The sequence below is a fragment of the Pelophylax lessonae genome (genome assembly GCF_965119305.1).
Source record: "Pelophylax lessonae genome assembly, chromosome: 6".
Taxonomy (NCBI): domain Eukaryota; kingdom Metazoa; phylum Chordata; class Amphibia; order Anura; family Ranidae; genus Pelophylax; species Pelophylax lessonae.
Genome location: NC_138773.1, coordinates 272,335,801 through 272,407,889, shown reverse-complemented (window position 1 = coordinate 272,407,889; position 72,089 = coordinate 272,335,801). Strand labels below are relative to the sequence as shown.

At 42.7% G+C, this 72,089-nt stretch overlaps 1 protein-coding gene across 2 annotated transcripts; it reads left to right on the top strand.

Annotated features, from left to right (window-relative positions):
* Positions 1–15,750: 15,750 nt before the first annotated feature.
* Positions 15,751–68,972, top strand: UPP2 (uridine phosphorylase 2). 2 transcript variants are annotated; one of them, XM_082262278.1, is made up of 7 exons: positions 15,751–15,906; positions 23,184–23,301; positions 45,541–45,699; positions 51,686–51,800; positions 59,309–59,518; positions 64,532–64,678; positions 68,530–68,972. In XM_082262278.1, the coding sequence occupies exons 1-7, from the start codon at positions 15,845–15,847 to the stop codon at positions 68,670–68,672; spliced, it is 954 nt and encodes a 317-aa protein (XP_082118404.1). In that variant the 5' UTR covers positions 15,751–15,844; the 3' UTR covers positions 68,673–68,972. The 2 variants fall into 2 exon arrangements, with proteins under 2 accessions (XP_082118404.1, XP_082118405.1); XM_082262279.1 differs by lacking the exon at positions 64,532–64,678.
* The last annotated feature ends 3,117 nt before the right edge of the window (positions 68,973–72,089 follow it).

The following is a 72,089-nucleotide window of genomic DNA, read 5'->3' as shown; positions in this document are numbered from 1 at the left end:
TATCAGATCCCCATGCACCCTGAAGATCGGGAGAAAACAGCCTTCATCACCCCTGTGGGGTTCTTTGAGTTCAATCGCATGCCTCAGGGGTTGTCCGGGGCCCCTGCTACCTTCCAAAGGCTGATGGAGAGGACCGTTGGAGATATGAATTTGATAGAGGTACTGGTATACTTGGATGATGTTATCGTGTTTGGCAGAACTTTGGAAGAACATGAGGAGAGGTTGGAAAAGGTCTTGAAGAGGCTACATGAAGAAGGTCTGAAACTTTCTCCTGAGAAGTGCCAATTCTATCAGTCCTCGGTCCATTACCTGGGCCATATCGTGTCTGAAGAAGGGGTGGCCACTGACCCGGACAAGCTGGATGCTGTTGCTTCCTGGCCGAGACCCACAAATGTGACCGAACTCCGGTCATTCTTGGGCTTTTGCTCCTATTACAGGAGGTTTGTGGAGGGGTTCGCCCAGATTGCCCGACCCCTAAATGAGCTCCTGAAGAATGAAGAAGATGATGTCCCTGAGTTGGTAAAGCCGGCGAAGTCCACCATAGGCCCCCGGAAGGCTAAGGAATCCATCCAGGATCAGTGGACCCCGGAATGCGAAGGGGCCTTTGTCCAGCTGAAGGAAATCCTAACCACTGCCCCTGTGTTGGCCTATGCGGACCCCACAAAACCATATGAACTGCATGTTGATGCCAGCCGAGATGGGCTGGGGGGGGTACTTTATCAGGAGCATGAGGGTCATCTGCGACCTGTTGCCTATGTGAGCAGAAGCCTATTGCCTGCTGAAAGGAATTATCCTACTCACAAACTTGAATTCTTGGCCTTGAAGTGGGCAGTGGTTGACAAATTGAAAGACTACCTGTACGGAGCTGAATTCATTGTCAAGACAGATAATAATCCCCTCACCTATCTGTTGACTACGGCCAAGCTGGATGCAACAGGACATCGATGGTTGGCTGCCCTCTCTAGCTTCAATTTTAGCCTGAAGTATCGGCCAGGAATCGGAAATAGGGATGCAGATGCCCTATCCAGAAGGTTGCATGTTCCACAGGAACCTGCGGAAGAATGGACTCATTTGGCTCCAGAAGGGGTGCGTGCCCTATATCAGGGAACTGAATTTCGATCCCGAGGAGGGTCAAGAGCAGAAGAGATTGGGGTTTCGGCTATCGGAGTACCCAAATGCTACTGCCAGGTGACCCAAGTTGAAGGGGAGGGTTTGCCCCGGCTGTCCAAAAGGGACTTGCGGAAGGAGCAGTTGGAAGACCCTTTGGGAAAACTTCTCTTGGAAGCTCTGGAGATCCAGAGCCCTGAGTTGCTTCTAACTGACTCCCCTCAGGGGGCCCGTCTGTTGCATAGAGAGTGGACCCGGTTACAGATCAGAGAAGGAGTGGCCTACCGGAGAGGTCCATCTGAAGATCCGGAGGAGAAGTGGCAACTGTTCTTACCAGCTAAATACAGAGAGGGAGTTCTGGCCGCTCTTCATGATAATCATGGCCATCTGGGGCCCGAAAGAACCTTTCAGCTTGTCAGGGACAGGTTCTACTGGCCTTGTATGAGGGCCGAAGTTGAAGGATACTGTCATTCTTGTGTCCGGTGTATACAGAGGAAGACTCTGCCACGTCAAGCAGCCCCAATGGGCCATCTACAAAGTCAGGGACCCATGGAGCTGGTGCGCATTGATTTCCTTTGCTTAGAGCCTGATCTGAGTGGCCAGGGGAATGTCCTTGTGGTAACAGACCATTTTACCAGATATGCTCAAGCATTCCCAACAAGGGATCAGAAGGCCTCAACGGTAGCCAAAGTTCTTGTAGAGAAGTTCTTTGTACATTATGGGTTACCACAACGCCTCCATTCTGATCAGGGAAGGGACTTTGAAAGCAGACTGATCAAGAGACTGTTAGATATGTTAGGCATTCAAAAGACTAGAACCACTCCCTACCATCCACAGGGGGATGCCCAGCCTGAACGATTTAACAGGACTCTTTTGGATATGTTGGGGACTTTGAGCTCAGAGAAGAAACAGCATTGGGGCAAGCACGTAGCTGCCATTGTGCATGCCTACAACAGCACTGTCAGTGATGCTACTGGATATTCCCCTTATCGGCTGATGTTTGGAAGGGAGGCTCGGTTGCCAGTGGATTTGGCCTTTGGCATTTCGCCTGATCATACCTCTTCAGCATCGCATAGAGGATATGTGGACCGACTGCGGAAGAGTCTGAAAGCGGCCTATGACAAGGCTCAGGCCACATCTGATCAACGTGGACTGCGGAATAAAAAAAATTTCGACCTAAAAGTTCGGATCCATGACCTGCAACCAGGGGACAGGGTTTTGTTGAGAAACTTGGGTGTCCCGGGAAAACACAAGTTGGCAGACCGCTGGAAGTCCCAACCTTATGTTATCTGCAAGCAACTGCCAAACCTTCCTGTGTACCAAATTCGGCCTGAAGGAAGTGTGGGTCCATTGAAGGCTTGGCATCGGAACCATTTGCTGCCTCTCTCTGAAGCGGTTCGTATGCCCCCTGTGGAAGACTTGTCAGAGGCCCCTTCGACTTCTCGCCGGTCCAGACCAGTTACCAGATCTCAGACGACGCTCCCAGATGAGGGAGAGGGAAGTTCTCCATCTGAAGATTTGGAAGATGAAGAGGAGGTACCCGACTGGTTGTGGTCATCTCAGTTGCCAGAACCCACACCTGCCTCCCTGTCTTCATCTGACTTGGCTGATAGAGGAGCCCTTCGGGCAGAAGCCCCTGAATTCATACCCTTTCATATGCTTCCAGAAGAAGCAGCTGAGGATGAAGATCCTGAGGAGGAGGTTGCACCCTTCTCTGAAGAAGAACTGACCTCTCTTGAACCATCAGGTTCCTCTGTGTTGGAACATGAGGAGGGGGACATTGAAGAATCCTCAGAAGTGCCTGATCCTAGCACCTCTGAGAGCATGCCTCCACGGGAACAGAGGGAAAGGAGAGTCATTCACCCACCTAAGAGACTGACCTATGATCAATTGGGTGAATGTTCGGAAGAAGCTGTTTTTACCTCCAAAAGATCTCCTGACCAGCCTAGTTCCTCCACTGTAGATTTGGTGGGGGACAACCCTAGCTCACCCCCAGGCACAACTGTACAAGCCACCCAAGTTTTGGGGGGGTCTGTGAGAGATCATGAGAACAAAGTATTGAAGTAGAAAACGTTTGCATTTAAGTTTGTACATAAGGATATTGGGTTTGGCCATTATAATAAGCACAGTTTTTGATGTTCACAATTTGGTTTACTTTGTGAGTTAATGTTTGCGCACATTTTGTTGCTCTGACCTCACTATATGTTTTTTTCTCTTTCTCACCTTTTGATGTTTTTTTTTCAACACAAACTTTAAGATGTAAGTGTTTAAGAAATTGCAAAGGCACATGTGCTTTTTAAAGGAGCACTATATAAAAGCACTAGAAATCAGCACTATATTAACACTGTAGAAATCACTTATTTGTTTATTAATTGCACTTTATCGTTTTACTGTTGCACTGCTATTAGAATACAAAATTGGATGTATTCAGATTGACTTATTTCAGCAAAATGTTAATGTTTTTGTTGTATAATGCCAACCTATGCACTAGGGTACATACTGTTGACCTCTTTGGGGACCAAAGTTTCTCAAGTGGGGGGAGTGTGTAGCGGGGTTAAACATGCCTAAAGACACTGTTTGATATGTGGGAAGGAACTAGGCTCCCTCTAGTGGTAGCTGCATGGAATTTCCCGGGCTGTGACTTCCTTTTCACAAGATGAAGAAACTACATCTCCCAGGCTGCTTTGCAAGATCCAGGAACTAGGCTCCCTCTAGTGGTAGCTGCATGGAATTTCCCGGGCTGTGACTTCCTTTTCACAAGATGAAGAAACTACATCTCCCAGGCTGCTTTGCAAGATCCAGGGTGCACGGCTGCACCGCACGGCACTATGGGGGAGGTTATTTAAAGGAAGAGAGAAGCGCGCGAAGGGGGGGGGCCTTTCTGCGCTGGACTCTGAGGAACCAGCGAGCGAGAGTGAAGGACTGACACTGGATATTGGGCCAGAGCCTTTTAGCCTGGAGGGACGACGTGGAACCGTCCCATCTCAAGCACGAGGCACATTCCTGGAGGTCATACTGCTGTTTGCCGAGACCGGAAGTCATCCGCCAGAAGGACCCCGCGCGGCTGGCATATAACCAAAGGACTGAGACCGCAGTGGAAGCGCGCGAAGGAGAAACTTCTGTTGGTGAGAGGGCACATGCCCAATAACTGACTTTATCTGCTGAAGAGACAGTTTTATCTACAGATAGCGGTAGCGCAGCAGGAGGTGATAAAACCCCGGGGTTTATCACCATACTCTCTCAGGAGACTCATAGACAAACAATAAGGTCTGTGAAGGAGTCGCCAGAGGCTTATCTCTCTCGCAGAAGTTATTGCTCAGTTACGCAGACACCCTGCGGTGACAACTAACAGCTCGTTGTTTTTTCTCTCTTGATCTTTATTCCTAATCTGGATTACAAATGAGCTCTATTCAATAACCTTGCTAGCGAAGATCAACAAGAAAGAAGAGAACTCTGGGGGAGGGACTCAGATAGGCCCACCTACCTGGTACTGTGTCTAGCCTTAATGCAGGAGGAGTGTGGGGGTATTCTTTTACCTTTTTAAAGCTGTTTTAAATAACCTTTTATGGACTTGTATTGTATTGTATTGTATCTCCCCTATTCAATTTGATACATAGTAAACTAAGTTTGGTTAATTACAATCTTGTGCGTTGTTCCATTGTGTCACCCAGAAGGACTACTATTCAAGAAGGTAACAAGGTATTGTTGCATAGTGAAGTATTGTATTCCAACCTGTGTATCTATTTGATAGTCCAGTCCTATTCTGGGTCAGTTGTGCCTGAGGAGGGATCGAGCCAATTTGATTGGGTTGTTAGGCAGGGTGTAGACCCAATAATATAATCAGCAGCTCCTGCGGGGGTGGTGCTACACATACAATTTGGAAGTGTTTAAGTTTGACCTCATATTATATGGTTTTGGTAAATCTAAATGAAAATTGTACAGGAAAATTATATAATGTGTAGCCAGCTTTAAGCCTAGTACACACATTTGGCCTGTGTGTACTAGGCTTAAGTCAGTGTTAATTATTCACAGCGTCAGGGCTGAGGAAATTCATTGTCTTCTTACACTTCAAACGACTGGGAAAACTCCTCTGTACTGTATTAGCTGAAGTAAAATTGTATTGGATTCAACTTCTGTGTCTAATTGAAGTGTTAAAGCAAAGCTCCACCCAGAAGGTGAAGGCCTGCTTGTCTGCCTCCTCCGCTGCCACATTTGGCACCTTTCGGCGCGGAGGGGGGATTGAGTAACTGGTTTTGACATGTACCCGCTCCTACTTCCGGTTCAGTTCCCTGTGGCTGGAAGTTAGCCCCTCTCCCCCTCCTTCTCCCCCACAGCCAGCCAAATTCACAGAGTGCAGCAGGAAACTGGCTGGGAAAGCTTTACTACCAGTTTCCCCTAACCAAGATGGCAGCGCCTACACCTGAGAGCAGATTTAAGAATCGGCTTGGTCAAGGACACTGCTGGATGCCTGGACGGCTAAGTGCCCTAATAGTAAAAGTCTGCAGCTACAGTATTTGCAACCTGATTCAAATGCAGCCCATGCAACCTGATTCAAGTGCAGCCCATGTAAACTAATTCAAGTGCAGCCCATGTAAACTAATTCAAGTGCAGCCCATGCAACCTGATTCAAGTTCAGCCCATGCGACCTGATTCAAGTGCAGCCCATGTAAACTAATTCAAGTGCAGCCCATGCAACCTGATTCAAGTGCAGCCCATGCGACCTGATTCAAGTGCAGCCCATGTAAACTAATTCAAGTGCAGCCCATGCGACCTGATTCAAGTGCAGCCCATGTAAACTAATTCAAGTGCAGCCCATGCGACCTGATTCAAGTGCGGACCAAAAAAAGGGTCCTGCGCCATTTTGGTGCGAATGCGATGCAAATTCAGCCATACAATCTGTATGGCTGAATTTGCATCGCACAGACATCGCATGTGATCTGCACAGCAATGTGGTGCGAATCACATGCGATGTCTGACATCACAATAGTGTGAACAGATGCCTTATGCCTCGTACACACGCATCGATAGTTGGCCGTGAATTTTCGGCCGACGTCCGATCGGCCGATTTTCGGCTTGTTAGTATGATGCTTTCGACAACCGACTCCGACTTTTCGGCCAAATAAAATCTGGTTTGCAGGCTATAAAATTTTTGTTGGCCGTCAACACAACTGCAGATTTTCCGTCAGTCAGTACAGATTTCGGCAGACAAAAATCTGATGAGCAAGACTGGGCATGCTCAGAGAAGAAAAAACACACGGAAAGTAAACCATCACATGACATCACTTCTGAAGTAGATTTTTGTTGGCCGAGAAAATTCGTGTGCAGTCTAGGCACATTCCAACCAACAAAACACAACTCTGGACAAAAGTCGGCCGATCGGTCGGCCGATAATCGTTGCGTGTGTACGAGGCATTATTGTCAAAGCTTAATTGAACAAACTGAAATTAGAAGCTGATTGGCTACCATGCACAGCTGCACTAGATTTTGCATGCTCCAGTTTTAGTAAATCAACCCCTATGACTTGTCCAATAAATTAATGGAAGTTTCGAGAGTTTTTTAGTCTTTGGTATTTTGAAAATTTCACGCGATTTTATGCATGCTGCTCTATTAAAAGCAAGCGATTTCACAGATTTGCTCATCGCACAAACCAATCCACTTTTAGAGAAAGCCAGAACAGATTTTCAAAGTCCATATCTATTCCACCAAAGTAGAGAAAGTTTGCAGTGTCTATATATACGTTTTAACATTTGGTATTTTAATAGTGGACAGCTTTCTTTTCCAGAACATTCCAACATATTTCCAGTAAGAGCAATGACCAGGAGTGGAAAGACCTAGATTTCACAAAACGAATGTCCCTCCTAGTGCCCTGTGCTTGTCAGGACAAATGGATATATTAACATTGTGGGATGTGGGGGAAGTGTTTACATGCCAGTAAAATATACTGTATATAGTGATAATGGAGCCTTTATTCGAATGTGTATATATTGCAGTTTCCTGCTAATGCTTTTTAATGGTTGGGGCTGCCATTTCATCCCTTGTTACACTGAATCTATACGGATTAAATAGGCTCTGTGGCTAGTGAAATGTAACTAAGGCACTGAATGAATCTAATTATCATCTGTTTAATTTATGTGTTTTGTTGTAAAAGGATGGGGTGGCAGCCCTAATGACAGCCTTTAGGTTTTCGGATATACCTGTGAACAAGACAATCATAAAATATTGTAACAAAGTGTGCTATTGTCTTAAAAAGAACTTCTTGTGTACAGTTGATATGTACTTTGGAAGCAAACTTATTTGCTCGTTACAAATGCTTTGCTTCACTGTTGATCCTCTTGTCTTGCTGCTATGGTCTGTTGGATTGAAAACAATAGACCGTCTGCGGGCTCCAATGGTGTGAAACACCCAGAATGCTCCTTGTATACTGACACAGAAGAAGTCATCTTTGCTAAATCTGGATACACACTATCCAACTTTTGTAGTTAGATTTCCTTCAGATTTACCTTTTCTATGTAGTGCAAGGGCCTGCCAGATTGCATACAAATTGAAAGTGTTTAGGTTTGACCTCATATTATATGGTTTCGGTAAGTCTAAAGGAAAAAGTCTTCAGAAAATCTTATAGTGTGTATGGCCCATTAGGCTGTATGTAACATGATGGTGCTCAGAGCAGCATTTTGTTCTATATGGAAAAAAAAGGTAGCATTGGTTTTTAATCAAAATCAGAATGTGCTTTAGTAATGGCGACGTAATCTCATACTTCATATGAAGCGTGCATTTTAAAGCGGACCCCAAAAACAAGTAATTGGCAATTAGCTCCAGTCCCCTGCCAATCCCACAGTTATATATTTTTTCAAGTGTTTCTGAGTTTTTTGGCCTTCCTCCTCCTTTCTCATCTAGGTGCAGCCAGATTCCAAAATGCACAGATGTTGAAGGACTCTGCCTGGCCTTCGACACTGCGGTTATGGAAGTCATGGTTTTTAGGGGGTCAAGCAAAACTTTGCACGTGGACAGTTGTGCCGCAGGTTTCTGCCCAGTCCCGAAAGCTGGGCAGAGTCCTTCTGGACATCTGCACACATGCTAGATTTTTAAGGATGGTGGTGCTGGGGTTCAGGGCCAGCATTATAAGGACTGACTTTCCTCATTAACCCCTTTAAGACCGGAAGGATTTGCCCCCTTCCTCACCAGGCCCTCTTTTACGATTCAGCACTGTGTTACTTTAACGGACGATTTTGCGGCGTGCGACGCTGTACCCAAATAAAATTGATGTCCTTTTTTTCTCACAAATAGAGCTTTCTTTTGGTGGTATTTGATCACCTGTGCGATTTTTTTTTTTTTTTTTGCGCTATAAACAAAAAAAGAGCGACAATTTTGAAAAAAAAAAAAAAAAATTTCACATTCTGCTATATGATATTCTCAAAAAAAAGTTTAAAAATCAAAATTTTTTAACATTTTAGGCCAATTTGTTTTCTGCTACATATTTTCGGTAAAAAAAAAATCGTAATACGTGTATTTTGATTGGTTTGCGCAAAAGTTATCGCGTCTACTAACTACGGGAAAGATTTATGTAATTTTTATTGTTTTTTTTTTTTTTTTTACTAGTAATGTTGGCAATCTGCAATTTTTTTACGGAACTGTGACATTGCGGTGGACAGATCGGAGCCCTGACTGACATTTTTGACACTTTTGGGGGGACCAGTGACATTACTACAGTAATCAGTGCTATATATATGCACTGTCACTGTAATAATGACACTGGCAGGGAAGGGGTTAACATTATGGGTGATCAAGGGGTTAAATGTGAGCCTAGGGGAGTGATTCTAATTGGGGGGGGGAGGGGCGTGACTTCTGAAATGACCATAGAGACGTGATCCTATATAGAAGGTTCACATGGGCTCTGTGATCATTCCAGGGAGAGGAGCGGTCAGCTGTGTTTACAACAGCCGACCGTCCTTCTCTCTCAGCGGGGAGTGATCGCGGGTGTCAGGCGCCAATCGAAGCTGCCTGCCTGCTGCATCGGCTTCCCCGCTGATGAGTGGGAGCGCGCGGTCGCCAGCACGCACTCTCCCCCTAGCCTCCTGCGAGCAAGTGACATACAGCTACGGCGATTCGCCTGAGAGCGTCTGCCTGCCGCCGTATAACTGCGGCGGGAGGTCATAAACAGGTTAAAGATGGGTCTGCATCTGCAAGTCCAGGTATTCTTCTTTTGCTGTGTTTTATTATATTATTATTTATTACTATACAGGATTTATTTAACACCAACAGTTTGCACAGCACTTTACAATATAATGGGAGGCAGTACAATTATAATACAATTCAAGACAAGAGGGTTGGGCCCTGCTCGTGAGGGCTTACAATCTAAAGGGAAGGGCTAGTGACACAAAAGGTAATATCTGTGGGGGGATGAGTTTTTTTGGCAGTTCATTCTAAATGAATGAGAGGGATATAAAGGGAAGAAGGACCAAAACCTCACTCTAGGGCACACATGTGGGGTGGGGTTGTGCATCTAAGGAAACATGCTGGTATGGACTGTGCTGGCTGAGATAGGCTGTAAAGCTGTGCTGAACCAGTGTGTTCACTAGTGAATAGGGCTGTTGTGCACTCCTCAGTAACATAACCCCCAACTGTCCTTTTCTATCCCCCTCACTACTTTTTCCACAATTGAATTACTTACAGAGTATCTTCAGGCTGTATGAAAAAAAAAAAAAAGTCAGCAATTGTGTGGTAAGCATGCAAATATCCTGCTGGCAGATCCAAGAGGAAGCAGCTGACAAAAAGACAATTCTGTAGCTGGTGACTTTTAATGAAAGAAGACTTAAAGCGGAGTTCCACCCAAAAGTGGAACTTCCGCTTTAGGTGGTCCTAACTCCCTGACATGCCACATTTGGCATGTCATTTTTTTGGGGGGGGAGCGGGTACCTAGTTTTGACAGGTACCCGCTCCCACTTCCGCTCGGAGCGCCGCGGCGCCCTGAGCGGAAGTTCTCCTCTCCCCCTCCCTCCCTGCAATCTTCTGGGACATGTCAAAGGTCCCAGAAGATTGCCGGCCAATCACGGTGCGTAGCGCAACTCGCGCATGCGCAGTGCGTACCCGGCTGTGAAGCCGCAAACTGTCACAGCCGGGTGCCCACAGCAGTGATGCCGGCGCCGAGGGAGAGGATCGAGGCTTCGAGCGGCCGCATCGCTGGACCGTTGGACAGGTGAGTGAAATGGCTGAAACTCCGCTTTAAGCCAGCCATATATAGTTCAAATCTTGTCCGGTTCAGCAGGGACTGGCTGAGATTCAAACCATCAATGGGCAGGCTGATTGTATCCAAGTCAATCCATCGATCGACTTGGGTACACTCAGCATGTTGGATTTTTATATGTGATTATTGCTAGCGGCTACAGCCACTAGCAATAATCACTGTGTTCTCCTAGTAGGGACAGCTCCCCCTGACCCCGTGAGCCCCTGCCCCCACCAGGAGAACACAACAGCTCCAAGGGAGGGATTCCCCCATCAATACTGGCTGTGTTGATAGGGAAAACTAACGAACAAAGAAAATTGCATCATCTATGGCTGGCCTTGCTTGTCCAAAGATCCAGCGCTGTCCTCACCTAAACCGGTTCTTCGCTGGTCTTTAGGCCCCCGGGAACCCGGAAAGATTACTAAGGGAAGACAGCTGTGACTCCTTGCTACTTCAGCTTCCCACTGTGCATGTACAAGCTGCACTGTGCTTTCTTTTGTTGGTCCCACTGCCTTGGATCGTCTTGGCGTTTCAAGCGGAAGTAGAAGGGGTGCCTGTCATAACAGGTGCTGCTACCCCCAAAAAAGAGTATCCAAAAGTGATAAAGGAAAGGGGGAGGAGTCAGAAAGGGGGAACTTCCCTGTAGAGATGAGCTCAGGCGTGTTCAGGATCCTAGTCCCAACCCTTCTGCCCGATCCCACCAGGAGGCAGACACTGTACACTGCTCCGCAGCTGCACAGGCCGGGAAATGTCTCACTGCCTGTGATTAGCGGTGTGCAGTGTCAGCTTCCTGGTGGGATCGGGCAGGTGGGTTGGGGCTAGGGTTGCCACCTCATCCCTTTAATCCAGGACACATATTTATTACACAGGTTCTGAGGATACAGTCACAGAACCTGTGTAATAAAAATGTGTCCTTTTCTAAAGGGAGGAGGTGGAAACCCTAGTTGGAACTAGGATCCCAAACACACCTGAGCCCATCCCTACTCCCCTGTTTGGGTGAAGTTCCGTTTTAAAGGCAAGGTTGGAATGAAATTGACTGGAAAAAAAATGTTGCTCTGTTTAAATCCTACAAATGTAGTCCATGAGCAGCCCCCCAGCAGCTGCTAGCATTCTTCCTTGTTCAAAACCTGCTCATACACAGTGGGCTCTCCCTCCCCCTATAGCAATGACCGATCTCAACTCCACTGCTACAGGTGGAGGGAAAGCAAACTGTACACTGTATGTGCTCAGTATTTATTGTCCGCATGCTTTACTGTCCAAACCTGGGGAAAAAAAACACTACATCCAGGTACAGGGGATGGTGTGACAGTCCCCCCTTTCCACAATGCAGTGACCATTCATAGGTTTCCATTGCTGCCATGTAAAAATAGGGGAGCTTGCTTGGCATTTCAAAACATACATAGATATGCTGGAGCTCTATTGGGGGGGGGGGGGGGGGTTGCTGGTGGCACAACCTTTCTATGGTGCCCCCTGCATACAAAATTACTGCACTGTGTGATAAGTACAGTCTGTGGTTTGTACATTTTGTAGCACTCTTTTGGTCTCATAAAGTTGGGGAATAAGGCATCTTCTGGTAGGCAACGCTAAAAAAGCATCATGCATGTTTCTTGATTCATCGCGGTGCATTGGCAATTATAATGAAAGGGCTGTATGCAACAGTTTGCTCCAGTATGGCTGGGCCATGAGGATTCCTGTACAGCAACAATATGCCAAAAAGCAAAGGAAAAATACTAGTAGACAGGGTTCAGTGAGTGCAGAGAGGCCATTGGGGTCAGTGGTCCCAACCATGCCTGCTCCTCCCTTCACTTACAAAATACGTGCACACTTTGGATTCTGCACATAATGCAACACCGTACTGCAGATCTATTTTCATCCTAGTAGACATTATACAGTAAATACTTAAAAAGAGGATTCTATTCCATTTCATTAAAAAAATAGAAGCCCAAAGGCTAGGTAGAACATCTAAAAGCTCAGTGTGAAATATCAGAGGATCCACCTCTGATTCTCCATCAGGCCCTGTGGGCTGGTAATGCTGTCCATAGCAATCTGCTGAATTGTTCTGCTTCTAAACTACATTAAAATGACATCTGCAATCTGACTGGTAGCCTTGGGCAACATACACTCTTCTCAATGGGGTGTCATTGGGTAGTGTAAAGCTTTATCAATTATGGCCCATTCATACCTGTGCAGTGGATTAACACAGATGTTTTATACTGCATGCTAACGTGTTACGTTATGGCAACCCATTCATTTGAATAGACTGCCTAATGCACAAAAACTGGAGCAATTACAATTTATGTTAGTGAATTGCATTGCAATGCATGAAACTATGCTAAAACGTGTGTCTGTCCGCAAGGTGCAATTGCACCAGTGTATGTAATGTGTTCATTGGTGTGCGCATCCTATTGCATTAGGGTGTGAACCCTAGAGCACAAACACACATGTGTGTATATGAGCAGAGCAGTGGATGGTGCCGGTAGGGCAGTGGGCAGTGTCAGTAGTTTTTTATTATTTTTTAATTATTTTTTACAAAAATATATTTTTTTTAATGATTTTTTTACAATATTATTTTTTATTACTTTTTTACAATTTTTTAGGAGCCCCATTTTAGGGCTTTGGTGAAATATCAAAGGTCTAAACAGACCCCTGATGTCTCACTTTTGAGAAACTGTGGACAGAGAATCCCCCTTCCCTTTCTCTGCAGCCTGCAGTAAACATACTTTACTATGCTTCAGTTAAGAATGAAGACAGGAGCGATCAGTACAGATCACTCACTTTGTTCATTCAGAAAAGGAGGGGCCAGTTAATAAAATATTTACCAGCCCCTCCCTGCTCCTTAGAGGAGCTGCAGGGGGGAGACATGAAGCAAGAGGAATCGGCACTGCACAGGGTGATTAAGGATTGCACACCCAGGACACTCTGTGCGCACGCATATGAATGTGTCACTGCACTTTAACACGCATGTTCCCACAATGCATTAGTGTGAATGGCCACAGGTGGCCGTTTCTTCAGAGCGCATGCGCCAATGATGTCATCGGCTGCATGCAAAGTAAATATCTCCTTAACGGTGCAAGTTTAGGAGATATTTACAGTACCTATAGCTAAGCTTTATTAAAGGCTTACCTACAGGTAAAAGTTATAAAGGTGGGTTTACAACCACATTAACCACTTAAGCCCCGGAAGATTTTACCCCCTTCCTGACCAGGGGGTATTTTGCGATTTGGCACTGCGTGACTTTAACGGACCATTGCGCGGTCGTGCAACGCTGTACCTAAACGAATTTGACGTCCTTTTTTTCCCACAAACAGAGCTTTCTTTTGGTGGTATTTGATCACCTGTGCGATTTTTTGATCATGCGCTATAAACAAAAAAAGAGCGACAATTTTGCAAAAATAACAATATTTTTCAAATTTTTTTTATATGAAATTCCCCCCCAAAAAAATGTAAAAATCAAAATTTTTTAACATTTTAGGCCAATTTGTTTTATGCTACATATGTTTGGTAAAAAAAAATCGCAAAAAGCGTATTTTGATTGGTTTGCGCAAAAGTTATCGCGTTTACTAACAAAGGGAAAGATTTCTGTCATTTTTGTTGTTTTTTTTTTAACGCGTAATGGCGGCGATCTGCGATTTCTTTTGCGGTACTGGCGGTGGACAGATCGGACCCTTGACTGACATTTTTGACACTTTTGAGGTTATCAGTGACATTTCTACAGTAATCAGTGCTATACATATGAACTGTTACTGTAAAAATACACTGGTAGTGAAGGGGTTAACTTTATTTGAGAGGGAGGGGCTGTGTGTGTCCCTAGGGGCGTGATTCTAACTGTGATTGGCTGTGGCTTGAGGTGTAGGAACAATGATCAATGGTCCTACATAGTAGAACCGTGTGATCATTGTTTCTACACCGGGGAGAATGACAGGTGGCTTGTTTACACTAGCCGCCTGACTTTCTCCCTCTCCCCCCGACAATCGCCGGGTCAGCTGGTCACACGCGCGGGGGGGGTCCGTGACCGAGCGGGAGCGCGCCTCCGGCGGTGTGCGCTCGCTCCCCAGAGCCTCACAGGCTAGCGACATAGACCTACGTCACTCTGCCTGTGAGGGGCTGACTGCCCCAGTAAATATACTGTGAGCAGTCGGCAAGTGGTTAAGATCAGTTTGGAACTTATTTGAGATATCAAAGCTGATCTATAACTAATCACTAAAATCCCATGTTTATGCAATAAAACATTAAAGTTGTTTTCAGTTCTTCTAAATCTGCAGCTTTCAGCGTTACCTGGTGATCCTGCCATAAAAGTCCTTGTTCAAGCACTTCTTGCATACCTCCAAACTTTCTGAGATTGAAATGAGGGACACCTATAAGCAAAAGTACAGTATGTAGGCATACGACACACCCTCTGCCATGCCCTCCTTAAAGGAGAATTCTACAAAAAAAATGATTGGTTAAACCCACAAGTGATTTTTTTTTTTACCACTACTATGCCTTTATATTGGCCTTAGGAATGTACACATGCAGACATTTAGAAATTGGATGAAAGGTTTAGCCCTGTAAAACACTTTTTGATAGATAAGTAGTGCATTTTATATACAACTATATAGATCAGATCAAAATGAAGGACAAATGGGACAGAGGGACTTTGTTCCGAATCAGGGACAGTCTCTCGAAATCAGGGACAGTTGGGAGCTATGCTTCTTGTTATAGGATGACAAAAGTCTCCACACTGTGCTTCTTCATTGCCACCCTGTTACATGAAACCTTGGCAGTACAAGAGGCTATGCCAGCAAACATTGCTCAGGCATGGTCTTCCATGGTCTCTGGAGGAGATTAGCAGCACAGATATGGAAGAAGGGATGAAACATATCACTATTTTAAACTATATTATAGAGCTGCTTAGCTGTCTTGTTCCCCCTAATCCATACCTGACCATCCAGATATGTCTATGCATCTCTAAAGTATGATTACCATTATTTATAATCAATACCAATATTTAAATGGTGATCATCTCCATCCATAGATAATTCCACATTCTCACCTAGGATCTGACAGCATCTTCCCAGGATGTCCTATTGCAGCAATAGAACTAATGATCTTGAGTGACCTCTAATGGCCATAAAGTAAACTGCCCAGAAACAAAAAAAGACTGGGTTCACATAAAATTGACAAATGTGTTAAAATGGAATGTTATTGCTGTCTATCATTGATGATGTGGTTATGTTTTGTTTTGTGTTGTAGTTAATCAGTTACATTTTTCTTTGCACCCAGCCTAGAAATCCTAATCCTTCAAAAAAGGACTAATCAATAACCAGGAAGAGGGGGGGGGGGGGGTAGTTAAACAATCAGAGACAACGCCTCCACCTGCCCAGCCAACCAAAAGCTTCAATGAGACGTATCCCATGTGATTTCATGCCACCTTTAAAGACACCCCAGCTGATGAGGTCAAATTAATGGTACATGCTGGAGGTGCAGGATCTGGGAGAAGGCTCTGTAGAGAAGCAAAGGCGGCGCTGGAGATAAGCGATGGCTCCAATCATAGCAGATAACAGCACTTCCAATTTGGATGAGAGAGACAATTATGAAAAGTAAGTGTGCAGGAAATTCAGGGAATATAGAAGAAATGTGTATTGGTGTAATGTAATCTACCTTGAGCAGTGTTTTTTCTTATTCTATACAGTCCTCTGATTACACAGTAGTAGCTGATTGTCTCTGTGCTTGGCTCCCAATATACATCATGCTGGAAGGGGATACTGTTTGTATCATTCATACACATACATCCGATACTGAAACATTTCCACTATCCTACCACTTATTAAATGGGAACTTCAACAACCAATCAGCAAAGCACTCACTGATGTAAACCAATGATCATTAGCATGATTATTATGGGGTATAATAATATTTTATTGTAACTCATTATTGCTTATGGAGTGGTCAGACATTGTCTAAGGCTGCCCATACAATTTCCTTGTACAATTTTCCTTTAGATTTACCAAACCCATATAATATGTAGTCAAACCTAAGCACTTTCAATGTGTATGCAATTGGGCAGGCCCTTGCACTACATAGTTGAAGGTAAAGCTAAAATACATTGCATAAGAAAATTGTATAATGTATGGCCAGCTTAATACTTGACATTTTAACCCAACACTTTAATTGCTTTGTGACAATGAAAAAAACCACTGATGAACAATTAACTGCACTGAAGAAAAGAATCAAAGGGCCAGTCCACTACTTCAGTTTTTGTTGAAGAGTTAAAGTATAACTCATGGCAAAACATTCGATTGGGATTAAAACCCCTTTCAAGTTTATATTGCTGTCTGTGCCCCCAGATGGGAGTTTCACCCTCTCTATTTGTCCTGTTTACCATTATCTTTTTTTTATTTTTTATTCCAAAATGACCATTATCTGGTTGTCACCAGAACAAGAATAGGGGGGAAATCTTCTTCTAATGGGGACACTAGTCCTAGTGACAACCAGGGACTCCTTCACTTTGGAGGTTTGTCCTCGCACTTCCTTTTCTAACTATAGGACGGGAAGTGAAGGGAAATCTAAGTGGACACAGATAACTAAAAATATAACAGGGTCTGTATTTCTTTTACTCTACCCAAAATTAAAAAAAAGTTTTGCTTTTGGTTCTACTTTAAAGTGCATCTAAACTCAAATACAAAAATTGATTGAATTGCATTTTGCTGGTCCTTAGATGTGGTGGCTGCATTCGTTTTCATCATTTTTTTTTCTTGTAATTCTTCCATTAACTAGCTTCCTGTCCTAGGATGACAACTGTACAGAGCAACATTGTCACAGGACAGGGAATGTGCTATGACTACATAACTCCTCTCTCTTGTCTGCATAACAGGGGAGTTGTTTTGTAGTCTGTGGAACTATCAGGGAACAATGTTAACTGATAACAGTCCAGAAGCAGAGGGCACAGGAAGATTTCTGGTTGGATGAAGCTATGTTTATATTTTTTGCACTTTTAGAACAGACATAATAATAAATAGAGCAAAAGAGAGCAAATAAGGCATTTGTTGTTAAGATTTTACATACACTTTAAATCACCTGAAATCACCTTTAATGTCTCAGGGGTCTCTAATGGTGGCCATATGCGGAACAATTTTATGTACAATCATATTGCTGATCAATTTACTGTCTGGGCGAAAATGTCAGAAGCGCAAAACGATTGGTCAATATACTTAAAGATTATAGCGAATTATCTGCAAACAATTGCATTTCCTGCCCAGAAAGATCCGAATGTTTCAATGAAATCAATTGCTTTTGTTTAAAATTGGTCAAATGCACTATGTCTCTTTTCGATAATTCATAGATTCCATCACATTGTCTGATTCTGTAAAAAAGGTTGGATCTGATCAGTATGAATATGGCCACCATTAGGGTACATTTAGATCTAAGTGTGTGCATTTTTTTTTTTGTTGCACTAGCCAGGTGTGTTGATGTGTCAGTGTGCATCTTCTTTGTGCTTTGATATATGTTATTTCTTTCTGCATTTCCAATGCTTATTTGAAGTTAGGATTTGGAGTGGATAGTTAACGGCCACTAACCAACATTTGTTCTTACCTATTGCCCACGCATCAAAACTTGTTACTTGTGTTTCAATGTATTGCTGTTGTCTTTTATGGGCCTTTTATGGGCATTGCACCGCAGCATAGAAGTGGAAGCAGGCACTATTTATATTATGGAGAAGTTGGACACAATCATTTTTGTATGTTGCCACATATGCATTAAAATGCAAAAGAGTTAATAGCCCCCAACTGTGAGATATCTTGTCTTGGGTTGGGAAACATTCAGACCTGTCCACATGCTAAAATGCGTGTGCGCAAGTGTGAGGGCTGACACATCACATTGTTAAAATGTATCACATAGCTTTTCTTGATCTACAATATGCAGATCAAAGCAGCTCAGTGGAAATGGTGTAAACAAACTCTTAGGCTGCGATTGAATTGCGCAATCCTCCTTAGATCCATCACCTAATATCTGGTGCAAGGGCCTGCCTAATTGGGTACAAATTGATTGGATAGATTAGAGAAGTCCTTACATTACATAGTTTTGGTAAATGGTATTAGGTAAATGTAAGGTTGATTGTACAGAGAATGTAATGTGTATGATAAAGTGCATTCACTATATCTGGTCCCCCACAGTATACAGAACATCGAAATGCAATTATTTTACTAAATATAAACTGCTAAATACCTTTTTCTCATCAGCAGTATACGTATAGCAGTATTGTGACTTCTATCAGCATCCAGCTGAGCACTAGTTAAAGCTTGTAGGAGTTTTCATTCTCTGACTGTCCTATGAGGCTGCAGTACGCCTGACCCTCTGTGTGGACATTGCCGATTGGCCCTGTGCTGATTACATGCACCCTTCCCAAAAAAAGAAAAAAAAAAAACATCTCTAGCTAGAAATACCAAACTGAGCATGTGCAGAGTGCCTCCTAGGTGTTTGTACTATCAGCAGATGGATTGGGGACTGTGAAAGAAGGGGCGGATCAGAGAAGACAGGATCAAGCAGTCTTTGTACACAATGCACAGGATTAACCCCTTAGGTTCAACAGTGAGTTTACAAGCATGCTTTACTGCATAAACTGACTGATTTTACTGTTGTGGGTTTAGTCACACTTTAAGCCTTAGGCAGTCCATATCCATATCTGGTTCTGTCATCCACACATCCGGATGGGGGAATCACTCCTGCTGAGCTATTGTATTCTGACCGTGAGGAAACTTCCCTGCCATCCGAATACTCTCATCAGCGCTGTAGTCTATAGCCTGCAGTGCTGATAGAGCAGGGAAAATCCGACAGGCTGATTGTACAGAAGTCAATCGGTAGATCAACTTCTGTTCAACCACAGTGCCCATACATGAATCAAAAATCAGCTGGTCCCTGCTAAACCAGTCAGATTTTGATCCATGCATGGGCACTGTGGTTGAACATAAGTTGATCTACAGATCAACTTCTGTACAATCAGCCTGTCAGATTTTTCATGGCCTAGCAGCACCGCAGGCTATAGACTACAGCGCTGATGAGAGTATTCTGACGATGGGGAAGTCTCCCAGCTTCTTAGGTTGGGACTCTGCAATTGTCCACCTGGGAGCTTTTTGTGTGCCAGCATTTGTGTTCCAGAACCTAATTTTGTATTCTTCATCATATACAATAAATAATCCAGCCAAGAGGATGGCAGTCCCACAATTAGTATGTGAACCCAGGATGCCGGTGCAGAGATTTGTGCTGATTATCACTAAAGGTAAAAGAAAATTCTCACATTTTGAGAGGCCCTCCAGATCAGGAATAAAGGCAATGGTGACACTAGTTCTGGTGACAATCAGAGATTTCCCTCACTTTGGAGAGATTTTCTCTCACATCCTGTTGTGGTCACAGCACAAGAAGTGAAGGGAAATCCAAATGCAGACTGTGCAGTGTACAGGATCTCACATGTTAAAGCTAAGCTCCAGGATACGCAAATATTGTTTAAATACAAGATTCACGTGTATTTTTATTTGAATCTGAATTCTTTCCACGTAGAAGAGACCACATGGGCACGTCAAGCAATAAATAACAAATTACGTGGAACAGTTATAGAACCTTCTGATGGGATAGGTTTTTCCTTTAATCGTGTAATCCTTTTGACCATGGGTCACATGCTTGCAAGTAAGGCACAATTTCTTCCGGCATTAGTACATGCCTATAAGAGGAATGAGATATGGCCTTTGTATAGAAGATTGAGATTGACTTTTCAGTTTGCTGGGGGCCACCATGTTTTTAATATTCCTGGCTCTTCTATGCGCGACTTTGGGCCTAGATGGTAAACTCTCCCTAAGATGTGGGTCCTCTAAGAGGATGGACCAATGCTTAGTTAACACTTGTTCCATTTTCTTAAATGTATTATGAAATTGTGTTACAAACCTTGGTGTGGTGGACTGTGTATCAGGTATGTCTTTCTTATTCCGTGCGTGACCTCTCAAATACATACTATGTGCTGAATCCAAGAGGGGTTCAGGAAAGGCTTTAATAGCAAATTTATGCTTCAACAGCACTCTGTTCAGCATAATCCTCATCGTTGGTACAGTTTCTCCATAGCCTACAATACTGACTTTTTGGGATATTTTGGATCCACCTAGGCTGGTGACAGCTCTGAAAATGTAGGGATAAGTTGCTGGCCATGGGCTTGGTGAAATTTTTGCCTTCGCTTTTACCCTCTTTATGATACAACATGAGGTCCAGAAATGCTAATTCCACAGGGCTGGATACCGAGGTGAAAGATAGGTTATATGGGTTGACATTGCAGTGACTGACAAACTCCAAAAATGAGGATTCAGGGCCATCCCAAATGACCACAATGTCATCTATATATCTCTATAGAGAGATATGGATTATTCTTCCAAATATAGTTGGCTTCCCACATACCCATTGTCAGATTGGCATAGCTGGGGGCAAAATTTGCCCCCATAGCTGTGCCATTTGTTTGCAAATAGAAATCCCCATCAAATTCAAAATAATTGTGGGTTAGACAAAAACTGGTAGCGTCCACGATGAATTGGGCCTGTGCTGGGTTTATGGTAAAGGAATCCATGAGAGATATGGCCTGAAGACCTACGGAGTGGGGGATGGATGTATACAGAGAATTTACATCCAAGGATGCCCACAAATATATGGGTTCCCAGTTGTAGGGTGCCAATAGTTCTAGCATATTTTTATCTTTATTTTCATTTAATTTTAATTTTTATTATTTTTTTACTTTATTTATTATTTTTTATTTTATTTTTTATTATTATTTTTTATAATTTTTATTTATTTTTTTTTTTGTTTTTTATTTATCGGTGATATTATTATTTTTAATTCCATTCCTGTGTTTGTGATTATGTAATTTCACAATAATCATGAGTGTTGCGCTCTTTTATGTAGACAGTTTCCAGTGTGTGATTAACTTGTATTTTAATTGTTCCTCCTTGTTTTATATGAACCATGCACAAATAGTAATCTCCCATCTGCATATAGTATAGTGTATCGCTAGCCGTCCCTTTTGTGTTTATTGCGGTGTTATCTGTGGTTCCTAGGACCCAGTTACTGTGCACCGGGTTTTCTCCTATATATTCCCTTGTCTAAAATGGCGCCATTGAGGCCTGAGGAAGGAGCGCATGCTCCGCAAATGCGTCAGCACCTGCGTCATTACGTCACATCCGGGAAGGGATGTTGGAGAGTGCCCCTGCGTTCCAGCTACCAGGAAGCGCCAACATTCACCGGCTGTTACTGACTACCTGAGACCGCCGGAGCCACCCTGAATCGCAATACCGGATGGACAGCCCACTAGCGTGAACACTTAATGCTCCTTTTGCATACTCGTTTGTGAGTATATTGGTGTATAATACTTATTCCACATTAAATCTTCTTACTGCACTTAGAGTGGCACCTGTGTTCCTTTTACAGTACCAACAGGGGGGCAGTCAGCCCTGGGTGCCACACATTGGGGGGTGTCAGATCGATGTCGCCCGCTTTGACAGCTTTGATTTGCCGAGCTCCCGCAGACAGTCACACAAAGTTCCACCTCCTGGATCGGCTCCTTTGATAGACAACATACTAGTCCAATGCCGGGACGTGTGATGCCTATCATAGGAGCCGATCCAGGAGGTGGGACTTTGTGTGACTGCGAGCGTTGTAAACACCAGGCAATTCAAATCAAAGTTGTCACAGCAGGCAATCCCTGCTCTGTGTGATAATCCGGCTGGCTCTCCTCTCCTCTCCTGATTCCCTGCACTGGTCAGGCTGTGCTGATGGGCATTGGTGAGTTGAGGCTGCATTGATGGACACTGATGAGACACTGGTGAGGCTGTGCTGATGGGCACTGGTGAGGCTGTGCTGATGGGCACTGGTGAGGCTGTGCTGATGGGCACTGGTGAGGCTGCGCTGATGGGCATTGGTAAGTATAAAACACTCTTCAAATATGCTTTAAAATGCATGGTTTTCCCTTTTATGAACAAGAAAATAATGACGTTATGCTGTTGGGCTGGTAAAATAAAGATTTAGGTAAATACCTAGCCAATTACGTTGACACCACACCCCAATATATTAAGGTAGTATCAAAAGAGCAAAAACGGGGCTTTCATGGTGTTCACGCCTCTTTCAGAAGAAATTTAAGTACACAAATCTTAAAAAAATCTTTACTTTGTTCCAATAAAAAAGATCACAGATAAAATCAATACAATTCTATTGCACCAATAATTGAACAATCCAAGATTATCACCACCCTCAAACTAGGAAGTTCAACCCCCTCCCACAGGTCTGCTGTATAGACAGTATGACCAATGTAGATGGTGGCCAGCAGTGACAAACTCCTTCCGATGTGTTTCGCCTTTCTGGCTTCCTCAGGAGTATTTGGTAAAGAGGGTTCAGGTAGGTGACTATGAAGAAAAAGAAAAAACACACTAATACAAAAATCGACTTAATAATAGTTATGCTGTACACTGCATTCGTACACTGGTATAATAATGCTATGGGGCTGGTATGAAATTATTTCCAGGGCTGTTTTTTATTCCCAGTCCGGCCCTGGCAGCTACAGTATTTGAGGGAGCCTGGAGCTTCTCTTTATTGTGTGTTGCTATGAGTTGTGGTAAAGCTCGCTGTAACACTGTTACTGCAATGTGATGCGCAGCCCCTGGCATGAACGAGCCCTTACTGTGAATATGTTGTAATTCAGTAAAGATTCTATAGGCAGTTAATAAAATGTAGCTTTCTCAAATCTGTGTATTCCGGCTTCTAATTTAACAGTGCTTCCTAGAACTTTGGATTTTATTTTACAAGATTCGACATTTATTTTCTGACTCTTTGCTTTTGTATTTTTTACTGACAGCAATGGACTTGTAAATGTTAAAAACCCCCATCTGGACCTCTTACCCGAGGATATCCTCTACCACTTTGACTTGGGAACAAAAACTCATGACCTTCCTTCTATGTTTGGAGATGTTAAGGTAATCCATCTATTGACAGCTTGGGTGCTAGGAACTTAGTACTATAATTACTGACTACATTGGCAGCGCCTCCTGCTGGTGAAATTTGGCATTGCTGCTCATCTTTTAATATACACATCTCAAAAAAATTAAAAGAAAGCTTTGAAAACACATCAGATCTCAATGGGGAAAAATATCATGCTGGATATCTATACTGATATCGACTGGGTAATGTGTTAGGAAGGAAAGGATGTCACGTCGTTTGATAGAAATAAAAAGGATCAACCTACAGAGGACTAAATTCAAAGACACCCCAAAAATCAAAGTGAAAAAATTATGCAGCAGGCTAGTTTATTTTGCTGAAATTTCATTGCAGCAACTCAGAATAGTACTCAGTAGTTTTGTGGGCCCCATGTGCTTGTATGCATGCCTGACGATGTCGGGGCATGCCCCTAATGAGACGACAGATGGTGTCCTGGGGTATTTCCACCCAGATCTTGACCAGGGCATCACTGAGTTCCTCAACAGTTTGAGGATGCAACCTAGCGGCGTCGGATGGCCCGAAACATAATGTCCCAGAGGTGTTCTATTGGATATAGATCTGGCGAGCATGGGGGCCATTCAATGGTATCAATTCCTACTCTCGCCACATGAGGTTGGGCATTGTCGTGCACCAGGAGGAACCCAGGACCCACTGCACCAGCATAGGGTTTGACAATGGGTCCAAGGATTTCATTCCGATACCTAATGGCAGTCAGAATGCCATTGTCTAGCCTTTAGAGGTCTGTGCACCCCTCCATGGATATGCCTCCCCAGACCATTACTGACCCACCGCCAAACCGGTCATGCTGAACAACGTTACAGACAGCACCACATTCTCCACGACTTCTCCAGGCACTTTCACGTCTGTGACGTGTGCTCAGGGTGAACCTGTTCTTATCTGTGAAAAGCACAGGGCACCAGTGGCGGATCTGCCAAATCTGGTGTTCAATGGCAAATGCCAATCGAGCTTCACGGTGCCGGACAATGAGCACAAGGCCCCTAGAGGATGTCGGCCCTCAGGCCACCCTCATGAAGTCTGTTTCTGATTGTTTGGTCAAACATTCACACCAGTGGCCTGCTGGAGGTCATTTTGTAGGGCTCTGGCAGTGCTCATCGTGTTCCTCCTTGCGCAAAGGAGCAGACGCCCATCCTGCTGAAGGGTTAAGGACATTCTACGGGCCTGTCTAGCTCTATTAGAGTAACTGCCGGTTTCCTGGAATCTCCTCCATGCTCTTAAGACTGTGCTAGGAGACGCAGCAAACCTTCTTGCAACAGCACGTATTGATGTGCAATCCTGGAAGAGTTGGACTGCCTGTACAACCTCTATAGGGCAAAGGTATCGCCTCATGCTACCAGTAGTGACACTGACCCTAGCCAAATGCAAATGTAGTGAAAAAAGATGAGTAGGGAAAAAAAATTTCAGTGACCTCTACCTGTAATACCATTCCTGTTTTTTTTTGGGGGGGGGGGTCATCTCATTGTTGCCCATCTAGTGCACCTTTTGTTAATTTCATTAACACAAAAGCCGCTGAAACTAATTAACAACCCCTTCTGCTACTTAACTGACCAGATCAATATCCCAGTAGTTTTTTGACTTGATGCTATACTCTGATTAAAAAGTGTTGCTTTAATTTTTTTGAGCAGTGTATTTAAAAATACATATGAGAGCTACCATTGATGATGAGGGCTATCCTCTTGCTGAATGTTGGATGCCTGGCTGTTGTGACTCACTGACTGGACTACTTTTGTTGTCACTGAAACAAGTATGTAGATCAGGAAAGTCCAAGAATAGGCAGAAATAAAGCTCTTTTGGGTCATAACTATAATGGGCTGATCTCTGGCCAGTAGTGTAGAGCAGCCATTTTCAACCAGGGTGCCCAGGCACCCTGGTGTGCCTTGAGGTTTTTTCAGGGGTGCCTCAGCAAAATGCCCCAAAAATTTCCCAAAAATTGTATACAAGGCAGCGGGTGGATGAAGCCTGCCTTTTATTACACAAAGTCACAGGTTTTCATTATGCACCGTTACGACCCTCTCGCTGCCAACCTGCAAACGACCAATGACATCAGTTGATAAGGAGGTCAGTCTCCTGCATAGCATGCTTGTTTGACTCTCCCCTGCTTCTCTCCATAAGTTTTGGGGTCATAATAGCTGAGTGATAGAGAAAACTGAGGAAAAAGAGAAACATTGGAATACTAGTCAGTACCAACTTTCACCTCTATTGTTGGGCGTCCTACGTGTGTGGATGTTGCTGCATTATGTAAAACTATTAGAATCGTTACATTTTAGTATGGGGTGCCTCAAGACTGTCCATAATTTTAAAGGGTGCCTCGAGACTGTCCATAATTTCTGGGGTGTGCCTCGACTGAAAAACACTGGTGTAGAGCATTAGGTGGGAGGGGATGTGGCCACATTTCTGAACCAGAGAGGCTGGTCAATATTTGCATACCAGAGTACCCCTATAATTGTGGTCCTCTGGATATCTAACAGCTAGGCTGACATGTAGACAGAAGACAAAGTGTCCACTATGTTGTAGCAGTGACCGTTTTGAACCTTTGCTGTTGTTGCTGTTGAACTTGTATATCCCCAACAGTTTGCACAGCACTTTACAACATGAAGGCAGACAGTACAGTTACAAAACAATTCAATACAGGAGGAAGCAGAGGGCCCTGCTCGTTAGAGCTTACAATCTAGGAGATCACTTGAGGTTTAGTTTTTAGCCTGTGAAACTATGTGAAGGTGCCTAGTCTTTAAAAATACTTAAATAAATCTAAATAAACCTGCTGCCCCTTTAAATGTGTAAGTGACTAAAATGCAAAACCAATCAAGATATAAAAGTAGGCGCTGGTTGGTGATGTGAACCAAAAAAAATATGCCTCGATAGCTTAAGATTAATCAAAAAAAATTGATTAAATATAAATTGATGTGCAGTAAATAAATATACCATACTCAGTGCAGTGTATATACTGAAAAATGCAAAATATTAAGTGCTCAATAATATACAAAAAAAGTTTTGTGAAATTCAAATAAATGAATGAAAAGTCCAAATAAAGTTCATGAAATGTGCCCAACACCATGCTTGTAGAAAAAAAAGGCATATTTTTATTTGGTTCACATCACTAACCAGCGCCTACTTTTATATCTTGATTAGTTTTTAGCCTATAAATACCTAACCTGGCTCAAAGGAATGTCTAATATGGCCAAATGTAACCCACCAGATCCCAATCTAAATAGACAGATCAGCCAGAAGTCAGGTAACAAAGTCCTTATTATGACTGTGAAAACTATTCTTCCTGAGGTCACTTAATTTAAAAATTGAATTGTCCTTTATTTGGGCCGAGTTATGCTCTACCTGATATGTAAACCCTAAAACCAGCCATATATGGATCGAAATGTATCCGATTCAGCATGGACTGCACACATTTCGATCTATGTATGGGCAAACTGGTTGTGCACAAGTTGATCTATCGATCAATGTGTGTACAACCAGCCCTGTCAGGTTTTTCCCAAAGAATCTCTGCCTCCAGCTATAGCCGGTGACATTGATCATTGTATTTTGCCGGTGGGGGAAGTCTACCCGCTGTCAGAATATAATAACTCAGCGGAAAGGATTCCCCCATCCACACTTTGAATGTGTATATGGGGAATCCGGTTCATTTTTTTTTTATCATTAAACTCGCTGGTTGAACAAAAAAATGTATCCTGTTAGCCTGTCTAAGTCTAAGCTTCTTGTATTTGCTTAATGTTAAATATATATTGGAAAGCATTTTAATATATCTGTTACTCATAAGTGTAAAAATACCTGTTAATCCTGCCAAGAATCTAGTGCTATCCTTTAAACTCTGCAGTGTTATTGGGAAGTGTGTTAGAAATACAGAACATCTCCTGCCAATGATAAAGAGATGAGCAGGGAGTCCTGTCTTTGGGTGACAATGCTGCTCCTCCATAGATATAGTACAGTGAGTAACGTTGTCACCCTAGAACAGGAAGGGTTGGCTGGGTTACTGGCTGGGTCACCATATAAAATAGAGGAAAAGGCCTTAAAAAAAAAAAATGAATGCAGCCACCACATCTAAGGACTGGTAGGCTGCAATATATTACATTGTACTTGGGTATGTGTGTGTGTGTATATATGTGTGTGTGTATATGTATGTATGTATGTATGTATGTGTGTATATAGTATCTCACAAAAGTGAGTACACCCTTCACATTTTTGTAAATATTTTATTATATCTTTTGATGTGAAAACACTGAAGCAATGACAATTTGCTACAATGTAAAGTAGTGAGTGTACAGCTTGTAAAGCAATGTAAATTTGCTGTCCCCTCAAAATAGCTCAACACACAGCCATTAATAAACAGGCAAAAAATTTGGGGGAGCATACCCATGTATTTCCAAAGCTGCTGCAGCTATGAACCAAAAGACATGTATATTAAAAAAGAATAGCGCGCAAATGCAAAAGAAATTACTACCAAATCTCAAGAGTCCATAAATAAAAATGGGGGTTTGGTCCCACCATATGGCCATATCGTGCTCAAGCCCACTACTGCGTCAAAGTACCCCATTATCAGTGGGTCCTACACTATCTATGAAAAAGAGATGAATCCAGCCCTTCTAACCCTTGGAGACAACACTCCTTGCTGGGAAAAATGTGCAAATGCACTACAGGGGACTCCTCCTATATCCATTTGATGGTGGACACTGATTGAGTACAGGTGTATGTGGGGGGTGGGGAGGGCTGCTCAACCTCGATAGTCTGGTCAGACCGAATACATAATAAACAGTACACCTGTACTCAATCAGTGTCCACCATCAAATGGATATAGGAGGAGTCCCCTGTAGTGCATTTGCACATTTTTCCCAGCAAGGAGTGTTGTCTCCAAGGGTTAGAAGGGCTGGATTCATCTCTTTTTCATGGATAGTGTAGGACCCACTGATAATGGGGTACTTTGACGCAGTAGTGGGCTTGAGCACGATATGGCCATATGGTGGGACCAAACCCCCATTTTTATTTATGGGCTCTTGAGATTTGGTAGTAATTTCTTTTGCATTTGCGCGCTATTCTTTTTTAATATACATGTCTTTTGGTTCATAGCTGCAGCAGCTTTGGAAATACATGGGTATGCTCCCCCAAATTTTTTGCCTGTTTATTATGTATTCGGTCTGACCAGACTATCGAGGTTGAGCAGCCCTCCCCACCCCCCACATACACCTGTACTCAATCAGTGTCCACCATCAAATGGATATAGGAGGAGTCCCCTGTAGTGCATTTGCACATTTTTCCCAGCAAGGAGTGTTGTCTCCAAGGGTTAGAAGGGCTGGATTCATCTCTTTTTCATGGATAGTGTAGGACCCACTGATAATGGGGTACTTTGACGCAGTAGTGGGCTTGAGCACGATATGGCCATATGGTGGGACCAAACCCCCATTTTTATTTATGGACTCTTGAGATTTGGTAGTAATTTCTTTTGCATTTGCGCGCTATTCTTTTTTAATATACACAGCCATTAATGTCTAAACTGCTGGCAACAAAAGTGAGTACACCCCTAAGTGGAAATGTCCAAATTGGGCCCAAAGTGTCAATATTTTGTGTGGCCACCAATATTTTCCTGCACTGTTTTAACCCTCTTGGGCATGGAGTTCACCAGAGCTTCACAGGTTGCCACTGGAGTCCTCTTCCACTCCTCGATGACAACATCACAGAGCTGGTGGATGTTAGAGACCTTGCGCTCCTCCACCTTCCGTTTGAGGATACCCCACAGATGCTCAATAGGGTTTAGGTCTGGAGACATGCTTGGCCAGTCCATCACCTTTACCCTCAGCTTCTTTAGCAAGTCAGTGGTCATCTTTGAGGTATGTTTGGTTATCGTGTTGAAATACTACAGTGCAGCCCAGTCCCCGAAGGGAGAGGATCATGCTCTGCTTCAGTATGTCACAGTACATGTTGGCATTCATGATACCCTCAATGAACTGTAGCTCCCCAGTGCCGGCAGCACTTATTCAGCCCCAGACCATGACACTCCCACCACCATGCTTAAATGTAGGCAAGACACACTTGTCTTTGTACTCCCCACCTCTTTGCCGCCACACGCTTGACACCTTCTGAACCAAGTAAGTTTATCTTGGTCTCATCAGACCACAGGACATGGTTCCATGTTCTTGGTCTGCTTGTCTTCAGCAAACTGTCTGTGGGCTTTCTTGAGCATCATCTTTAGAAGAGGCTTCCTTCTGGGATAACAGCCATGCAGACCAATTTGATGCAGTGTGGGGCGTATGGTCTGAGCACTGACAGGCTGACCCCCCACCCCTTCAACCTCTGCAGCAAAGCTGGCAGCACTCAGAAGTCTTTTTTCCCAAAGACAACCTCTGGATATAACGCTGAACATGTGCAATCAACTTCTTTGGTCGACCAAGGTGAGGCCTGTTCAGAGTTGAACCTGTCCTGTTAAACCCCTGTATGGTCGTGGCCACCGTGCTGCAGCTCAGTTTCAGGGTCTTTGCAATCTTCTTATAACCTAGGCCATCTTTATGTAGAGCAACAATTTTTTTTTTTTTTTTTTTCAGATCCTCAGAGTTCTTTGCCATGAGGTGCCATGTTGAACTTCCAGTGACCAGTATGAGAGAGAGAGATAACACCAAATTAAACACACCCGCTCCCCATTCACACCTGAGACCTTGTAACACTAACGAGTCACATGACACTGGGGAGGGAAAATGGCTAATTGGGCCCAATTTGGACATTTTCATATAGGAGTGTACTCGCCTTTGTTGCCAGTGGTTTAGACATTAATGGCTGTGTGTTGAATTATTTTGAGGGGACAGCAAATTTACACTGTTATACAAGCTGTATACTCACTACTTTACATTGTAGCATAGTGTACTTTCTTCAGTGTCGTCACATGAAAAGATATAATAAAATATTTACAAAAATGTGAGGGGTGTACTCACTTTTGTGAGATACTGTGTCAAAACAATTCAAATCTGTAAAGAAAACCGCACGCAACCTCGGGCAATAACGCTTTAATAAAGGACAATAACACAGTACATTGGAATTGCACTCACACTTTTTTTCTTTAAGACAATCGCTTTACAGCATTCCAACAGGAGCTACTCGCTCCTCCCGTCCCTCCAGATGGTGACTCTGCGGTCTCCTCCTCCGCGGCTGCCGCCGCTGTATCCCCACTCTCCTTGACTTCCTGTGTTGCCTGGTCACCGGATGCCGGTTCTAGTGCACCTGCACACTATACCGACGTGATCTACGGCGCCTCAGGAGAGCCTCAGCCAAAGCCGGAGCCACAAGTTGTACGGAGCTGCGAGGTGGGGGATTCAAGGCACGGGTGCACTGCCTCTGCTGTTACTACGGACAACGCGTTTCGGAGGCTGAGCCTCCTTCCTCAGGTCCCACCTCAGGACCTGAGGAAGGAGGCTCAGCCTCCGAAACGCGTTGTCCATAGTAACAGCAGAGGCAGTGCACCCGTGCCTTGAATCCCCCACCTCGCAGCTCCGTACAACTTGTGGCTCCGGCTTTGGCTGAGGCTCTCCTGAGGCGCCGTAGATCACGTCGGTATAGTGTACAGGTGCACTAGAACCGGCATCCGGTGACCAGGCAACACAGAAAGTCAAGGAGAGTGTGGATACAGCGGCGGCAGCCGCGGATGAGGAGACCGCAGAGTCACCATCTGGAGGGACGGGAGGAGCGAGTAGCTCCTGTTGGAATGCTGTAAAGCGATTGTCTTAAAGAAAAAAAGTGTGAGTGCAATTCCAATGTACTGTGTTATTGTCCTTTATTAAAGCGTTATTGCCCGAGGTTGCGTGCGATTTTCTTTACAGATTTGAATTGTTTTGATCCGCCCCCCCCCTCAGTGGAGTGAGAGAGGAGCAGCAGCAACCAGGACATTTCAGCTAAAAAGCATACAAACAAAGGAGGTGAACACATGGACAGCGCCATGGGCTGGTGAAGTACTCCTCTTTGTACTTGTTGTATATCAGCATGTGCAGGATTTGTCCTTTTTGAGTGAGATACTGTGTGTGTGTGTGTGTGTGTGTGTGTGTGTGTGTGTGTGTGTGTGTGTGTGTGTGTATATATATATATATATATATATATATATATATATATATATATATTGGGATACCTGCCTTTACAGGCACATAAACTTTAATGGCATCCCAGTCTTAGTCTATAGGGTTCAATACTGAGGCTGTCCACAGAAGATGTTGAATGAGAAGTCCTGGCTCACAATCTCCGCTCGAATCCACCCCAAAGGTGTTCTGTTGGGTTGAGGTGCAGGCCAGTCAAGTTCCTCCACCCCAAACTCACTCGTCCATGTCTTTATGGACCTTGCTTTGTGCGCTGCTCCAAATCATTTGGTAGAGGGGGGGATTAGGGTGTTGGGTTGTTCTTCAGGGGTGGGGATTGACCCCATAGTTCCAGTCAAGGGAACTCTTAAGGCGTCAGCATACCAAGATATTTTAGACCATTTCATGCTCCCAACTTTGTGGGAACAGTTTGGGGATGGCCCCTTACTGTTACAATATGACTGTGCACCGGTGCACAAAGCAAGGTCCATAAAGACATGGATGAGAGAGTTTGGGGTGGATAGAACACCCTTGGGAAGAATTTGAGCGGAGACTACGAGCTAGGCCTTTTCATCCACATCAGTGCCTGACCTCACAAATGTACTTCTGGAAGTGTGGTCAAACATTACCATAGACACAGTCAGGGGTCAATCCTCGGGAAAAAAAGTGTTTTGGTACTCACCCAAGTTCCCCCCCCCCCCACCAAAAAAATATAAGTGTGTATATCTATCTATCTATCTATCTATCTATCTATCTATCTATCTATCTATCTATCTATCTATCTATCTATCTATCTATCTATCTATCTCACTTTAGCGACTTGGTAACCAGTAGCGGGCCACAATGAGTGGAGAGGGCAGATGACAGGTCCCTGTCCACTCAGCATATGCAGAACAGACACAGACACAGCCCGCTCTACTGTATGGGCCCAGACAGAAGGGGACGGATCCCCTTCTGTTTTTTTAAGTGGATCAGATTGGAGATAGGCGGGTGTAAACAGACACAAGTCCGTTTACATCTGCCACTTGATAGAGGTGAATGGAGGATTCGAATGGGTCCACCTGAAAAACAGACAGGCGGACCCGATCGGACCGATCATGTAAAAGGAGCCTAAGGCTGCTTTCACACGGATGCACTGCAGTTTACCTGCACCTCAACTGACCTCAATCTTTACTTCTTCCTCAGGATTACTGCAGGTATCGCTGGTTGCTGCTGTCCTCCAGGAGGGTATGGTTGGTGGCTGCTGCGGGCTGTCCTCCAGGGATGGTACTGGTGGTGGGCGTACTGGTGGTGGGCGTGCTGCTGGTGGGTGCTGCTGGTGGGTGCTGCTGGTGGGTACTGCTGGCGGGTACTGTTGATGGGTATTGTTGATGGGTACTGCTGACTGGTTCCTGACAATCAGTGTGACGGGAGCCGTGCTGGAAGAAGCATGCACCTGCAGGAGAAGGCAGAGCCACTGCTTTCTGTATCGCTCCTGTCACAGGTGGAGGCAGAGTACATTTGGTATCACTCCACCTGTGACAGGAACAGGTGCTATACAGTAAGTGCCGGCTCCACTTCCTCTAGTCCTGGCTCAATTCCTTCACACTGATGCTCGGGGGTGGTGGGTCAGAAACCTGCAATCTGGCCTTACCGACCCGCCATCCCAGAGTAGAAGGTGGCACCAGGATTCTGTTGGGGGGGTGCACCAGGACGTGGCTGCTAACGGGAACAACGTTCTTGCTGTGGAAAAAGTACAGGAATGCCGTTCCCATGCATTCCTGCAGGACTCAAGCCCTGGACAAACTTCTAAACCTTGTGGACAGCCTTCCCAGAAGAGTTGAAGCTGTTATAGCTGCAAAGGGTGGGCCAAATCAAAATTGAACACTTTGGACTTAAGACTGGGATGCCATTAAAGTTCATGTGCGTGTAAAGGCAGGCGCCCCAAAACTTTTGAGAATATTGTGCACATTAACACAGATTTGCAGGTGGATAGAGCATGCACAATGCACACTTTGAGTCGATTGTTTCCCCAGGCATACATTTTTGTTATTAGGCTTAGTTACACTTCAAAGCTGAAGTTTAGATATAGCAATTTTTAGGCCTCATGTACACTGTTGCTCATAAACTGACGTTTAGGAGCAGTTGGGCATTTTTTTCAGCAGCCCCCTAACTCTCCTCTGTTATCTTATTGTTCCATATACACTGAGTTTTATTTAGTTGTTTAGAGGCAGTTGTGTTTAGAGACCTTTTTTTTAAAGCAAGAAAATGCGTTCAGGATGGAAGTCTTTAGGCATTTGAAATGCCAAATGCTTCTAACGGCCTGCAAACGCGTCTAAACGTGGTAGAAACGTGAAAGAGAGATTGGACAAGGTGGAAAGGCGAGGGGGTGATATCACCATCTCCACCTCTCCCAATAACTTGTTAATTTGCATTTATTGATAAAATGCAAAGTTTTTTCTAAATGGTGCCAGAGCTGAGTGAGTGACCTCCTATGTTCAAAAGGCAGCACGGGACCCAGAAGCTTGTGGCAATCACTGTAGCAATGGTGCTCACTACAATGATTCTCCACTTCCACGCGATCCAACATGTATGATGCATGCATGCATACTTACTTTGGTCAATACCAACACCATACCTGGAATTCTTCTGTAACTGCTTGGCAGCAGGTCGGCAGTTCAAGGAAGCGATCCTGGAGGCACGGGCACCCCTGGAGATTTGCACACCCGCCCACTCGCCAGCGGGGAAGCTGATCCACGGTAGGGATGATTGAACGGTTTGGGTCCACCATCGGTTCGACCCGAACATTGGGTGTTCGAGGTTCGGCCGAATTTAGAACTTTTTGCCCAAAAAGTTCGGAATTCGGCAACCAGAACCACCCAAAATGCAATGCTTCAGGAAATGGGCTTTAAAAGCCCGTGATTGGACCAGAACCATTAGCAAAAGCCAATTGAGGGGGCAGGAGAATGCTAGGAATGTGATTGGAGTGACTAGGGGGTCCCTAGACCAATCATTAGTGAAGACGCCCCCCAGTATATAAGATCGCCCCCGCCATATTCCTAGCATTGTTATACTGGACATGGAAGAGAATGGAAGCAGTTCTGTTAATTTTACTTTAAAAATGTCATTTAGGTATTTTTAGTGTGAGGAAAGGGATATCTAGTGTAGTTAGAGTGCTCCTTTACACTTAAGTTAGCTTCAAAAATTGAGTTTCTGTAGGGAAAGTGTTAAGTGTAAGGGGACCGTAGTATAGTTAAAATCCAAATTTATTTTGCAGGCAAAAAGATAAAATCATCCAAGATGAAACCAAAACAGTCGGAGACATGGGGGGGAAAAGGGGAGCACGGCGGTTGACGCGTTTCACGGAGTCTTCCGCTTAGTCGTAACCATGCTGTACAATACAAGACACTGCTATATATAGAGGAAAAGGCATTTCAAATAACATGTACCTCCCAGAATGTGCTTGATTGAGCCCACACAGCTGCAGATACTAAATCCCAATTAAGGGCACACAAACAGCCCAGCAGGAATTGTATGTTTGCTTTTGCTTCACCTTTTGTCCAAAAACGCATAGCAAAAAAGTTCTATAAATGCATATGCGAAAAAGCTTTCAATAAAACTAAGGAAAAAACAGTAGTGATAATATAAAAAGACAGCTGGTAGAAGCCAAAAAACTAACAAAAACAAAGTAAAGGGAGAAAAGAAAAAAGAAAAACGAAGAGAAAAAAACGAAGGGAAAAAAAAAAAAAAAAAAAGGGGGAAAAGAAAAAAAAAAAAAAACAAGAAAAAGAAAAAAGACAAAGAAAAAGTAAACAGTAAAACGGAAGCATATAGATGTGTTCATACCCAGATGGAACTATGGTATAAAAAGAAATGGTGTATAATATAGTCATGAAGAGCATATATGTGTAAATATATAAGTGGTACACATAAAAATAATAAATGTGTAACCACAAACACATACATCACGTCCATATAGCATATGAAACAAATAGATAAATGGGGGGGGAAATTGTACACATATGTAATAGGTATGAGCACAACCCCCAAAAACGTATAACCCCATCCATTGAGTGGTATATCTGCAACTGTGTTCACATACATAGGGCAATCCACCCAATCGAAAGAATATAAAAAGGAGAGTGGCTTGATGGCCAGCTTCAACCCATTGTGCACACTCTACCCAGTTACCTAAGAGATACTATGCACCTCTTAAATATCACCAGTGAGATTTGTTGGCAGCCAGATTACCAGTGGATGACTTGTGATGTAGTGAGTCTCTACTCTTCAATTCCCCACAATCTAGCTCTAGTAGCTGTACGTTTTTCACTTACCCACTATACTGATCTGGCTGAGGTGGCCAAGACATACATTTTGGAGGTCTTGGAATACCTCCTTGGGCACAATTATTTCATGTTTGATGGGGTTTACTATCTCCAGAAGTGTGGGGCAGCCATGGGGGCTATTTTTTCACCCTCCCTGGCCAACCTTTACATGGGGTGGTGGGAGAGGGTCCACATTTTTGGAGATAGTAACCCCTACAGGGATCAAATTGTCATATTCTTTCGTTATATAGATGATTTGATCTTTATCACTAGACAAGGCCTTCCTTTTCACCTATTTTTGGAATATCTTAATCGCAATGATTACAATCTGGCATTTACTGGCCAATTCAATGTTGATAGGATTGATTTCCTAGATGTTACCCTTGAGCATCGACAAAATCAGGTGGTCACTAGCCTATATAGGAAACCCTCAGCTGGTAACAATTTGTTACATGCTGACTCCAGTCACCCATTTCATACTCGAAAGGGTATACCGGTAGGTCAATTCCTTCGTATCAGAAGGATATGCAGTGACTTGGACGTTTTCAATAAAGAGTCAGCACTTTTGTATAGACGCTTTTTGGCTAGGGGTTATCCAAAATGGACCCTTGACAGGGCATACTCTATTGCCCTTAATAGGGACAGGAAAAGCCTCCTTACACCAAAGAGACATTTCAATGAATCTAAGACTTCTGGCAATAATGGCTCCATTAATCTCACCATCCCATACAGTTTGGAATTTAACAGGATCAAACAAATTATCAATAAACATATTCCCATTCTGTATGGTGATAAGGACTGTGCCAGGATCTTAGAGGGAGGAGTGAATATTGTCGCCAAGAGGGCCAAAACACTGGGAAACCAGTTATCCCCAAGTCTGTTTAGCACTACAATTAAAAATACATCAGAAACATGGTTGCATCTGAAAGGTAATTTCCGATGTGGGGCTAAGGACTGCATTACATGTCCCCATATTCTAGGGGGTGTTAACTTTCAATCCTCTATTGAGAACAAAACATACAAAATCAACAGGTTTTTTAATTGTAACACTACATACCTTATTTATCTCATTACTTGCAGAGAATGTTTTGTACAATATGTGGGTCGCACCACACGAAAACTTAAAGACAGATTTAGGGAACACCTTAGTGATGTCAGATTGAGGAAATCCACGAATGTGGCCCGACATTTTAATTCAGAACATGACGGTGATCTGTCTTTGATATCGGTCCAAGTGATCGAACGTGTGGTTGCTCCTGTAAGAGGGGGCGATGTGTTCCGCCTTCTGTGTAAGCGGGAGGTTTTCTGGATTCATAAACTCCAGACCCGCTTACCTGGCGGTTTAAACTTTGAATGGGATGTTACTCACTTTTATTCCCAGTAATGATTCATGTATCTATTCGTGGGTACATACATTTAACTATACATACAGAGAGGGCTACCTGTATCCCATACGCATACATGGTACATGTTTCTTTGATTGGCCATTCTATGTCTTAGTGTTTCTTTGTTTCTTCTTTTCTCTTTTTTTTTTCTCATTTCTCCTTCCCTTTTGTCCCATTTCGGTCTCTGCATCTTTTTTTTTTTTTTGGAATGCATGTGTTCATCGATATATATGCATGTTGTTCCGTTCGGCTTGCCTCCATGGCTATATATTTATGCAATGTGTGGCTGATTCCTTTATGGATATTGATTGTGCTATATGCACGGTGGTTCACACATGTGCATGCTATACTCTGTGTTCAGTATGATCTAAGTCGACATGTACACGTAAGCATATATATATATATATTTTTTTTTTTTTGTTAGATCGATGTGGGATATGCCTGAGATGTTACCAATGTCTTGGGTATATATCCATTTAAATGTCCCTATTTTTATATCTTTATAGGGGATAATAATACCATTATGCTGATAAAGACACACAGGACTTCTATGTTTATGCATTTATGTATTTATTATTATTTTTATGGTAATGTTTAGTGTTCTTACATATCTCATTGGTTATTTTTATATTCTTTCGATTGGGTGGATTGCCCTATGTATGTGAACACAGTTGCAGATATACCACTCAATGGATGGGGTTATACGTTTTTGGGGGTTGTGCTCATACCTATTACATATGTGTACAATTTCCCCCCCCATTTATCTATTTGTTTCATATGCTATATGGACGTGATGTATGTGTTTGCCCAATTAAGGGCACACAAACAGCCCAGCAGGAATTGTATGTTTGCTTCAGTTACGAAGCTATTCAGAGAAATGATCATTTCTCTATAGCGGTCACCCTGCTATGGAAGGGTTTTGTCACCCTGCCATAGCAGTCACTGCCAGTTAACCCTACACTATACTACGGTCACAAACGGTCAAGAGGGAAAAGAACCGCTCAAGTGAGGGGATAGTTCCAAACACATCCAACCCAGGTGCAGGCACGGATCCGCAGTCCTGATAGCAGCAAATGGAAGAGCACAAAAAGCCGCACAACTGGTTGAAGATGCAAAAAGTTAAAATCCAAATTTATTTTGCAGGCAAAAAGATAAAATCATCCAAGATGAAACCAAAACAGTCGGAGACATGGGGGGGAAAAGGGGAGCACGGCGGTTGACGCGTTTCACGGAGTCTTCCGCTTAGTCGTAACCATGCTGTACAATACAAGACACTGCTATATATAGAGGAAAAGGCATTTCAAATAACATGTACCTCCCAGAATGAATCTTCACATGTACACCTTTTAGAGCCCCCAGATGTGAAATCCAAAGTAAAAATCAAAAAATCGCTTTTTTTTTTAAATTTTTTTCAATAATTGGCTTTTTTATCAAAAATGACAATTTTTAAGAACTTTTTTGTGTGATTTTGTGTCTGGGGGGGGGGGGGGTCTAAAATGTGTACCTGTGAAGTTTCAGCTCTGTAGCATGTCCAGAACCAGAAAAAAAGATCATATAGGTGTTAAAGTTAAAGGAGGGTCCCGACCCACATCCCTGTTCTACTGAAAAATTATCTTTTTTTTTTCATGGTTCTGGACATGCTACAGAGCTGAAACTTCACATTCACACCCTTTAGACCCCACAGATACTAAATCCAAAATCTAAAAATCTCTCTTTTTTTTTTTTTTTTTTTAAATTTTTTCAATAATTGGCTTTTTTATCAAAAATGACAATTTTTAAGAACTTTTTTTTGTGTGATTATTAGTTAATGGGGCATGACCCAGAACCCTAGGCACTTTTTAGGGGCATTTATTGGGTTTTAGGGCTTCAAAATGGTGTTTTTTGATTACCGAAGTTCGGGTCCCATTGATTTCAATGGGGTTCTGAAATCCGAACCGAACTTTTGGAAAATTCGGGTGTTCTAGTCGAACCGAACTTTTCAAAAGTTCGATCATCCTTAATCCACGGGGCCAGTGGCCGTGTTTGCCGCCGGGCACCCGCGTTTGCTCCCAGTGGAGAGAGGTTGTAAACACAGCAGACCGTTGTTCTCTCTGGAATCAATACAGAGCTCCTATGATCCTCCTATTTAGGAACAAATGTCTGTGTTTATTTCACAAGCCCACCCCCTCCCCACAGTTAGAAAACACCCCCTAGGCTCACATTTAACCTTTTTGTTCGCCCCTGGGTTAACCCCTTCCCTGCTAGTGCCAATATTACAGTAACGGTGCATATTTTTAGTACTGATTTCTGTATTAATGTCACTGGTCCCCCCAAAAGTGTCAGAAATGTCAGTTAAGGGTCCAGTCCGTCCATCCCAATGTCGAAGTCCCGCTAAAAATCACTGATCACCGCCATTACTAGCAAAAAAAATAAAATAAATAAATAAAAATGACAAATCTTTCCCCTATATTGTAGACATGATAACTTTTGCTCAAACCAATCAAAATACGCTTATTGGAATTTTTTTTACTTAAAATAGATTTTTATTGAAATTTTCATAACACAAGGGAAACAAACAAGATTAGGGTTTAACATACCTGAGCCATACCAGGGAAAGCATGTAAACAGTATATGCATATTGGGATTTTTTTTTTTTTAACCAAAAATATGCATCAGAATACAAATTTGCCTAAAATTATGAAAAAAGTTGTTTTAATTTTTTTTTTTTTTTTTTTTTTAGGGAATGGTATAGAGCAGAAAGTGAAAAATATATATATATTTTTTTTTCAAAATCGTCGCTCTTTTTTATAGTTTATAGTGCAAAAAAAATTAAAAATCGCAGAGGTGATCGAATACCACCCAAAGAAATCTCTATTTGTGGGGAAAAAAAGGACATCAATTTTATTTGGGTACAGTGTCGCATGACCGCGCAATGGTTCGTTAAAGTAACGCAGTGCCGATTGGCAAAAAATGGCCTGGTCATTAAGGGGGAAAATATTCCGGTCCAGAAGTGGTTAAGATACCAGCAATTTAACAATGTAGCAGTTTCTGCCTGCAGTTAGCTGTCACACACATCTCCGAATTCATCCTCCTTTCCTGCAGAGTATTCTCAGGAGCTGGAGTGGGAAATAGTCATTTATCTTGCCTGTGTACTCCAGACTTTAATAAATATGATATAGCACAGCGCTGAGGAGTGACTTCATTACTCAGCATTTTATTCCCGCATACAGAACTTTTTTGTAACCCTAATGTACACAATTTGCATTATTCAGGGGAATACAATAAGGAGAACAGCACGCAGGCTGCAGTCTTTGCACCCATATATCACGGAGCTGTTAATTCCCAGTACGGTTGGACTGAATATTCATAACTAGTGTGAGTGTTCTGTTACAGCGCCAGGAGATACCAGGCATCGCTCAGGATGGGATAGTATCTCCTTATTCTGTTAGTCGCCCCTCTAATCCAGGACATTGTCCTTCCTGGGAAACTCACTGACAATTGTTCTTGTCACAATTGGAGATTACAGTATATGTGTAGCGATCATAAAAATAAAAAAATGGTGTAGTAGTGTGCAGCTTCACTACGGGTACAAACATAAAAAAAAAATCCACACTTGTGGTATTTCCATGCACAGCAGAAATAAGAGCATTTTTGTGATTTTTTTTTTTAGGGGGGATGGGGGGGGGGTAGGGGGGGGTTGGGTCATTTTAATGGTGAGAAACATACAGCTAGTTGCAAAAATATTTTTTACTGGTTTTGAAAATTTTCCTTTAATAATGGAAAAAAAATCTGGTTGATATCCATTAACCACCAAACAAGCCTTCGATTTGTCCTAAGAAGAAAAAAAAAAAAAAAAAACACCAGCTATCATGAATAAGCACTAATTGTGTCTAATATTTTTTTTTTTCTTATGATTGTTAGCTCCATCTCGTGGCCATAATGCAGTATTTTCCTGATTGAGGTATTTAAAAAAAATCCTCATTATGGCCACTAGATGGAACTGAAGATCAAAGGAAATAAACATATTGGGCACAATTTTGTGATTTTTTGTGACAGCTGTGCTAATGTTTGAGGCATGCAGCAATTGTATTTTATAGTTTTCTTTGTATTCTTTGTATGTAATTGCAAATAAATGTACAGTTTTTTACTGATACATGCTGGGTTGGGTTGACATGTTAAAGCGGTAGAAAAGCTAAAAAATTGTCCCCTTGCAGATTTAGGTCATATTGTACTAGTATGCACCGCATTCTAGTATATTATGAAAGACTTACCTGCAAACAGAGCCCTCCAGCGTTGCTCTGTCACAGTTCCCCTATCACTTCCATCTTCACCCAGGCTTCCTTCCGAGTTTCGTAAGCTCAGTCACCTTAATGGCCCGGGTGCGTTGACGTCACATCGCAGCGGCACGCGGAGTGGGGCGTAAATGTGGTTTGAGCTGCGCATGCGTGAGCTCGGATCACATTACCGCTGACAAGAAAGGGGGAGATTTATGATAGAACAGATCTTTAGGGTCTCTGCTGTTATATAAATCATGCCTGTCAGCGGATTTTAACTTCTGACTTTACTTCCACTTTTAAGGTTTATTTAACCTTTCACAATAAGGGCTCTTTCACACGGCCGTTCAGTTTTTTTTTTCCGCTCCGGTGCTTTTTTTTTTTTTACACGCAGCGAATGACACTTGTGTCATCCGCTCCGTATGTCCGCATATCATCCCATCAGTTTGCGGATGATATACGGACATAATGTATGTCTATGGGCATTGCGGATGACACCGCTGACATCCGATTTTGCTTCCTTTCCGTTTTTTAAAAGGAACAAAAATAGGGTTCTGTTCCGTTCCAAAAAACGGAACAGAACTGAAAGGACGAAAATCAGATGTCAGCGGATGACCATCCCAGAGACATTCATTATGTCCATAAATCACCCGCAAACGGATGGGGTGATTTACGGACATGCAGAGCGCCCGTGTGAGAGCCCTAAGGGGTGAAACTAAATCTGTTGTGAATCTGAACAGTTTAAATTGAGTATATGATAAATAAATGCTCCAGCAGTAGTTACATTCAGTAAAGCCACATGTCAAAGTAGTTATTATAAGATAGAAGACATCTAAAGCTCTATGTGAATCTTGAGTTTTGCTATTAAAGTTTAACCACTTCAATACTGGGCATTTTTACCACCCTCCGGCCCAGGCCATTTTTCACCTTTCAGCACTGTCAAACTTTGAATGATAATTTTGCGGTCATGCAACACTGTACGCAAACTAAATCTTTATAATTTTATTCTCACAAATAGAAACTTTCTTTTAGTGGTATTTAGACACCACTGGGTTTTTAATTTTTTGCTAAATAAATGAAAAAAGACAGAAAATTTGGAAAAACGAATTTTGTTTGTTTCTGTTATAAAGTTTCATCACATATTAAGACCAAAATGTATTCTGCTACATTTCTTTGGTAAAAATAGCCCAAATCCGTGTATATTTAGTCTGTAGGAAAGTTATATAGTCCATAAACTGTGGTATATATCTAAAAATTTATCAATCCTAATATACTGACACGGACAGTTCAGGTATCCCCCAAACAACCCCTTTTTGGAATGTAGACAGTCCAAGGTATTAGGTAAGAGGCAAGATGAGTTTTTTTACGTCGTTTTTGTTATAATTTTTGGGAAAAAAATAAAGAAATAGAGATTTAAAAGAAAAAGTTTACATGCTGTCACCAGTGCATTACAGCTTCATCATAGAAGGGGTGTGGCGGTCATCAGGGACACTGGTGACTGGTGATGGCACAGAAAAATAAATTAGTAATACATATTTTTAAACACCCTTTGACCAGCACAATGTTACCATAGTAAACAAGCAAAAAATTGGGGGAGCAAACCCTGAACATGTATATCTAAAGCCGGTGCAGCTATGGACCAAGCGACATGTATATTAAAAAAGAATAGCGCACACATGCAAAAGAAATGACTATCAAATATGGAGACAATCCATAAATAAAAATGGGGATTTAGTCCCACCATATGGCCATATCGTGCTCAAGCCCACCACTGCGTCAAAGTACCCCATTATCAGTGGGTCCTACACTATCCATAAAAAAGGGGTGAATCCAGCCTCTCTAACCCTTGGAGACAACACTCCTTGCATGGGAGAGATGTGCTAATGCACTACAAGGGACTCCTATATCTACTTTATAGTGGACACTACATATAACTTAAAAAGTCATATTAAAAAGAAGAAAAATGGCTTTTAAGAAATGTATAGCAGAGGGGTTATTGCTGGTATTCAAACACTTCAAGGAATGCAATAAGAAGTGTAAGAACGCATTAAGGGTGGCTAGAAAAGACTGAGAACACATAGCAAAGGAGATTTTTAAAATATATTAACAGTAAAAAAGCAAGGTCAGAGCATATTGGCCACATAAAGGATGATGAACGGAAGATGGTTACAAATGACAAGAAGGCAACTGTAATAAATGCTTTCTTCTCCTCAGTTTTTACACAGGAAAAGGAGGGGTATAACAACTACAACTGTACTGTTAGTAACACGTTGCAGGATGTAGTCTTGTGACTAACAGAAGCCTGTGTCCAGAAATGACTAGAAAAGCTTAACACAAATAAATCACCAGGACCGGAAGGCTTACACCAGGGAGTCCTCAAAAAACTGTCAGCCAGACCATTATTCCTAATCTTTATGGACCGCATACTGACAGGTACCAGCTGTTTGGAGAAAAGCCAATGTGGTACCAATATTCAAAAAAGGGCAAAGACCTTTACCTGGAAACTACAAGCCAGTCAGTCTAACATTAATAGAATGTAAACTATTGGAGGAGATAAGGGACTATATCCAAGAATTTGCTTAAGAAAACAGTATCATTAGTAGTAATCATGGGTTTACGAAGAGTCATTCCTGCCAGACCAATCTGTTCACATTCTACGAGGAAGTGAGCTGCCATCTAGATAAGGGAAGGCCTGTGGATGTGTTGTATCTGGATTTTGCAAAAGCATTCAATACATTTCCCCACAAACCCTTAATCTAAAAACTGAGGTCTGGACCATAGGGTTTGTATCCAAAGGGTGGTGACAATGTGTACTCAAACTGGCCTGAAATGGTAAGTGGGGTACCCCAAGGCTCTGCCCTAGAACCACTTCTGTTTTATTTATTTATTCATAAATGATATAGAGGTCAGTATAAATGGTTCAATCTCAGTTTTTGCTGAGGACACAAAAATAAGCAGGGCAATAACTTCACATCAGGATATAAAAACGTTACAACAAGAGCCAAATTAAATTAATGGGGTGGGCAACTACATGGCAAATGAGGTTTAATAATGAAAAATGTAAGCTAATGCACTTGGGGGGTAAAAATATATAAATGCATATTAATCACTAGGGAGAACCTCTGGGAAAATCCAGGATGGAGAAAGATCTGGGGGTAGAAGACAACAATGCAAACAAGACAAACATGCAATTTCAAGCTACAGCAAGCAAAGCCAGCAGACTATGAGCATGCATAAAAAAGCATTCGGTCCAGTTCTGCTCACCAGTCCTCAAGAAGTATGTGCTGGAACTAGAAAGATGCCACAGGAGGACAACAAAATTATAAGGGGACTGGAAGACCTCAATTACAAGGAATGAGTACAAGCCTTAATCTTCTTCTCCCTGAAGAAGAGACTCTTGAAAGGAGATTTGATAGTGATGTAGAAATACCTCAATGGTGTTCCCAACGTAGGAAGAAAACTGTTCAGTCTCAGGGAGTGTAAGAGGACACAAGGCCACACAATAAGACTGGAGGAGAAGCGGTTTAACCTTAAGCTGCGCAGGGGGGTTTTTCACTGTTAGGTCAAGAAGGATGTTGAACTCTCCTCCACAATTTGTGGTGTCAGCAGGAAGCATTTGATAGTTTTAAAAGACTCTTGGACCTGCATCTTAGTGAGCACAACATACAGGGATATGGGAAATGAATATCAACATTGACACACATACACCTACACTGTTTGCACTGGATGGTTTATTGTCTTTATTCAACCTTAACCACTATGAAACTATAAGTTAATGTCATCAAGTCAGTTGTGTGCATTGTCCTAGGCTCGGGTTTCCCATTGATACATAACATTTGTACATTTTAGACTGATGTACCTCAAGATTTTTCATACTTTTAAAGGGTGCCATCACTGGGTAAAGAAATGCTGTGATAAACAGCCATTAGATTCAGAGATAATGGCGTAAATTTAATTAAATCCTGACTTTTCCTTTTTATAGTCAAGTTTTACCCCAACCTCCTATCTCCACACATTACCAAACCATGGAGATTTGCCAAGCTTCTGTGATTTGGGGGCATTGCAGTTGTTGGTTATATTCCAAGATTCCACCAGCTCATCATTTTTGCAATCATATCTCCCTATAAAATGAGACTGGTTTTCTTTCTTTCTAATGGTTTCTTCCTGTGTGTAGTTGTTGACTAGTTTAACCTCTCATTGCAGTTCGTCTGTGTCGGTGGCAGTTCAAACAGAATGAGAGAATATGCAAAATTCATCCACAAGGAGCTGGGCCTGGAAGGAGATGCAAATACCATTATAGACATATGTGCTGGGACCGACCGATACAGCATGTACAAAGCTGGACCCGTGCTTTCTATAAGTGTGAGTCTTTTATACAGTTAAGCAGCAGTCCCAAACTGCCAAACCATTCTTCATTTCATATTATTCATATCCATATCATCCACATCACATCACATTGTCAGATTTAAGGACTCTAGTCAAAACAGTTGTTAGTAATAAATATGTAAAGAAAAAAACTGTATCACTGTGTCCCCTCTTATGGTTATGAATGCATTGTTGTAGAATAAACAGCAGTCTAAAAAGATTTTGATGTATATTTATAATAGTGCAGCACTAAGACACAGAAGATGACTAACTCTTATCCAGGGATCAAGTCCGGGGGAAAAAAAGTGTGGGAACTCACCCAAGATTCCCCCCCCCCCACCTCAAAAATAAAAGTGTGTGTTTGTAATATATACTTTTTGAGGAGCGAGGGTCATTTTAGCGACTTGGTAATCAGTAGCGGGCCACAATGAGCGGAGCGGGCAGATGACATGACACGGACCCAGCCCGCTCTACTGTATGGGCTCTCCGATCCGCCCAGACAAAAGGGGACAGATCCCCTTCCGTTTTTAAGTGGATCGGAGTGGAGATAGGCAGGTGTAAACAAACACAAGTCCATTTACATCTGCCACTCTATAGAGGTGAATGGAGGGTTTGAATGGGTCCACCTGAAAAAGACAGGTGGACCCGATCGGACTGATTGTGTAAAAGGGGCTTAGGGCTGCTTTCACATTGATGCACTGCAGGTTACCTGCACCTCAAGCTGACCTCAATCTTCACTTCTTCCTCAGGATTACTGCAGGTATTGCTGGCTGCTGCTTTCCCCCAGGCAGGTATAGCTGGTGGCTGCTGCAGGCTGTCCTCCAGGGCTGGTACTGCTGGCTGGTATTTCTGGCTGGAACTACTGGCGGGTACTGCTGTTCCAGCTGGTACTGCTGGTGGGTACTGCTGGTGAGTACTGTAGTGGGTACTGCTGGTTGGTACTGCTGGTGGGTACTGCTGGCTTGTACTGTGTGCAGATACTGATGGTGGGTACTGTTGGCAGGCACTGCTGGTGTGTACTGCTGGCGGGGGTACAGCTGGTGGGTACACACTGATGTTTGGGGATGGTGGGTTGGGAACCCGCAATCTGGGCTTACCAACCCACTTTCCCAGAGCAGAAGGTGGAGCCAGGATTCTGTTGGGGGGGCACCAGGACGCGGCTGCTAACAGCTAACAAAAACAGCGTTCCTGCTGTGGAAAAATTACAGGAACTCCATTCCCATGCGTTCCTGCAGGACTGGAGCCCTGTTCTTATCAATACTTTACCATGAAGTGCTAAATATGTGAATAAATAAGTGTGTGACTGTCGCTAAAAACCACAATCTATAAAGGGCTTGCCAAGACTTATCTAATACCTATTTAAATAAAGGGCTAACTGAAAAATGTTTGCGCCAAAAACCAACAATCAAAAAAGTGCTCCTAGTGCAATGTCCATCTTCTGTGTTCTAGACCAAAATTAAACTCTACAAATCTTCCTGTGCAATAAAGTGCCACTCCAACAGTGCTAAAATTAGTGCCCATGCTCTCCAGGTGCCACTCCTCTAACCCTTTACGAGTTACTCATCAGATTTTATGTGACCCCCTCATGTGAATAAGAAGGCCCCAATCGCTTTGTATTGCATGTTTCCACTTCTCCGGGTTTCCGCCTTACATTCCTTAAGGTGATTTTCCCAAGTCACTCATCCTCCAGTTCTAGGGAATAAATCCAGGAAAAAAATGCCAATATTACACTGCTATACCGATCATATTAAACGCAAATTGTGCACCTACAATATTACATTTGGAAATCAGCCTTTTCAGGTTTCTATTAGCACTGCCACTTCCTTTCCAACATGGCTACACGTTCAATGGTAGTGGAAGTGACATCATGAAAATGTCATAACTGATATAGCGCTGCCCTATCTGTGGCGTTCAAATTCTCTGTGATCCCGACAGCATAGTAGACATTACCCACAATCCACATTCTCAGTGCTGACTCCTCCCCAATCCCTGCAGGAAGTTGCATTCAGGCAGACTGACATGCAGCAGTCATATTGGCTATTACTGCAGGTTATAGTCATACATGTTTTTGCAAGTGCCAGTGTATATTGGCATACAGTTGTACTCATTTGTACGGGCAGCTGTAAACACCTGTGGATTCAGGGCCAAATTACCACCATATGTTACTTATTATGGCCTAATACACTCATATGAAAGAGCCTTAAAGGATATGGGTATTTTTTTACAAAAGGGCAGTGCTAAAATTAAGGGGTGTGCTATAGCAAAGTTGGTTTAAATCCTTACCCATAATCCCCCCCTGTATGGAGTGTAATACAGAATTCAAGTAAATGTTCTATTTAAAGGGCAAAAAAAATTGAGTACTGGCCATAATACTTTTTATTTGCACCGACATTTGCGTATTGGTACTGCTTGAACCTTTAAGAAGGGGACACACCACAAAAGCTTTGGATGTTAGTGCAAATCAAAAAAATCAGACTGTATTTAATTGCTTTGTGCCCTTTACACAGAACTTTTACTTGTTTTACTGGTCCTAACCTGATTTAGAAGGTTCTGATGTGCAAATAAGCTTATATCAGATTAAGATTATGATGGTAAAAATGTGCAGCTTTGTGGTTGGATAAATTTGGTGCCAAAAGCACAACTTCCTACCACCCCCCCCCTCCCCCCAGCCCTGCTACAACACTATCCTCCAAGCTGAGGCCAAACCTTCCACCATCTTGTGCCTTGCTCCCTGCCATAGGCCTTCACACAAGAGCACATTCCCTGCTATAGATTTTTGTATCCCCAAGGAGGAAATGTCTACACAAGAAGTAGTTTTGCTGTACTTTACTGCTGATATTTAGGAAATGGCATAACCTTCACATCACAAGGATCTACATTCTAGAGTCTCTTGACATTACACAGTCAATTACATTTGGTTGGCAGTCTGCAGTAGCCACAAGTGAAAGCATATGCAGATCCCAGCAGCCATCTATTTTACAGTCTCTCCTTTTTCAGGGCCATTAGCACTCATAGGACAGTGCTCTCTGTAGTCACCTCCTTGCTAGGTACATCTCTCCCAAGAACTCTCCAGGGAAGCAGCCTTACACAGGGATCTCCAGCCTGGTCTAAAAGGCCTTTTACAATCTGCCCCAGCCCCCACCCCCATAAGAGACTACAACCGGCTTCTCCTGCTTTCATGTGCTGATTACATCTGTACTGGTGTGGGGTGTTTGGCTCCCATGCCCAATCTACACCTAGGGCTCCTCCCTACCTGGCTTATAACTAGGCACCGGCTCACCCATGACATCACTCCAGGAGGGCTCTACTTAGAAGGGGCCTAGCACCCGAAGACCTTACTTTCTGTAACCAAACACTATTCTGGTACAGAACCACCTAGTGGCAACGATCACTGCACCTGCCTATCAGGGACATTCAGTTAGGGGAGACAGTCTCACCTGCCATGAATCTGAAAAGATCGAGCTTCGAGGGTCAAAGCTCGTCCTACCCCACCACTGGTCAAAATGTTGGGCTCCTAGCACCTATGACTTCTTGTCGGAGGCACTGAGCTCAATGGACAGCTTCGGAGCCTTGGACCAATGGTAAAGCACCATTGGTCCAAGCTGTCCAATAAAAATGCTGCAGTGGAGGCTCTCCTCTCACTGCAGTGTCATAGAAGACAAAACGCTCCCTTCCAGCCCAGCCCTCTTAACTACAAAGAAAAAACATGGGTTTATAGGTATAAAGTTTACCCATAATCCCAGGTTTTTCTCACACAATTAAGAGAGAGAATCTGCTGCTGCTTAAAAGGTACTTTTTTAATCAAGCAAAATATATTATAAAATATATTACTATGCTATATGTTATAACATAATAAGTTATTATTTATCTATTTACTGTGAAATTACTGGTTTGAAGTTCTAACTTCAAACTTCAGTAATTTGTCCGTTAAGCCACCTGCTTGAGTACAGTTTTTGAAAATATAGTAAATTACTCTAAAAGCAATATATATTCATTATTTGTATATTACTTACTTATGGTAATTAACCACTTGCCACCAAGGCCAATTCTGACACTCCTCTCCTACATGTAAAAATCATCATTTTTTTTGCTGGAAAATTCCTCAAACCCCCAAACATATATTTCATTAGTTGGACTGTTTCACTGTTTAACTGTTTGTTTTAAATTCTCCTGTATTTCACCTTTTAGTAAATAACCCTGAAACCTTTATTAGTGATCGACCAATATCATTTTTTTATTGCCGATATCGATATATTGGTCATCGCATATCGGTATTGGCCTATATCTGCCGATATTTTCGGACATTTAAAAAAAAAACACACTTTTTTTTTTTTTTTTTTTTTTACACAGGTACTGTTGTGGAGGGATCTGGGGGTCTAAAAGACCCCCAAAGCCCTCCTCTGCACTTAAAAGCATTCAAAACTCCAAGTTTGGTTGTTTTGAATGCTATAATTTATTTGAATTTGGCGCAGAGTACCCGGAAGTGATGTCACGACATCACTTCTGGGTTTTTACATGGAGACCCGATCAGAGCCGAATGTGACTTTGATCGGGTCTTCGGCGGCCGTGCAGGTAGGATGCCCGGGTCTCCCGGTGGGACAGGAGACCCGGGCGAGCCGCGGAAAGGCAGCAGGAGGGGGGGGGGGTTGACATCCCCTCCAGCTCCTTGTAATGACAGCCGAGCAGCTTCTCAGCACATCGGTTGTCATTAAAAGACAGCCGACCGTTGGCTATGGACGCCGGTACCGGGGTGATGCCTCTAGCTGCAGGCATCACTCCGGTACAGCACTTTCCTGAAATATCAGCAATATCGGTAACCTCAGGGGCCGATTACGATATATCTGGGAAAGTGCAGATCGGCCCTCGATATATTGGCTTTGCTGATAATTGATCGATCCCTTCCCTTTATTGTTTGTTACTGAATATTACTGTTATATTTCTGGCTTTAGAAAAAAGAGAAACGTGTTATTTTTTTCTACAATCTTTATTGCCATCTTTGCTAGTAATCTTGTTTCCAGCATCAACAAAATAGGGTGACTGGAAAAACATCTTAAAGGCACAGCGTTTGAAAATATTTCTGTTAAATGAGTAGAACTTGTAGAACTGCAAATTGAACAATATATTAGCGCACACATACACAAAAAAAGTTGCTTTCAAATCTTGCAAGGCTACTTAAAAACACCTGCTCTTATTTAGTAATTATGGGGATTTAGTCACACCATATGGCCATATTGTGCTTAAACCCACCACTACTTCAAAGTTCCCCATTTTCAGTGGGTCCTACACTATTCATAGAAAAGATAAATCCCACTTCTCAGAACCATAGGGCATAGTAGAACTGCAATCGCCTGCATAATGAGAATCAAATACGTAACTTGTGAATATGTAAACTGTGTTTATCTGGCTCTGATACTAGCCAGTGCCTCTCCAGCCACTGACCTCCCCGCACGTTCCTGCTGCCTACAAGCTAATGACTGCACCTAATGGTAAATCCAGCCCTGCATTTGAGTACTGGGATGGTTGGATGGATATAATATCCAACATCAAAAAACCTTGCACGCAATTTATCTTCATGCAAGTGCAGACTCTTCTGAGATGGAGGCAAAGTAGACAAGGACCGCATGTAGAGATCAGGCAACGCATAAAGTGCTTTTATCCTTTTAAATGGTAAAAAAAATGATCTTTATATTGCTTGCCTGCTCTTCAGCTCTGTAATCTTGCCTCGCTGCTGACAGATTCACCCTAATGAATTCACAAGTAGAAATATCAGAGGTGAAGACCTGCCATGCTGCAGGTAAACAGGTTTTATCGTTGTTTTAACTTGTCAGGCTAGAGAAAGCTGCATTTATCTTTCTGAAATAAAGTGCCGTTTTAGGGTACATGGATCTCGCTGCTGTTTGCCCGCCAGGCTATATTGCATTTAAATGTATTTTTCACAGTAAATGTTACATAAAGTTTTTAATGTTATCCTATCTTTCTGTAGCATGGCATGGGCATCCCCTCCATCTCCATCATGTTGCATGAGCTTATCAAGCTGCTGCATCACGCCAAGTGTCGAGACATCACAATGATTCGTATCGGGACATCTGGGGGAATCGGTGAGTGTTTATATTTATTTATTTGTAGGTGTGTATGTGTGTATATGTATATATGTGTGTGTGTGTGTATATGTGTGGATATATATATATATATATATATATATATATATATATATATATATATATATATATATATATATATATATATTTTTTTTTTTGCAATGTATTTTCTTAAAGCTGTAGTAAACTCTGCTTGGTCACTTGTACCTACAGGTAAGCTTATAATATAGCTTACCTGTAGGTACAAGTCAATATCTCCTAAATCTGCTATATTTAGAATGTTTTCACTAAAGCCTCGTACACACGATCACATTATCGGACACATTTTTGTCCGTTTTTTGTTGCATGTTAGTCTCATATCGCAAGTGAAGAGGTTACTTTTATATAAAAATTCTCCTACTACGACAGAATTCAACTTTAGAAGTGATGTAATGTGTTGAATTGTTTTGTATGTACAGTATTCTTTTATTTCCAAGCATGCGTAGTCTTGCTCTTACAATTTTTTTCTGGACGAAAACTGTACTAATTAAACGAAAATCGGACGTTGTGTTCACGTACGATAAAAATGTTATAGCCTGCACATCCAGAAAATTCATAATCGGCTGTCAAAAGCACCATACTAACGATACGAAAATCATCAGATCTTTCGTAGGATGAAATTTTACTTCCAATTTTCTTATCGTGTTGACGGTCCTAATTCTGCAGCCGGTGACAGTACCCGCGCATGCGCATTTGGGCCTGTATTGAGGATACACTGAATCCTCAATCCTCAATCGTGACTCCAGTGTGCATGCACAGGAGTGACATCACACATCAGTCATTCAAACAGTCAGAACATGCAAACCTGGAAGCAAGACCGGGTAAAGATGGAAGCCCTGGCAGTAGTGACAGTGCGCCACTGGAGGGATACGTTTTACAGATAAGTCTTTCATAATGTGCTAGTGTGTGTGTGGTGCATACTAGCAAATTATGCCATTAACTTGCAAGGGGGCCAGTACTTTTTAATTTTTTTCCACTACGGTTTTAACCAGTTGCCGACCGCCGCACGACTACATACTGCGGCGGTCAGCCCCGGCCAGGCAGAGTGACGTAGGGGTACGTCACTCCCCTGTCACTGACTTGTGAGCCAATTGCGGGCGGGCGCGCGCCCGCCCCGGCTCGTTCACTGACAAGTCAGTGCGTGTGACCGGCGGACCCGATCGTCCGGTGAAGGGAGAAAGGCGGACGGCTTATGTAAACAAGCCGCCTGCCATTCTCCCTGGTGTAAAAATGTAGGACAGTTGATCTCTGTTTTTACACCAATAGCATTGTCCCTGCACAGTTAGAAACACGCCCCTAGGACACACTTAACCCCTCCCTCTCTAATACAGTTAGCCCCTTCCCTGCCAGTGTCATTTTTGCAGTAACAGTGCATATGTATAGCACTGATTACTGCAGTAATGTCACTGGTAACCCCAAAAGTGTCAAAAATGTCAGTCAAGTGTCCGATCTGTCCGCCGCAATGTCGCAGTACAGCAAAAAAAATCGCAGATCGCCGCCATTACGCGTTAAAAAAAACACCAAAAATGACAAAAATCTTTCCCTTTGTTAGTAAACGCGATAACTTTTGCGCAAACCAATCAAAATATGCTTTTTGCGATTTTTTTTTTTTTTTTTTTTTTTTACCAAACATATGTAGCATAAAACAAATTGGCCGAAAATGTTAAAAAATTTTGATTTTTACATTTTTTTGGGGGAATTTCATATAAAAAAATGTGAAAAATATTGTTATTATTGCAAAATTGATGCTCCTTTTTTGTTTATAGCGCATGATCAAAAAATCGCACAGGTGATCAAATACCACCAAAAGAAAGCTCTTTTTGTGGGAAAAAAAGGACGTCAAATTCGTTTAGGTACAGCGTCGCACGACCGCGCAATTGTCCGTTAAAGTCACGCAGTAAAAAATCGCAAAAAAAACCCTGGTCTTTTAGCAGCCAAATCCTCCGGGGCTTAAGTGGTTAAAGGCTTAGCCATGCCAAAGTTGATTTTCCAATAATATACGGTAGATATAGCAACAAATTGAATTCTTTAATTATTACTCATACCTATGAACATTCATTTCTAGTTCCTCCCACTCCTCATGACCAAGGACAGTACATCCTAACTCGGGGTTGCCAGGTGTAATGGCCAGTCACACTAGCGTGTTGCCGCAAAGCAACAATGCAACACACTGTAACGTGCTTGCTTTTGAATGCATCACAATGCACAGAAGTGTTTTAGTGTGTTGCCGAGCTTTGCCAGCCTGTATAAATGAATTGTCTGCTTAACACAACGCACACATGCTTTACTGCAACACCATTAAATATTGGGCTAAACTGCTCTCAAAACGTAGCTCAAGGATGAATACTGTTTGAAATTAATAATATAAAGGCAGATATGAAACTAATTAATTCCATTTCTAAAACTATGTTCAATACATCATTTATAAAGCTTGAAATACTGCCAAGATTAAGGTAGAAGAGAAAATTCTGTTCCTTGAATTGCTTCTGGTGGGTTTTAGGGCTTGTTCACACCACATGAGCTGACGTGTTTTTTCCTGGATTTTCAAGCACAGGAGATGTGATATTTTTTGCCATAAGAGACCTGCAAAGCTAAGAAGGTCTTCCTCTTCCCCTAAAAATTGTTTTATGTTCTTTGCTGTGCAGTGTATACTCTTGGCTAATTCCATGCATTTGTAAAATGCTGGGAATGGGCCAGATGCCAGAGACAATCCAACTCTCGTATGAAGTGCCAGAGTAAAGCTAGGTACACACCAATAGAATTTTGTTTAACGTTTTTCATTGTAAAAATGTTTGTTCATTTTTGTAATCTTTTTAGCGGGGTCAAATCAATGTTGGTTTTCTACCCTAGAGATGAGAAAAGTTGAAGCAGCATGAATCATTTTTCTCAAATGTGCAAAATTTTAAGTGTGTGTGGTTTCCATGTGTTAAAGTCCATTTTTTCCAAAATCAAATGTTAAAAGTAAGTCAAATCTTGAGTTACTTTCAAATTTGACATTCAAATGTACTGAGACTTTTCGTTCAAAATCCTACTAGTGTATACACAGCTTTACATCATCAGTGGCTACTGAATGACCAAAGAGGATTGCTACAGGGTCTGGAAGAATCGGCAACAGAGATGGCAGCAGGGCACGGAGTGATGACTGGTGCTTGACCCATCATTGCTGTAGCACAGCACAGAAGTGGGTAGTTGTGTGCCATAATCTGGAAGTATGCTATGCATACTTCCAGATTATGGCAAAAGCTCCCCTCCAACAAGGAAGTTTAATTCTGTTTTAAAGACTTTTAAAAAAAATTATTGTATGATACATATACAATAATAAAACGTATGTCAACGTAGGACAACCTATGTCATTACAGGTGTTCTGGTGTAAGTGAACCCATACATTACACCCATACAAGGCCTGCCTTTTGGCTATTTTTTAATGGAAAAAAATCTAAGGGTTTTAAAGTTGAATTTCAGGAATTTAGCTAATTTGTAAAAAGCAAAGGCAAACCATGAGTTAAGTCTAAGCAGCATGATATCTCCTGGGTTTATCTGTTATTTATGTAGAGCCCCCCCACTCCTTTCCCAACCTCCAGTGGCCTGGTGTTGACCCCCAGAGACAAGGAGGGCCGACAATCCTCCTTAGGGTGCAGGTTACTAGGCATGGTGGGTGGTGTACAAGGTAGAATGCTGGGCGCCAGTCACTTTTAGGAGAGGTTTATTTCTCACAACAGGAAAAAATGTGGGAGAAAGGGGGTAGGGCACAGGACACCCTTAGTCAAAAAAGCAGATTGGCAGACTCCTTAGACTAAAATGTAGAATAGGTAGACAAAGATACAGAAAAGAGCCTTTAACCACTCTAGTACCGCTCACAGTAATACTACTGCGGCAGAGTGGCTCGTTCCCGTCCAGTCACGTAGTATTAACGTGACTGGACTCCTCCCCTTCTGGGCGGCGCTTGCGCGCCGCCGGAGGCTCGCTCCCGCTGTTTTCATTCACAGCGGGAGTCGGGCCAGGGGAGGAGCAGCGGCGATCGCCGCTGCTCTTACCCGATCGTCGGGGATCGAGTCTGGAGATCCGCCCGCTGTGTGTAAACACAGCGGGCGGATCTCCATAGTGACAGGGAGTGACAGATCGGACTGTTCAGCATAGCTGGACATCCGATCTGTCCATGAATCACATAGTCACCTCCCCCCCTACACGTCAGTAAGCACCAGGCATACATTAACCCCTCCCTCTCCAATAAAATTAACCCCTTCCCTGCCAGTGTCATTTTTACAGTAACAGTGCATATATACAGCACTGATTACTGCAGTAATGTCACTGGTACCCCCAAAAGTGTCAAAAATGTCAGTCAGGGGTCCGGTCTGTCCGCCGCAATGTCGCAGTCCCGCAAAAAAAATCGCAGATCGCCGCCATTACGCGTTAAAAAAAAAACACCAAAAATGACAGAAATCTTTCCCTTTGTTAGTAAACGCAATAACTTTTGCGCAAACCAATCAAAATACGCTTATTGCGATTTTTTTTACCAAACATATGTAGCATAAAACAAATTGGCCAAAAACTTTTAAAAAAATTGGTTTTTACATCTTTTTTGGGGGGAATTTCATATAAAAAAATGTGAAAAATATTGTTATTTTTTCAAAATAAACGCTCTTTTTTTGTTTATAGCGCAAAAAGTAAAAATCGCACAGGTGATCAAATACCACCAAAAGAAAGCTCTGTTTGTGGGAAAAAAAGGACGTAAATTTCGTTTGGGTACGGCGTCGCACGACCGCGCAATTGTCAGTTGAAGTCGCACAGCGCCGAATCGCAAAAAGTGGCCTGGACGGAAGACAGCAAAATCCTCCGGTTGTAAAGTGGTTAAGCTGAAACCAGCAATCGGTACTTTGTAGCATGAGCTGTCTCCTGTAGCAACAATATTCAACTCACGGAAGGTGCAGGAACTCTCTGGATGATTCCATCTTGATGCTTTCACAGGCCTCTGGTACTTCATCTCAGGTCTCCATCCTTTCCTTCATGCTTCCAGGCAGTGTGCAGGCTCTCCCATACAGAGCCCTGAGCACATGGCTAGGCCTCAGGCTTCAGAACTAGCAGCAGCTGTTCTTCACACACCCACCCAGTCTGGGTGGAAAAGACCAAGATCACCTTACTTCGCCCAAATAAATAACTCCCCCCCCCCCCCCCCAGCATGCTCAGCAACCAGTATGATTGGCTGGGAGAAGCATACATATTCATCACTCTGACTCACTGAAATTCTTCACACTAATGCCAAAGGTAACAGTGCCACCTATTGACAAAAGGGAGAAAACACAGCTAAACCAGGCTTAGGAGGAAAATCCAATGATCACAAAGAGTACAAATTAGCCAGGCTAACTACCACCTAGCACAGCTAAATTTATTAGCAACCCAGTTCAGGACAAGGGTGCTACATTTATATCTGACAGGTTTACTACTCAGCTGGTAATTTCAGAGAAAGGCAAACAGAGCAGCTATGCTCACCGCTCCCTTCTGCTGCCTATTCACAGAAGCCTTGGTATTATATGAATGTATTTGCATAATACCAAGGCTTCTGTGAAGGGCAGGGGTGGGCAGAGCAGCTGCAGCGACTTTCCTGTTCATGATGCAGAGCTCAGAAGAATCACTGTTGCTCTCTTGTAACTACAGCGATAACTTTCCTGGGAGTACTATAAAGCTGTCAGATATAAATAGAGCTAAGCCTAGGAAGTGTCATGCACCTTGCTGGACTTGACTCATAGGGTGCCTTGATTTTTTTTACAAATGAGCTGAATTCCTGATATTTGGCTTTAAAGAAGATGTACAGCCAAAGCTTGTTTGGCTATACATCTCCTATGGATCACAGGGGTGCAGTTCGTTCTGCACTCCTGTGACCTTTTTTCAGCAGAGAACGGGCTGAAGTCCGCTGTCTGCTTACATCACAGATGTCGGTCCAGGCACCGTGTCATCACGAGTCTGGATCTGCCAGGGGCCTGGACCGACACCCGGCTCAGCCCAGCGTTCCAATGAGCGAGGAGGGGGCAGAGCAGAGAGCTTCCGATTGAGAGTCAGCAGCTCTTTGCTCAGGGAGCTGTCAGAACTGCGCAATCGGTTGTATTTGATTGCTCGCTTCTCAGTGTAGAGGCGCCAGGGGACAGATGCAGCATCCACCTAGGTAAGTATAAATTGGGGAAAAAAAAGGACACCCCATACTTCTCTTTTTAAACTGGCCATCGGGGTTGAAATCTAGTCAAACTGGCTTGCCTGCTGTAACAAAGCTCTATGCCTGAACACTAGAGAGAATTTATCATAATGGCTGCATCATCCATTAATTTTGTATCATTTTATTACATTAATGCAGATGTGGATATACTGAGGGGAAATTTGCAATTTGATTTAATTAGTTAAAGGTAAACTACCGGATCTGAATTATGAGAGTTGTCATTACTGAATTGTTTTTTAAGGTGCTACTTCCAAGGCCCTCAGTGATTCACTGATCTGGAAGAAAAGCGTACAGCCAATTCAGCTAAAAAGTTTAATTTACCATGCATGCCAGTTCCAGAACTCGCTATGTAGTGGAGAGGATCAGGATGATGAACATGAAACCTGCATCTTTAAAAAGTTAAAGTTGACAATAGTAATAGTTTTACATAGAATTAACACATATCTTTGTATCTGCCTTGGTCCTGGCCTCCTGTAAATCGGTGCACAACAGCATGAGGACTGGCAGTTAGCAATCTGAATCCTAAGTTGTATAAAGTACTCAAAACCCATACTTGAGTAAAAGTACAAGTGCTCGATCAAAAAGTGACTTGAGTAGAAGTGGAAGTGCTCGATCAAAAAGTGACTTGAGTAGAAGTACTAAAGTATTCAACATTTTTTGTACTTAAGTATTGCAAGTAGTTTTTTTTTTACATTTTTCTACTCAAGTATTGAAAGTAAAAGTACCAGTAGTTTTGAAAAAAAATTGCTACTCAAGTACTGAAAGTAAAAGTACCAGTACTGTGTTATGTAGTTATTAAAGAAAGAAGTCAAAAGTTTGAACATCATATTGTTTTTTATTTCAAATGCAGCTTTTATTTATACATACAGTAGCATTTATTTTCGTATGCGCTGATAATACACATGTTTTGAGCTTCATGAAACCTGCCATCTACTGTTCTGGCAGTGGTAATTTTTATAATAGTAATGAGTAACTATGCAGAACAGAAAAAAAATAAATCGGACAAATATTTCCATAGACACACTCCTAAACCTTGTGGACAGCCTTCCCAGAAAAGTTGAAGCTGCAAAGGGTGGGCCAACCTAACATTGAAGCCTACGGACTAAGACTGGGATGTCCTTAAAATTCATGGGTGTGTAAAGGCAGGCATCCCAATACTTTTGGTAATCTAATGTATTTAGTCAACTGCCAGGTTCCTTTGTTAAAATAGCTGTGGTTTACCCATGCCTATACTTAGAAGATGAACAGGTGTGTTTTTTTCCAGGCATTAAACCCGGGACTGTGGTCATCACAGACATTGCTGTAGATGCCTTCTTCAGGCCTCAATTTGAACAAGTCATTTTAGATAAGGTGGTGGTCAGGAACACAGAGCTCCACCAGGAACTGGCAGAAAATCTTCTAAGGTGCAGCAATGAGATCAACGACTTCCCAACAATTATTGGACACACCATGTGCACGTATGACTTTTATGAAGGTATGACGCATCTGTATACAAATATATATATATATATATATTATATATATATATATATATATATATATATATATATATAAATAATAATTTTTTTTTTTTCTGGTTATGAAGCTCATGTGTACTTTGCCCATTTGTGAAAAAAAAAAAATGGATTACATGAAAAAGGAACCCCCGAAACATTAAGTTATAACTTGGGTTCGGCCACATCTGGAGTTTTCCGTCCAGTTCTGCTCACCAGTCCTCAGAAAGAATGTGCTGAAGCTGGAGAGAGTCCAAAGAAGGGCAATTAAATTAATATGGGGATTGAAGGACCTCAATTACGAGGAATGTCTACAAGCACTAAATTTATTCTCGCTTGAGAGGGAACATTGTAGCGATTTACAAATACCTCAATGGTGATCCCAGCATAGGAAAAAACTATTCAGTCTCAGGGGAGTGTAAGAGGACACATGGCTGCACAATGAGATTGGAGCAGAAGCGGTTTACCCTAAAGCTGCGTAGGGGGGTTTTCACTGTCAAGGCCATAAAGAGGTGGAACTCTCTTCCCCAATTGGTGGTGTCAGCGAGGAGTATTGATATTTTCAATAGACTCTTGGACGTGCATCTTAGTGAACCCAATACACAGGGATATGGGAAATGATTATCGACACTGACACACACACCTACACAGGTTGAACTAGATGGACTATTGTCTTTATTCAAACCTTACATACTATGTAACTAGGATAACTGGGGTAGGTAAAGGGACAAGGCAGCAGACACTGTTTGCTTTGAGGGTTTTTTTTTACAATGGGCTTAGCACAGCTAAGAATGAAATATTGCTAACCATGTGGAAACTAGATTACAGCTCCACTTGCTGGCTGAAAAAGAGGACATGAAAGGAACACTATGAAAACACATCAGATCTCAATGGGGAAAAATCTAATGCTGGATATCTATACTGATACAGTATGTACTGGGTAATGTGTTAGGAATGAAAGGATGCCACATCGTTTGTTGGAAATAAAAATTATCAACCTACAGAGGGCTGAACTCCCCAAAAATGATGCAGCAGGCTCGTCCATTTTGCTGAAATTTCATTGCAGCAACTAAAAATGGCACTCAGTAGTTTGTATGGCCCCATGTGTTTGTATACATGCCTGACAACGTGCTCCTAATGAGACGATGGATGGTGTCCTAGGGTATTTCCTCCCAAGTCTGGACCAGGGCATCACCGAGCTCCTACACAAACTAAGGAGCTACCTGGCAGTGTTGGATTGACCGAAACATAAGGTCCCTGAGGTGTTCTATTGGATTTAGGTCAGGCGAGCGTGGGGGCCATTAAATTGTATCAATTCCTTCATTCTCCAGGAACTGGCTGCATACTTTTGCCACATAAGGCCGGGCATTGTCATGCACCAGGAGGAACCCAGGACCCACTGCACCAGCGTAGGGTTTGACAATGGGTCCAAGGATTTCATCCTGATTCCTAATGGCAGTCAGAGCATAAAGTTCTCTAGACCCTTTCACGTCTGTCACATGTGCTCAGGATGAACCTGCTCTCATCTGTGAAAAGCACAGGGCGCCAGTGGCAGATCTGCCAATTCTGGTGTTCAATGGCAAATGCCAATCAAGCTCCACGTTGCTGGGCAGTGAGAACAGAACCAGCTAGAGGACGTCGGGCCCTCAGGCCACCCTCATGAAGTCTTTTTCTTATTGTTTGGTCAGATATTCACACCAGTGGCCTGTTGGAAGTCATTTTGTAGGGCTCTGGCAGTGCTCATCCTGTTCCTCCTTGCACAAAGGAACAGATACCGGTCCCACTGATGGGTTAAGGACCTTCTACGGCCCTGTCCACTGTCTGTCTCCTGAATTCTCCTCCATGCTCTTGAGACTGTGCTGGGAGACACAGCAAACCTTCTGGCAATGGCACGTATTGATGTGCCATCCTGGAGGAGTTGGACTGCCTGTGCAACCTCTATAAGGTACAAGTATCGCCTCATGCTATCAGCAGTGACACTGACCCTAGCCAAATGCAAAACTAGGGAAAAACAGTCAGAAAAAATTATAGGGAAAAAAAATTTCAGCGACCTCCACCTGTAAAACCATTCCTGTTTTGGGGGTATTCTCATTGTTGCCCATCTATTTCATTAACATCAATGCCACTGAAACTGCTTAACAGCCCCCTCTGCTACTTAACTGACCAGATCAATATCCCAGGAGTTTAATTGACTTGATGCTGTACTCTGTTAAAAAAGTGTTCCTTTAGTTTTTTTGAGCAGTGTATTTTAATATGCAATATTTCATATTTACATAGCAATAATATTTATATATTTAATATTTATATATATAATTTTTTTTTTTTTTTTTAAACTTTAGTCCCAATCAAAATGAATAAATATGTACAAAGCCACTGTATAATAACACCCTGTTACTAAATTCCAGCCATCCCTCTACCCTCCCTTCCACAATGTAAAATGAAGTACATAAACTGCCATTTAATGGGGGTAAACCCTGTGTAAACTGTAATCCCACAGATTTGAAATTTACATAGGGCCTATTTGGTTTAGGGTAATTGGGTCAGCAAATAAAGTGCATGCCTGGATAAGAAAAAATACATTCAGTACATCTCTACAATGCATGGAACCTCCCTGTGTTTGTCTCATAAACGACTTAAAGTGGAGTTCCACCCTATTTTTATACTTACCTCCATCTTCTCGCTCCGGGTCACCTGAAAAAGAAATGGATAATCGCATATTTTTTTTTTTTTTACTTACCTCGTAGCGAAGAAAATATACTTACCTTACTTCCTTCTTCCTCCTTCCTCGGCCGCGGCCCGTCGTCACTTCCTGGCTCTGCAATGATTCCTGGGAGCTGGACGTCATAGCTCCCAGGAATCATTGCGCCTGCACCGGCCCCGACGTCAGTTCCGGGTCGCGCGCGTCATCCCCTTCTAAACAGCTTCTGGGCATGCCCAGAAGCTGTGGAGGGGTGACGCGCGCGACCCGGAAGTGACGTCGGGGCCGGCGCAGAGCATCGTGGGACCACAGAAGGCGGAAGAAGACGCCGAAGAGGACGGGCTGGCTTCAAGCTGCCCACATCTGAGATGGCAGCGCTGGACAAGACGTTTGCAAGGTAAGTATTTCGTCTTGCAGGTAAGTGCAACCCGGGACAGATCAGAGGCTAGCCATTGTGGAATGCACTAGCCCTGACTGTCCCGGGGGTATTAAAAAAAAAAAAAAACAAATCCAGGGTGGAACTCCGCTTTAAGCTCAAGAAGGTTTTCCCCCCTTCATGGCCAGGCCATGTTTTGCTATTCTGCAGTGCGCTACTTTAACTGGCAATTGCGTGCTTATGCAACACTGTACACGAATGGAATTGATATAATTTTTTTCCCACACAAATAGAGCTTTCTTTTGGTGATACTTGATCGCCACTGGAGTTTTATTTTTTATTATATAAACAAAAAAGGACCGAAAAAAAAAAATTAAAAAATCCTTTACTTTTTGCTATAAAACCTATCCAATTTAAAAAAAAAAAAAAAATGTATCCCATAAATTTAGGCTAAAATGTATTCTGCTACAGGTCTTTGGTAAAAAAAAAATTCCCAATAAGTGTATATTTATTTGGTTTGTGGGAACGTTATAGCATCTACAAACTATGGTGTGTATATATACTGCAATTTTTATTTGTTTTTTATACTAGTAATGGCGGCGATCAGTGACTTATAGTGGGACTGTGATAGTGCAGTGGGTAATCTGACACTTTGTGAGAACAGTGACACTCATACAGGGATCAGTGCATATAATATACACTATCACTGTACTAATGACACTGGCTGGGAAGGGGTTAAGATCTAGGGGCAATCAAGGTGTAATGTGCTATTTTTACTACAGACCATTTTGTTTTTTTTCTCTTTTTTGTTTCTTTTGCAGGGAAAAGAAACGCAGAGATTGTTCCAGCTGTGCAGAGCTCTGTGTTGTCAACACAGGGCTCTGGGCAGGGATTAGACATAGCCGATCAGCAGGTCCCGGCCAGGATCTGCTGACAAACTCCTGCAAATCGGGGAGTAGGAGGGCGGGGGGCACATGTGTGTGCCCGGATACAGGCAGCGACGTGTGGGTACATATATGGCGGCGGGTTGGCAAGTGGTTAAATATGGTGAAAAATCTAAAATACGGGATGAACCTGCTAGATATCCAATACATCCTAATTTCCTTTTTGCATGGACAACACCGACTCCACTGCATTGAAATCACAATCGGTGCTATCAGCCCTATGCAGAGGGTTTCTTCTGGATTACAGAACACCTCCCCCTTATGGTATAGAAATGAGAAGAGGGGAAGATGTTCTGTAGTCCAAAAAAAAAAAAACAGGCATTTGGATTTTAGTGCAGCAAAGGCAGCTTTTACCAGCTTACTAGATTCCTGGCTAAACTTGTATTTTTCATTACTTGCAGCATTTTAAAGAGATAAAACATGTGCATTTATTGCAGATATGTACTGAAAACATAATAAATGTGTGTGTGTGTGTATATATATATATATATATATATATATATATATATATATATATATATTATTATTATTATTTTTTTTTATTTTTTTATTTTTTTACATAAGCTTTTAAGAATGCAGAAAGCAAGGCTAAAGGGGGGGGGGGGGTGCATACTAAGCAACCATATTTTGCAAGTAGACTCTCATGGCTGAAGGATAGAGGGATCCCCCATCAGGCTCCAGGACAGCAGTGATTACACCCAACCTTGCTTCTCCCAGCAGGAGGAATCTATTATGTGACATTTCTTTTTTTAGGTTCGGAGCCCTTTAATTCACCAGAGTGATCTGTGCATAATTACATTCCATGAAAATGCTCCCTGTTTCAAAGTACACCTTCCTTTTGATTACCTTATGTACTATGTAAAAGTGAAAAACATCTCTTGCTGAGCAAAAATTACTCATATAATGTAAGATAATTGTGTGTTTGTTTGAAGAAATGAAATATGTACACAAGCAGTAAAAGTAATTTATTTCTAAGGTCAGGGGAGATTGGATGGAGCACTGTGTTCATTTTCTAAAGAAGAAAAATGCGAGTATCTGCAGAAGGCATATAGTGCCGGCGTCAGAAACATCGAGATGGAATCTTCAGTCTTTGCTGCAATGTGTCATTTATGTGGGCTTAAAGGTATTTATTAAACCTAATTACAAATTCTAATAAGAGATTGCCAAGGCGCCATTCTTTTATTTTGTATAATTCAGTAAAAACGGAGCTGTTATGCTTTATATGGTATTTATTTTCCAGTTTGATGTTGTTTTTATATTGTAAAATTGCAGGTTGAAAACAGATTCACAGATCTATTAGGACGAAATGGGGACCCAGGCAAGGTAGCAGCTTTGCCTGCCCCCCATCCCACCCCAACCCATCCCTTACACCTCTGTCCAATCAGACCACCATCAGTTTTTAAGTGGATCTCTTAGACCTGCATGGTGCTTCCAATGGGCAGGCGGATGTTAACAGACTTGTATCCGTTTATATCTGTCTACCTCCTAGTCCTAAAAAAAAAAAAAAAAAAAAAATGGAAAATAATTGTTCCATTTTTTATGAACCTAAACAAGACAGAGCAGAGGTAGGATGATGAGGTATACAAATACCTCAGTGTTAATCCCAGTATAGGAAGAAAACTATTCGGGGAGTGAGGACACAATGAGATTGGAGGAGAAGCGGTTTAACGTTTGATTTTCACTGTCAGGGTGAAGGATGTTGAACTCTCTTCCACAATTGGTGGTGTCAGCGGGGAGTATGGATATTTTTAGAAGACCGCTGGCTGTGCATCTTAGTGAACACAACATACAGGGATATGATTATCGACATTGACACCCATACATCTACACAGGTTGAACTGGTGGACTATTGCCTCCATTCAAGATTACCTACTATGAAAATATGACACCATTTACATCTGGCTACTCCTAGAGCCATCACAGTACCGCCATAGTCCACTGTCAAAAGGCTGAATCCTCACAGATACTCTGCTGAACAGAGCATTGAACTGAAATTGTCATAGTCACATCAGACACCAAATGCACCCTCCCTTGTGAAGTAACAGGCAGGTGCACAGCTTTTAAAAATTGTGTTATCTCTCTGGTTTACTGCAAGAGAATGAAGGTTGTAGTTGGGCCCCTGGACACCCACTGGACCCCAAGCAGATGTCTAGGTTGGCTTGTGGTTGATCTGGTTCTGCACAGGTTCCAGGTGCAAAGGGGTTTTGCTTTAGAGTGCTGAAGCCAACGTTCAACACACCCTGAGCTCACAACTGTCCCTCATTTTGTAACCAAACCTTCTGTCCCTCATTCCTCTTCAAGTGAAGAATTGGAGCCTGTTCCTAGAATCACAAAAGGAGGTTCAAATCTCCCAAAAATGAGGGGAAATCCCAGTTTTGGCAATTGTTAACAGAACAATTATCCCCACTGGAAAATCTCTTCACCTCCTATGTCTGAAGAATAATTGTGGATTCCCACTCACATTCTATGTCCCAGTGGCAATGCTTTCCAATGCAAATAGTGAGGTTCATTTTCCCCACTGAGGAAACAGACAACAATAAAAACCTCAACCCAAAGAAATATGGGGGTGAGGTGCAGGACATAGATTCTTATGGAAGAATGCCTAATAGTTTGATTACGACAGCTCTCCACAAAGCGAGGGGAAGACAAATTGCAGGCACCAAACTATTCCCTCAGAGTCCAAAATCCTTTTTGACAATTATATTGTCAATTTAAATTATAACCATTTATACACTTTAAAACTGAAGTTTAGTGATTTAAAAAGAAACAGAATGGGGGGCGGAACCATGAACAAAGTTTCCCATGTGCTGGCGAATCCTCAGTCCTCTGCACCTGGCTACCCCCACAGTGGTGATCTTCTGGTGCAGTGTGGATTATATGAGCAATACTATTTCCGCCCAAGTGGTCCATTCACAGATGATGTGCTGTTCTTTCCCACAATGAAAAGCGCTCTGTGGTTGATTTACTAAAGGCAAACACTGTGCAGTTGCACTCATTTTCCTTAGTAAATGTAATGTGGTAAAGAATTCCCAATCAGGTGCAAGGAAAATAAAAAGCATTTTTGCTTGCATATGATTGAATGATCAAAATCAACAGAGCTTTACCGCATATCTGGGGAAAATGAGTGCAACTGCACTAGCAAGTCTATTTGCAATTAGTAAATCGATTAATATTAATAGAGGGCAGGCAGATGTATGAAAGATCCACCTCCTGTAATTTGGAATGCTTTGCATTATGGGAAACGATAGTACAGCTTTTCTGAATAGAGCACTGTGGCAGAAAGAGTAGGCATAGTCAGTCAGGGTGGGACAAGTACCTGTCAGAGGTTCAGTCAGGGCCGGGACAAGGTGTGGGCAGGAGGGGCAGGTGCCCTGGGTGTAATGGTTTATTGCAGGGATGGGTGCACTAGATGGGCAACAGGTGCACTAGATGGGCAACAATGAGACGACAACTAAAACGGCCTACTTTTTTCTGACTGTTTTTCACTAGTTTTGCATTTGGCTAGGGTCAGTGTCACTACTGGTAGCATGAGGCAATACCTGGACCCTATAGAGGTTGCACAGGCAGTCCAAATTCTCCAGGATGGCACGTCAATATGTGCCATTGCCAGAAAGTTTTCTATGTCTCCCAGTACAGTCTCAAGAGCATGGAGGAGATTCCAGGAGACAGTTACTCCAGGAGAGTTGGACAGGGCTGTAGAAGAACCTTAACCCATCAACAGGACTGGTATCTGCTCCCTTTTTGCAGGGAGGAACAGGATGAGCACTGCCAGAGCTCTACAAAATGACCTCCAGCAGGCCACTGGTGAGAATGTCTCTGACAAAATGATCAGAAACAGACTTCATGAGGGTGGCCTGAGGGCCGGATTTCCTCTAGTGGGCCCTGTGCTCACTGCCCAGCACCGTGGAGCTTGATTGGCATTTTCCATTGAACACCAGATATGGCAGGTCCACCACTGGTGCCCTGTTCTTTTCACTGATGAGCGCAGGTTCACCCTGAGCACATGTGACAAACATGAAAAGGTCAGCATGACCGGTTTGGTGGTGGTCAGAGATGGTCTGGGGAGACATATCCATGGGGGGGACATACAGACCTCTACAGGCTAGACAATGGCACTCTGTCTACCATTAGGTATTGGGATGAAATTCTTGGACCCATTGTCAGACCCTACACTTGTGCAATGGGTTCTGGGTTCCTCCTGGTGCACAACAATGCCCAGGCTCATGTAGCGAGAGTATGTAGCCAGTTCCTGGAGGATGTAGGAATTGATACCATTGAATGGCAATCATGCTCGCCTGAACTGAATCCATTAGAACCCCTTTGGGATATTATGTTTTGGTCCATCTGACGTTGCCAGGTTGTACCTCAGTCTGTTTAGGAGCTCAGTGATGCCCTGGTCCATATCTGGGAGGAGAAACCCCAAGACACCATCAGTCGTCTCATTAGGAGCATGCCCCGACATTGTTAGGCATGCATACAAGCCCGTGGAGCCCAGAAAAAACTGAGTACCATTTTGAGTTGCTGCAATGAAATTTCAGCAAAATGGACTAGCCTGCTGCATCATTATTTCACTTTGATTTTGGGTTTGTCTTTGAATTCAGCCCTCTGTAGGTTGATCATTTTTCATTTCCATCAGACAATGTGCCATCCTTTTCATTCCTAACACATTACCCAGTCCAAATCAGTAGAGATATCCAGTATGAGATGTTTCCTATTGAGAGCTGATGTGTTTTCAAACTGTTCCTTTAACTTTTTTTGAGCAGTGTATAGCGCTGCATAAATTGTCGGCGCTATATAAATAAAATAAATACCTTTTTAAACAATTCATCCACAAGATTTTGTTATTTTAACTGAAACCATGTTTCCTTTTAGGCTTGGATTGCATAGCTTTCATAACAGATTACTGTTAAAAAGAATTTGCTCAGAATATGCATTTGAAGCGTTCACGGTGCTTTATCGTCTCCTCTTTTTCAGCCGCAGTGGTCTGTGTGACTCTACTTGACAGACTACAAGGAGATCAGATCACGGAGAGTCATGCTGTTCTAGCTGAGTACCAGAGGCGACCTCAGAAGCTGATTGCAAAGTTCATCAAGAAGCAGCTAAACTTGTGCACATAGCTCCAGCTGTGCCTGATTCTAGACTATGCTGCTATCTGGGGCTCAACAGATATACTATACCTATGATGGGTTTAATTTATATGTACTGTACATATTCTGAAAGATAATGTGTATTTCACAGTTCATTTCCTCCAGTGATTGGCAGGTGAAATCTAGAGCTAGTAAGCCTTAAGCCAGCAAAGTATAGGTACGGTTGTGCAGCTAAACCAGAATTCACTTACCGCCGGTGATGATCATGAAGTTTAAACTTAGTTTATTATTTGGTAAAAACTTCTCTGTCTATTAACAGCCCCAGTTTAAAAAAAAAAAAAAAAATTGCCCCAGATTTTGGGCTTTAACCACTTTACCACCGGAGTATTTTGCTGTCTTACGTCCAGGCCACTTTTTGCGATTCGGCGCTGTGCGACTTTAACTGACAATTGCGCGGTCGTGCGACGCCGTACCCAAACGAAATTTACGTCCTTTTTTTCCCACAAACAGAGCTTTCTTTTGGTGGTATTTGATCACCTGTGCGATTTTAACTTTTTGCGCTATAATCAAAAAAAGAGCGTTTATTTTGAAAAAATAATATTTTTCACATTATTTTTATATGAAATTCCCCCCCCCCCAAAAAAATTTAAAAATCAAAATTTTTTGAAATTTTTGGCCAATTTGTTTTCTGCTACCTATGTTTGGTAAAAAAAATCACAATAAGCGTATTTTGATTGGTTTGCGCAAAAGTTATTGCGTTTACTAACTAAGGGAAAGATTTCTGTCATTTTTTGTTTTTTTAACGCGTAATGGCGGCGATCTGCGATTTTATGTATGTATTTTTTTTTTTTTTTTGCGGGACTGCGACATTGCGGCGGACAGATCGGACCCTTGACTGACATTTTTGACACTTTTGGGGGTACCAGTGACATTACTGCAGTAATCAGTGCTATATATATGCACTGTTACTGTAAAAATGACACTGGCAGGGAAGGGGTTAATTTTATTGGAGAGGGGTTAATGTATGCCTGGTGCTTACTAACGTGTGGGGGGGGGGGTGACTGAGTGACATAAGGACAGATCGGATGTTCAGCTATGCTGAACATTGCGATCTGTCACTCCCTGTCACTGAGGAGATCCGCCTGCTCTGTTTACACAAGCATGCGGATCTCCAAACTAGATTCCCCGACGATCGGGGAAGAGCGGCGGCGATCGCCGCCGCTCCTCCCCTGGTCCGACTCCCGCTGGAGCGAGCCTCCGGCGGTGCGCGCGTGCCACCCACAAGGGGCGGAGTCCAGCGACGTAGGTCTACGACGCTGGACGATAACGAGCCGCATTGCTGCAGTAGCAGCAATGTGAGCGGAGGTAAAGAGGTTAAGCCAGGTTCACACATATGCGAATTGGATGTGGGTTTCCCTGCATCCAATTCGAAAGACAGGAGAGTATGACTGGTTCTCAATGGAGCCAGTTCACACAGCTCCAGGGCGGCCGCAGTCCACATTGAAAAAGGGTCCTGTGCATCTTCTAGTCCGATTCAGGTGTGAATTCAGGCAAAAATTCGGACCAGATTCACACCTGAATCTGTGAACAGGGACGCACAGGACTCCATGCATGCTGTGAACCGCGGCTGCAGCATATGTGAACGGATCCTCAAAGAGGTTCTTTAGTCTCCAGAAAAATCAATAAAAGTCAGCAGCTACAAATGCTGTAGCTGCTGACTTTTAATATAAGGACACTTACCTGTCAAGGAATCCAGCGCCATGCTCACCCAAGCCGATTTCTCCGCTGGTCTCCAGGGCCCTGGTGTCGCGTTGGCATGTTTAGTATAGGTAGCCAGCTGTGTCTCCTTGCAGCTTCACGGCCGTACCCACTGCGTATGTTCGAGTTACACTGGGGTGTGTGAATAGTCCCAAAGGCCTATGAGGTGTCCCAACAGGTCTCGGGCAGGAAGGGTAAGGGGTCAATTTCTGGTGGAATTGTCTAGGTGATTCCAGTGGGAGCAGGTATCTATCAAAACTAGGTACCTGCTCTCCCCCCAAAAAAATAAAATAAACCTCCAATATTTTTAGAGGGGAAGAGGATTCCTAAAAGCAGAGCTTCCCATATTTAGTATGAAGTTCCACTTTAATTGGTAGTTTTGTCAGAAACTGGTGGGGTCAGATTGGGACCAGAGATTGGGCAGATCAAGGTGGGGCTTAAAGGTTTGGTCTTTATGGGTAGGTGGAAATGAGAACTCCAGTGCAGAGATTTTACCTTTACCATCGCAAGGCTTATCAAAAAGCCAGTGGGAGTCTCCATCTCTTAGAACCTACAGTATCCAAAACTGAAATAATCGTTTTGGTCCAGTGTCATGGTTTATGATTGAAAGAAATTGGGATTTAATGATTTATGAATTCTGAGTACAGTTGTCACATAATACCGATTTGTAGACATGTGCACGTTGGAAAAAGTTGTTTGTTTCGGTTTCATTTGTTAGGTAAATCATTTTGTTTAGTCATAATCGTTGTTAGAATGATTCTTTTTCGGAACAACTCGTTATTTCAGAAGAATATACTGTACATGCAGTGTTCCAAATGGATTTGTATTTTGGCAAGTTATTCTTTTGTTATTTAGGAAGGTTGGGTATATTCCTTTTAATGTGTTAACTCATCATTTGGGAGATTGGTCATTCTATAATGAAAAGATTCAGAATTATTCCTTTTATTCAGACATAACAGAATTATTGCAGTTGGGGCCCCAAATTTTTCAAATGTAAACATTGCATTAGATTAGGAAACTGACTTATGGCAACTACAAATTTACTTTAAATCACAAATATACTTTATTACACAAGCAGTGCAGCTAATCAGGCATCACTACTAGAATGCATCACTCTGGCACAATATAATATAATCCCAATCATTTCTCCAATCGCACAATATAATATAATCCCAATCATTTCTCCAATCCCAACTGACTTTGTTGGGTCGCGCACATACAAATTAACCGCTGCAGATATACTGCGGCAGGCTGGCTCTCCTGCGCAAACCGCTGTACCTGTACGGCAGCTCACGGGAGCAGGTCTGGGGCACGCGTCCCCGCTCGCTAGCCCTGCAGCTAAACAACGGGTCCAGGGGCCGCGATGGCCACCGGGAACCCGACGATCGCTGCAGGGAATAACAAAAGGCATTGTGCCGTTGTAAACACGGCACATCGCTCATCTGTCACTGATTGAAACAGGGTTCCTCTGTTCCTGTTATTTTGGAACACAGGAGCCCTGTTTCCATCCACCAAGTCTGGCCCCCACACAGCTATAATCACCCCTTAGGTACACGTTTAACCCTTTGATCGCCCCTGGTGTTAACCCCTTCCCTGCCAGTGCCATTATTACAGTAACAGTGCATATTTTTAGCACTGATTACTGTAGTAATGTCACTGGTCCCCCCCAAATGGTCAAAAATGTCAGTT

What these genes read in the sequence shown, in the direction of transcription:
- UPP2 (XM_082262278.1), top strand. Translation starts at nt 15,845, where the DNA reads ATGGCTCCAATCATAGCAGATAACAGCACTTCCAATTTGGATGAGAGA. An exon ending in CGGGACATCTGGGGGAATCG is followed by an intron (nt 51,801 to 59,308) that starts GTGAGTGTTTAT and finishes GTTTTTTTCCAG; the next exon opens with GCATTAAACCCGGGACTGTG. An exon ending in TCATTTATGTGGGCTTAAAG is followed by an intron (nt 64,679 to 68,529) that starts GTATTTATTAAA and finishes CCTCTTTTTCAG; the next exon opens with CCGCAGTGGTCTGTGTGACT.